The 67,406-nt window shown below is 37.5% G+C and overlaps 3 protein-coding genes across 4 annotated transcripts; 2 read left to right on the top strand and 1 right to left on the bottom strand.

Annotated features, from left to right (window-relative positions):
- Positions 1-6,897: 6,897 nt before the first annotated feature.
- On the top strand, positions 6,898-14,701 carry LOC134562294 (transthyretin). Its single transcript, XM_063419683.1, has 4 exons — positions 6,898-6,990; positions 7,746-7,885; positions 12,386-12,521; positions 14,388-14,701. The coding sequence occupies exons 1-4, from the start codon at positions 6,922-6,924 to the stop codon at positions 14,493-14,495; spliced, it is 453 nt and encodes a 150-aa protein (XP_063275753.1). The 5' UTR covers positions 6,898-6,921; the 3' UTR covers positions 14,496-14,701.
- A 1,976-nt stretch (positions 14,702-16,677) lies between these two features.
- On the top strand, positions 16,678-24,008 carry LOC134562277 (transthyretin-like). Of its 2 annotated transcripts, none has more exons than XM_063419673.1 (4): positions 16,678-16,746; positions 18,419-18,549; positions 21,106-21,241; positions 22,992-24,008. In XM_063419673.1, exons 1-4 carry the CDS (start codon positions 16,678-16,680, stop codon positions 23,097-23,099), a joined length of 444 nt encoding a protein of 147 aa, XP_063275743.1. In that variant the 3' UTR covers positions 23,100-24,008. The 2 variants fall into 2 exon arrangements, with proteins under 2 accessions (XP_063275743.1, XP_063275736.1); XM_063419666.1 differs by having other exon boundaries at positions 16,678-16,752.
- Positions 24,009-24,355: 347 nt separating this feature from the next.
- Positions 24,356-54,787, bottom strand: B4GALT6 (beta-1,4-galactosyltransferase 6). The gene is made up of 9 exons (XM_063394932.1): positions 54,116-54,787; positions 38,847-38,963; positions 38,387-38,500; positions 34,080-34,204; positions 33,470-33,586; positions 32,465-32,652; positions 30,111-30,233; positions 29,214-29,315; positions 24,356-27,942 (listed from the first exon to the last, which is right to left on the bottom strand). The coding sequence occupies exons 1-9, from the start codon at positions 54,228-54,230 to the stop codon at positions 27,795-27,797; spliced, it is 1,149 nt and encodes a 382-aa protein (XP_063251002.1). The 5' UTR covers positions 54,231-54,787; the 3' UTR covers positions 24,356-27,794.
- Positions 54,788-67,406: the final 12,619 nt, after the last annotated feature.

Here is a 67,406-nt window from a genome sequence, read left to right as displayed (position 1 = left end):
ATCATTTTTCCTAACTCTAGCAGAGACCTAACTGGCTGCTGTAAGCCAGCTACTCTTTCACCCCCTGGACACTACAAACTGGATGACACATTGAGGTCTGTTGGATAAGATGGTGGTTGTTCTGTTTGAGTTTGTCTTAAAGACACAACAGCCTCTACTTTGCTACAATTATTGACAGATGCAGAAAAAGTTGTGAACAGCCCAGAGACTGAACAGTTTCTCAGCAGTGGTATGTGGGGGCCTGTATGCTATGCAGGCCAAGAAAGAGAAGCTGAAGTCTCCCCAGAAAGAATATGCACAAACACAGAGCACAGATAAAATGCACCTCAACTGCAAAAAGCAGATTCTGTAATGGCTGTGACTGTAGATCTAGAACAGTCGCACAAGAGTCATAGATACAGCTCAGCTGTAGGGGCAGCTGATATTTATTTTATTTTTGTGGTACAGGAGGTGTTCTGCACCTAGTTCAGAGACAGTGAGAAAAGAAATTGCTATTTTTATCTGCAGCAAGTGTTGCACTGACCTATTCACAAGCTTGCACTCTATAAACCTGAGCATATATCTGTTACATGATTGGGATTCAGTCTCCCAGCTTGGCTGGAAAGATAAAGGAGGATATAACCACAGAGGTTTACTCATGGAAAAGTAGACACACATTGCCTTTGCCCATCCATTTAGGCAGCAATCTGTGTTTGCTACTATGTAAGGCACACAGCAGTTCATAAAGAAAGCACAAAGGAGAGTTTGTGAATTTGCATACACAAGCAAGATTTTCCTTTACAATATACCAAGGAATAGCAGCCAGTTAAGCTCCTGTTGACTCATGTACCCCACTGCATTTCAAAGTGTGTGAATCATTTTTGTCCCTACAACCCAGTGTATGGGTAACATGCTGAGAAGCACTACCTCAAAGCTACTCCTGTTTTGTTTAGTATGCCTTCATCAAGTATTTCCTACCTGGGTCACAGAACTAACTTTCGTATCTGCTACAGTCAGAACTAGCAAGAAACTTTGGCTCAGAAAGCTAAAAAATCTATGACCAGTGGCTTGTCTAACATAGCTATTAACACTTTTCTTTTGTTAGTTCCATATCACAAAAGTGTCTAGCCCTTGGGCTTTTCTCCCTGAAATGTTGTACTATATTCTATTCTTGTCTTTAAAATTTGAAGAAGAACAAAAAGAAAAAGAAAAAAAAAAAAACCATAAAAGATGAAAGACACAAGTCATTAATGCATTGTACATAAGGTCGTGATCCGTTCTTCCCTTCCCTTTTGAAATAACCTTTTCCTTTTTGTCCCTTACAAGATACAAGGTTGTTTCCTCTCAGATCCATTTTCATGAGGCACTCATTTGGTTTTGTCAGACCAGTGACACTGGTAAACGTGCTTGGAAGCTGATGCCAAAGTTCAGTGAAGCCCGTGGTGGATACAGGAACTCTGTTTGTGACATAAAATGATTAGTACAGCATTTCCTCAGAGCTTTTGGCAGGAAGCAGGGACCAGTTCAATTAATAAAAAGAAAGGCATAAATGTGTCACTGTCACTGTCACTTGGCAACATCCCACTCAACAGCATGCGCAGGGGATTTTATTGCAGGGCAGATCAGGATCCTATTACAAGGTGGGACAGATGGACAGGAGGGAGATGTGGTCTAGGTGGCCCAGGACACATGACAGAATGCAAAGGTACTCACAGGCACAGCAGGCACAGTTCACATGGAAGCTGCATCCTTGTGAGTCTGTGATCTACCTGTATCTACAATGATCTCCACTAAACAGAGGCTTGAGTAATTCAAAAGACATTAACCAATGGCTGATTTGGCCCTGTGCAAATTTGCAGAAGCTTTTCAAGACCCTGTTCAGGTGGCCCTGCATGACGGAAAAACAGGCATTTCCTCACATCTATTTGTATTCAGGTACCAGAATGAAGTGCCCTAGACTCAGCATTTTACAATCTTAAACAGCAAGATGATGGACAAAGTGCATAGCTGCAATAGCTTAACAAATATATATAACCTAAGAAAAGATTATAATTTAACCCTACAGAACCTCTTTTGGTCATTATTGCTAGAGGAAGATTTTCATTGTCATGTCTGCTCTAATTAATCATTTGATATCTGCAGTCCACTGAGAACAAATTGATAATTGATGGAAATTTGCTTAAAAATATAATACACTCCCAAAAGAGCCTGGCCAAGACCCTAGGAAAGTAGTGACCTCTGTTAAGGTTTCTTTTTGCTACTAAAACATTTGCATCATGCTGTAGATTTACTGCGTATGTCTTCCTGTAAGAATGGCGCAAAAGATAAATTTAAAATATAAACCGCCTAATCATTTTACTGATAAATAGATTGACCTTTAAAAACATTGATTGCATGATGAGTTCCAGCATCTTTCAGGCACAGGAGATATTAAGGCTGGCACAAGGATATTCAGTTCACTTTGTGCATAAACTGAATTAGGGTTTTTTGTCAATTCACTTGTCTAGACTGATAGATTAGTATGTAGACAGGAATACATATTAAAGTTGAATAACAGAGTTTTGTTTTTGAGAGATCACAAGACTTATAGAGGTAGCTAATGAAGTAGTAATGATCAGTGCCCAGTGACCTTGGAGTTTAAATGCTTCAGAGCCTGCTGCGATGAGCAGGTGCCAGGTGAATTCATACATTACAAATGCCCTAAAGCAAGAATCATCTATTTATATGTTGCTTTTTTTGGACTTTGAGCTATGTCCCAGGATGCTCCTTAGATACAACCTTGGAAATGATAAAAACCCCAGTGATTTTGTACCTGAAGACCAGCCCAATCCATCTGTCTTCAAAATTGTTTCCTAACAGTATCCACTTCCTCACTTCTGAAGTAACTAGATTCGATTTAAGATACAAAACAAGTATGTTTTTCTTATTTTTCTGCACAAGATCAGTACTGTTTCCTTACTTCCAAATAAATAGGCAGTGTTAGTCCTGTGAAAATCTGAGAATGACCATTAAAACTCAAAATGCAGACATACTCTTCAGCGAAAATGAAAACTAAAAAGTCTGGTAAACATGCAAACACCACGCATACCTGAAATGCCACCATTTTTAATACCATTCTTTACAAATTGGAATTCAAGCTCAAACATGAACCTCCCTGAGCACATTTATTAATTAAAAAAGCATTATCCCTGGCTTTGCAGAGAGGGGAAATGCTATATGATTAGCAAATAGTGAAAGCAACAGAAAAGTTCTCACTGGCTTCAGGCAGTTACTGCATTGAGCACTCTCCTTACGTGCCAGAGCTCTGCCACAGCAACTCAGCTGGCAGGCACTTGCCAACAAAAACTCAAAGAGTTTTTGATTCTAGTTCAGAAAACTCAGTTGAATTCCTTGGAGAGGTAAATCTCAGGTCTTTTCCTGTAAGTCCCTATGGAATGTTGCTCCAGAGAAGTGAAAAACTGTGTCTGTTTAGGTCTCTATATTATAGAAAGGTTTTTTTCAGAGCCCTGGAATTCATTAATTCTTTGAATAGTACTAACGAATTCTATCCAGATTACTGAGTGGCTTACCATCTATCAGGCCCTTTCATTCCAATGTCACAGGAGCTTACAGGTTTTTATGGTCAAAGTCAAATATTCCAACCTGTCTGAGCATTTTGTTATGTAGAAGCAGTTGGCTTTCTAAATAGAGTCAAATAAAAGGGAATGCAGCAGAGAATAAGAAGCTTATCTATGTAAAACAAGCCTAAGTGTGTGAGACTACATAGAAGAGAGAAAAAATGCTGTGGCATAGTGGGAAAAATCCTTGACATAAACAAGAGCATTAGCAGGACATGTTTGCTCTTGACCTGAACATTGTAATGCTTCCAAACAGGGAACACACTTTCATCAGAAATAAGCATTAATCCTAATTCTTCAGAGATGAACTTCAATTGATTTGGAATTCAGATAAGCCTCAAAGCATTCACATATTTGAAGATTATCTAAATTTTTTCCGTAACTGTGGGGTCTCACACTTGTTTGCTTCTGTAAAGCTGAGGTTCCTGGGCACACCAGGGACTCTGGACTGTTCTGCATAACCTTGTATGCTGGGTGAGCACCCCTTCTGGATTTCATGAGTCCCCTAGATCCCAGATGCTTGCACTATATTTCCTCATATTATCTCTGTTTTAGCTATGTAACCCTACAGCTTCTTCCACTTTAGGATTCCTAAATATTTCTTTCTGTTGAGTATACAGTAACTCTGTTTACTCTTTTCTTATAAAAGGATATTTATGCTACTGCTTTGTACTAAGGCTCTGTATTGCACCATTTTCCTGTGGCATGTATCCTGCTAGCAGTTTCTGGGAGCTGCCTTCTTTCCTGCTCTTCATGGCAGCTTCCCTCCTCCTTCAGGAGGTCTAGAGTATCCCAGTCCCACTTACATCTCAGAGCTCAGCCCCTTTTCATCTTCTTTTATTTTTTATCTGGCATAAGTTATTCAGTATATAAGTTTCAGAATCCCATTGCACAGACAACAGTCAATCAGCACCTGTTGGATCTTCAGCAGTTACCCATCTTCCTTCTCCTTTTCCCTCCCACAATCATGTTTTGATTCTCTACCAAGGGAGAACCATCCTTTTCTGCCAGCTGTTTCAAATCCCTGAGCCTTCACATTTTATGGAAAATATTACCACATTGTGGTGCTAAGTTGAGGCTGATGGTGGAAGGGGGAAGATCTACCTAGCATTGGTTTCACTAGGCTATAGTAATTTTAGATTAGGTTCACATGGATTTTAATAGAATTCTGGATAAATTCTAGGTACTTCATGATCAAAGATGTAGTAGATACTTTTTTTTACCTTCTCACTGAGCCCACCTGTATCTTAGAACTTACAGGAAAAAATTTGTGTGCAAAATGTGTGAATGGAGATTCACAAACACACAAAGTCTAATTTCCACTCAAACTGGTGTCCCTGCTAGTAGTCAAAGAATCCCTGTCTAGGTTATGTATGGGATTTTGAGAGTTGGAAAAAAACCAGCAAATGAAGGACAGGGAAAAAATCATATTGGGATAAAAATTTGTGTGCTCATTTTTCACTGTAAGAAGCAGCTGCCAAAAGGTCAATGTTACTAAGAGGGGAGCAAAATAATATGAACAGCTGAAATGTAATATCCTTGTAGACCAGATTATTCAGAAACTGCTTCTTTGCAGGAAAACCTGCAAGAAAATCATTATTTTTTAAGTAATTGTCCCACAGGATAGCAATTTCTCATGCAGGCAAGTGCCAATATAATTAACTCCTTGGCATTATTTCCTTGCAGAACAGCTGACAGCAAAACACAGGGCAGCCTTCTTGCCCTAGAATACAGATCATTTCTCTTCCAGACATACAAAGCTTCATTGCTTCAGAGAATTATTCACAACTAATGAGAACAAAATAATGAAGTAATATGTTGTTGCACAGATTTAGAGCAGCATTTAACTTTCTAAGATCTATATACAACCCCCCAAGCATTGGATTGCAACATGGTTTGTAACCCCTGGGCGCCTTGCACTGACTTTTATGTGCAGGCAAAGTGTGTGTAGAATGTTACCTCTGTATCAGCGTGCTTTGCTGTAAGGACAAAGAGCACTTTGATCCCAGTGCAGGAGATTACTGTATTATAGATTTTTTGTCAAAAATCAACTTTGTCTAGTGAGGAAAACTGCATAAAGCAGCCTGAAGGCATGGAAGTCTCTGGAGAATACCATCCGTGATTTCTCTCTAAGAACTTCATCATAATCCTATTCAAGTTAAGGGAGAAAACTGCTTTTTGTTAGAATACTATAAAATCAGTAAAAGATGAGTGCCAGCTCTGGAAAAGTGTAGACTCAAGGTTGTTTAGGACACGAGGAAAAGGAACTGCTAAACAGGACAGTTTCTTTTTCTCTCAACTAGCACAAGGTACAGTATGGACAATTTAAGTGATGCAGCTGAACCAAACCAGCTATACCGTGCCATGTCCCCCAGATAACTTCTCCCAATTTAGGCTGGGGCTGAGTTCACACCTGAAAAACCTCTGAAATGTACATTTGTACACTTACAAATGTAGAAATATACAGATTTACATGTAACAATAATATTCCCAGCATTATGAAGGTTTGTCAACTAGAACCTTAGCCAGATGTTAACAAAAGCTGCCAGTTTTTGCTGGCTGCCTTGGCTCCTTCTGGGGTACATGGTACAAGAGAGGACTCATTTCACTTTTCTGAGACCTTTAGCTTCCCAGGGGGACAGCTCTATACAGGTCTTTTCCCAGTGACTAAGAGGACACCTCAGTGTCTACCTGAAGGTTGGGCAAGATGAATCATTAGAAACTTCTGGTGGGTGGCAGATTGTGTCTGATCCCATCTAAGTTGTGTCTCAAAGCAGAGACATTGCTCCTTTCCAACAAGCAGGGAGACTGACTGGAAATCCAGCACTGCTTGAGCTACAGAATGAAAAAAACACCCATATACTGGGTCTGCATCCCTATGTGGGATCTGATCCTCAGAAAGCATTGAATAAACTGAGAAGAAACATGGGGCAGATGCAGAGAAAGCATTGGGACATTACCATGCTCAACCTGAAGGCAAGATAAAGAAGCTCTCCTAGAACTGGTTGGATTTCTGGACAAACAAAGGTCATTTTGTGGAGGGCTTTCTATGAGTGTAATCTCCCCAGGCAAGGGTCATGTTTGTGTCCGTTACTTATTTTCTTTGCTCTAGTGATCCTGCAGTCCTTCCATTGACTTCAATGGCAGTGCTATTCATGAACTGACTCTAGGATTGGGCTATTTACTAAGCAAATAATCAGAATCAGCAGTTTTGGAGTCATATGGGCACCCAATGAGCAGCCTGTTTTGTTGTGGATTGGCTATAAAATCCCAAATCCCCTCAGTTCCTGGCTGCTGGCACCAAGGCTCACTAACAGCAAGCAGAATGGCCTTTCAGTCTGTGCTCTTTGTTTTCTTAGCTGGACTGGTATTTTTCTCTGAAGCTGCACCACTGGTGAGTTTCTTTGTATTCAAACTCAATCATTACAAGAATGATAATCTAGAGTTTCTAGATGACTAGCATCCTCTTCATCCATGAAATTCTGTAACCATTGGGCATTGCCAGAATGATATTTCTCGGGGGGAGGGAGTTATTTAGCATCCTCAGAATTCTTAAAACTTTTTTTTCTTGCCATTTACTCAGCTATTGTAAGGTATTATGGAAGGGTCAGGGATCTAGATGGTGTGACCTTTTTTTTCCTTTGTTTCTATCTGTTCATGACTCACATCCTGTATCCTATATGAAGAGGCAGTTTGCCAAACAAGTGCTTCTCTAAAAAATATTTTTGAGGTATGACTAAGGATTCCTTTAATGAAGCCTAAGAAAGGGATATTCTTTTAGCCTTAGGATGTCATGTGTATTTCTTTGTTGGTTTCCTTAGTTAACATACTTTGTCTGCACTTATAAAAATTTACTATGTTCATATTTTGATCTCATTATAAAGGTATAACATTATACCATTTTCCTAGAGCCACTTAGAGCAACTCTAAATATTGATCAAGCAATCTGTGTGTGTAATAAAGTTATCAGTATAAAGTTCTAAGATACTCTGGTTAAGAAATAGATGTTCGGAAATTGGCTTTGAATAACATTTGCCGGAGAACTTACTTTTAAGTGAATGGTAATTCTACAATTAGAATTCATCTTTTCTTCGGAAGCCAGTTTTTGCAAGCTTGGTGAACAGTTCCTATACTTCTCCTTTCTCCAAGGTCTCCCATGGCTCTGTTGATTCCAAATGCCCTCTTATGGTGAAAGTGCTGGATGCAGTCAGAGGAAGCCCTGCATCTGATGTGACTGTTAAAGTTTTTAAACAGGCTGAAGATGGAAGCTGGCAGGACTTTGCTGTTGGGTAAGTTTTATGGTCTTCTGGAGCCATTTTCAAGGTGCCTTGGGCAAGCAATTGAGGAGTAAACAATGGAGTTCTGATCAAAACAGAAAAGTGTTTTATGACACATGAGCCACACTATCAGTGTTCACAGCATAGGAATCTTTCTGATCTAAAATCCATTAGATTTAAGTGGAACTTATCCATGACTGAAATGCTAATTGCAAAAATATGTTCAGATGCTCATCTTATCTTTGTAAGGGACTAGTTTCAATATTTTTTTTCCTCCTAGATTCAGTATTATCTTTCCTTTCAATAGAAAGAAAAAAAGCCTATTTACCAGAATTTTGTATGTAATCCAGACTAACCTATCTTCATATACAATGGATACAGAGCTTTATTTACAGCAGTCACATACAAAATCCTCTCTGTAAGCTTTGTCAGCACACATGCAAATAATAAGTCCATTATTCATCTTCTGCTGTTTACCAAATGTGCTGGTTGGAAGAAACTCCACGACCAGAAAGTTTTTAGGAGTCCTATAGTAACACAACACAGAACAAAATCTCAGCACTTGTTTGAGGCCATTTCTGTAGCTCTGAATGCCTTTTTCTAGAATGACAGATCAATACCAACAAATACCTAGCATCCTTACAAATACCTTAGGACATCACAGAGGGTCAGACAATTATAACTCCAGTCTGTGATAGGTGTGTGAGTAACAGAAGGACACAATTTACTAAAATTCAAATAGCTGAGTTATTCAGACATTTAACTTTCATTGCAACAGTTTGTTGACTCAGATTTTTAAATAACTCAAGAGAAGTCTCCAGTAGCAGCAGAATATTCAAGCACAAAATAACAAGCACAAGAATGGACAGGAGGCAACTGTACATTTTAACTGTGTTTAATAGGATTTTTAATAGCATGATTTACATAAAATAAGCAGGAAAGAAAAAAGAAAACCCCAGAGAAGAAGATTATAAGGAGAGATAACTCTCTCTCCACCTGAATGGTTTCTTTTTATATGATAAAAAACACTTTCCCCCATTGAAAAGTAGCAAGAGAGTTTAAAATACTGAAAGAAACAAACAATTCCACTCTCAAGTGCTGAGTATTAACCTAGGAATAAATGATCTTAAAATAGATTTATATATTTTAATGAACAGAGAAACTCCATGAAAAATGACATTATTTTCAAGGAGAGCAACACAAGGATAACATCTCTACTGAGCATTCCTCTCATTATTAGGAAACTGATTTCAAATGTTTCACCAAGGGCTGTTTAACATCTAATATAAAATACAATTTACGGAAGAATAAGATAAATGTAATGTCATTATTAAATGCCCTCACTTCTGGGGCATAACAGTGTTTTCTTGTTTAGTTTGGAATGCTGCTCTCAACGATCCCATGGAGACAAATCCTGTAGTTCTTAGGCAATTTCTGTTGACAATTTTAGGTTAGTACACTCAAGAAAATCTAATCACTTCTTAAATATACATTGAGAAGATTAATCTTAGGCAAGTGAGAACCATTTGGCTGGGGGATGGAAACTTTTATTGCAGGTAAAGGTTTTGACATTTTTCTTGACTTGCATCATAAGCAAGGCTGCATTCAGTGACAGCATTGACTTTGGGTGATGACAGTTATTTGAACCAAGTTTTCATATGTGATTACAATTTTATTCTTTTGGGGAAGCCAGAATTTCCCTGTGTTAAAACAGCTGAAAATATGAATGAAGAACAGGAACACAATCTGTAAATATTCCTGTCAGGTGAAGAACATCTTGAAGTTGCAGTACCGAGCAGATACATATGGGAAAGTTACATTTTGTACAAATGTCTGTTGTAGTTATGTTTTTTACCATTTTGTTTTCTTGTTTTTACTTTGCAAGCACACTTCATGGAATTAAGCAAATGTATTTAGCAACTGTTGAATTTGAGTAATGGTATTTAGGGGGCAGTGGGGGAGTTAGAATAGTAGTAGCTGACTTTATTAAGAGGCTTATTTCAAAATGACTCTAGCTAAAAATATGCAAGAAGAGATAACTTGAGCTAAGACACATACTGAGGAAGGGTTTAGGGTAGAGAACATGTGATTTGGATTCTATATGAGCTCCTCCCATGACTAGCTTTGACCTTCTCGCTCCTCACAAGTTTTTGGAAATTGAGGTCTTGTCATGTGGTTCAAGAGTTGCAGGCACTGAACAGTTTTCATGTGACCTAGGTTACAAGTCATGAAAGAAAAGACTTCTGTGTATTTGAAGTGGTTCCCCAACCTTTTTTTTTTAACTCTAAAATAAGAGCTCGTGTTCCTGAGGTATTTCCCTGCATCTGAGAGCACAGTTTATCTCAATGCAGTAAATGTCCTAAGAATTCATAACATCATTGTACACACAGTGTAGATTTAACCTGGCCACAATATACAACTAAGGTCCAGACAGTCAAAAAGAGGATCAGGATAGCAGTATGGGCTGGCACTGTAGTAACTTTACTGGAAAAGCACAGCTCTTTATCTTAACTGTCCATCTTACAGCAGATGCTGGCAGTCCACATCCTATTAAGAATAAAGAACCATGTTATATTTAGTCCCCCACTCAGACAGAAATACAAGTGCTGTTCAGAAGCAATCGCAGTATTTTCCTACCAGCACTGAATGCTGAGCATCCTCTGCTTTGTGCTAATCCCCTCCAGGCTCTGAATCACACACTGTCCTGTTGGCTGTCAGTGCAGCAGTAATGCTGAAGGGCTTCCTTGTGAGACCAGTTGCATTGAAAGGCTATTACTTAATAACTAAAATAAAGAAAGTGCCATTAACTTCATGTAGAGGGCATGCCTTTTCAAGTGAGCTCTTTTTTCCAGTTTCCTGACTCTTCTGGATGGTTAATATCTGACACTCTGGGGCAGTACCCCTTAGGGAAAGCACCATGCCAGCTCCATCCACACTGTCCTCAAACTAAAACTAACTCATTTCTCTGAACAAAGATTTTGAAGCAGACACCATTTTTCCTTATAACTGCGTTGTGTCTAGACTATCTAGATTATAAGCTGAAGTACATGGATTGCTAACTTCCTTTCTTCTGCAGGATCTCAGTAATTCTGTTTCACAGCTTCAAGGACACTCACAAATTAATTTTTTCTTCTTTTATTACAGCAATATAGATTAAATCAGGAATTACTAATTAAACTAAAAGAAAACAGATGCATACGCTTTACAAACTGACTATTGTTTCAAATAGGACTTTGATTCTCTGCAAGTTTGGTCTGCCCTGGATACAGTTGATTACACTTGTATTGCACCAGTGTGATTTTATCAGTCTTGACAAATAAGAAAAATGAAAATTAGCATGGGATTTTCAATCCTGTTATCTCTTAATTTAAGCAAAACTCTGTCATTGAGTCTTTTTTATTTATCACCATTAACCAAGGATTACAAATAAAGTGAAGAAGGAGAAAGAGACTGTGAAAGAAAAGCACAATAACACAACTGATTCTGTCCCAGATAAGCAGCATGTCACTGCTTTGTCCACTTCCTCTCCTCCTCCTCAAGTTTGTTTTCTGCCTAGGCAATCACTCATTGCCATAAGACAGGAGAGTTCTACTAGTTCTTCCAGTCAAGGCTTTCTTCATTATTTCTTCAACTACATCATGTGGTTATGAAGTACTATAAATATTAAATAAATGTTTTCAGCATAAAAATACCCAAACAAAAACAAACAAACACAGAAGGTAAAAAAATCAGAAAGTAAGTAAAAGGAGGAAAAAGAGATAAGTGGGGTTTAGGAGCTGAGTATGTAAATATTTAAACAGCTGTCATACAAAGCTTGAAAAGCCTCCTTTTCAAACAAATAGGGTGCAGTACCAGCTATACCTACTTCTTGCTGCTGGAGTTTCTTCACCCACAATTTTTTTGTTATGAGCTGAGCACATAAGCTCTGAGCTGGGAATTTCTATTGCTCATTTATATGGTACCCAGTGGAAGAGGCCCCTGCTCTTTGACCAAGGCATTGTAATTCAAATCATTAAAATCTTGTGATGCTAAATTGCTCTTCCAAGACATTACCACTCAGGGTCACATAAAATCACATCAGTGTATAGGAATAAACTCCAGAGCCTCAGTGCTAATAGCTAGAGAACAAAATAATTTTGCAATAGAATTTCTCTTCTCTCCTTAGTTTTATTTTGAGATTTGGTATCTTGCCTCTCATCATGACAATCCTTCTCCTAAGACAGTAACCTTTGGTTCCAGAGGACATTTGGTGCAAGTTAAAGATGATACTAAAAGAGGGATCTTAAACCAGCCAGCTTTGATTTGTGATGTATATGGGTGAGTTCATAGCAAGGATAGACTCTGCAATGTATGGAAACATACACTACATAGAGGGAAGGAATTGTTTCAGGTGATTAGAGACTGCTTAATGTAGAATTTGGCACCTATGCTATTTAATATTCCACGCTAACTGTTTCTGTTTAGCATCTAAATGACAGTATAAAATTTTACATAGATATTTAATCATTACAGGAAAACCACAGAGTACGGGGAGATTCATGAGCTCACGACAGAAGAACAGTTTGTGGAGGGAAAATACATGGTGAAGTTTGAAACCAGCTCTTACTGGAAGGCACTTGGGCTTTCTGCATTCCATGAATATGCTGATGTGAGTAGTGGCAAACATCCTTGATATCCAGTATACACTGCCTGTGTAGTGGCATCAGCTGGAAAGAGCAAACACAGCCCTTTAACTCTGAAGGAGTACCATCAGTCAGTGAAGTGGTTCACTGCCACACAGCTCTGTGCAAATAAAGACAATAAATATCCAGCTAAGACACAGGAAGAAGCCAGCTTCCCTGCAAGTGCTGACACAGCTCTTCCAAAGCGTAGCTGTGCCCATTCACCCACTCATACCAGCAGGGAACATTGCTCGAAAAGAGCTCCATTATTCAAAAGAGCAGAGTGTTTATAAAAACAAACAAGAAAAAAAAGGTACCAAGAAAAAGAGACTGCTTTTACTGATGCTGAAGGAATGGAGAGATTTAGAAACCCTTATTTTATAGGAAATAAGCTGTGCTTAAATCAGAGGTATTTCCCCCACATCAGTCATATGAAAAATGCTGAATTTTAATATGACATGTAATTACAGGAAAAAAAATCCTTTCTGGTGTGCCTTTTTCTTTAATGCTGTTCAGTACCAAAATATACAATATAAAAAAAAAAAAAGGTATAAAAAAAAAAAATAACCATAGTGGAAAAGGAAAAGTTGAGTATTTCATTGATACTCAAATTTCACAAGCAGGCCAGCATTGTAATATCCAGTCTCTCCCTTTGCTTTCAGTCCTACACTGATGTATTTTATGCTCTAATCTACTACATTTACTTAGCACATCCAAAAATCTGTTTAAATTTTTCAGGCTTAATCTGTCATTAAATTTCAGTTTCTCCAGTATAAGTAGTCTGGAAGAGCTACTGGTAGTGTAGAACATTTCAAACCACAAGTTCATGAAGCTCTGTGGAAGACTAAAACAAATGACTGAGTCCCAGATCCATAAAGGTCTGGGGTGTAGTTTAGGTGATTTAGGTCCAAAAAAAAAAAAACAACCCCTCAAAAGTATTCCCTAACCCTTTCAATGTCTGAAAGTTGTCAGGGCTACACCTCAGAAGGTGCTTAAAAGTGTCTGACGGAGACTGTTCCAGCTAGGCTGAAGAAGATTTTCCTTGATAGAACAGCCACAGGTCAACAAGCTAGCCTGGGAAGTGGGTAGAATTCAGTGACTGACTGTGCACAAGGTAACTGAAGCCTTCAGTCCTCATGTCCCAGCAGCTTAGACTTTGGTCATAGGAGACAACTCTCTAGTCCACTTATAGAAAGTGCATCATGGTTTAAAAAACAGATTAAATAGTAGGCTGAAGAAAGCTGGTATTTAACTCAGGTGACAATACTTTCCTGAGATCTGGGTGTCCCAAGTCCCATTGGACTGATTCGGAGAGCAGTAGATTTGAATTGTCTTAGGGCAAGGGTCTCTCCTTGTCCTGGCAAGTCTAGCCACTCAGTTCTAAATGTAAAAACTGACCCATCACCAGTGGTGCTAAAACCAGGAGGGGGCACTGAAGTACAGAAAGCAGCTCCGGGCTCCAGCTGCCTGCCTTGTTTGGACACAGTCACACAGGGGGTGTATTTAAATTCCCTAGGTGGAATTTCACCCCTGTCTTTTCCTACTGGCCATTTGAGATACTTCCCCCTTACCCTCCCATTCCACATCACAGAGCAGCTTGCCTGGCTCGGGTGTGGGGATTTCCATCCAGCTTCACAGCAGCTGAGGCTCTTTGTGGACCTCGGTCCAAATCTCACAAATATCTCAGTTCCTGGGCAATCACAAAGTAATGGGAAGCATTACCCTCCAGAAAAAAGCATTGGACAGAAGCAGCGAAGAGCTCTGCAGATGAAGTGGTGTGTGCTGCTTAGTTGTTTGTAAGGTAGCTTAGGCTGTATGTTGCTCATCATGACCACAAGTTTCCTCTTTTCCAGGTGGTGTTCACCGCTAATGACTCTGGTCACCGCCACTACACCATCGCCGCTCTGCTCAGCCCTTTCTCCTACTCAACCACTGCTGTTGTCACTGATCCCCAGGAATAAACATCTACTGTCTTTTCACACCTTCCTCCACTGGAACTACCATAGGCTTTTAGGAGGGAGGTTTTTCCTACTGCTAAAGCATAACTTTTTGCTACATTAGTTGTTTTGTTTTGTTTTTCCATTTTGTAACCCGGCAAACTTCAGACAAGTCAATAAAATATTACTTCTTTAAAACAATTTTGACTCAGTTAGTGAAATTTTATTGTTCTCTAAGGTATTATGATTTTCATTGAAGTGCAAAGGACATCTGAAAAACACGTGTGGGGTGACACTTGATTTAGTTTTGTTTTCTTCATCCATTACCTTAAAGAAGTCTCACCAAATACATTGACTCAAAATAGGAAATTCATATAGTATGCTACCTTAAAAAAAATACCAAATAAATGTACTCAAAATAAGAAAGTCGCCTGTGCTACTCCAAGTTTACACACAGAAAATATAGTCCCACTATCAATCAGATCACAGGGGTGAATAGGTGAAATTCTGAATACCTAGCAGCAGAACAAACAATGCAGAAACCACTGAAATAGGTGTGTCCAGAGAAATGAAAGAGTTAAAATCTGTGTACCTTTACTTAAAACTTCAGGTAAAAATCAACATGTTGATGTTTCAAGAGGAAAGTTGGCTGCTCAATTAATCTAGGAAGCACTGAAGTAATTTCAATTAGCGCTTTATAAACATCTTTGATATTAATTATTTGACATCTTGCAGCTGGCTACCCTATACAGGCACATTCCAGTTAAATCCCTAATAACTCATATCTGTAGCCACCATTAAAACGAAGCTCAAAAAGAGAAGCATCATCTTAATATTCTCTTCATACTTTTAGAAATAGGAAAAGGTAAACTGTTGAGTGACTGGGATTCAAATAAAGTTGCTGATAAACTGACTAAAGACTTTGAGGGCTTTAGCAGTGATTTCTGTAAACCCATGGCCTACTGTATTTAAAATATCCTGAAGTAGAGGAATTGGATTTTAACTGGATTACATAAATTGCAGAGAAAGAAACTGAAATCATGCCAGCCAGAAACCTTCAGCCCTCGTTTGCCGCTGACCTTGGAGTTCATGCCCAGAGCCTGCTGGTATGACGGCATAGCAAGTGAATTCACAAGTTACAAAAGCTGTTTCACTGGTTACTTTTCCACGGATTTCTAGATGCTACCATAGTTACACAACTCTTGTCAGCAATGCAAACAGTTTCAAAACAGCACTCATCATAAAATATGGAGATTTCATGGGATGCTGCTATCCCTGGAGCTTGACAACTAGTAGGTTTCATTCGAAGTGTGTTATGCTAAGCCCTCAAAATAGGACATAAATTTGCTCATGTAGATATACTTGGCAAAAAAACAAAACAAACACAAAAAAAATCTACCCTGTTTGTAGTCATCCATCTGATGAGAGGATAAACCTAGTAAAAGAGTGTATGTACGTATGTCTAAGCAAAGACCAGAATGACAAAGCATAATTTCAAGGACTGATATTTCCCTCAATCGAACCAGATGCTTCTGGCAGGAGTTGACTTGCAGTTATATGGGGAAAGCCTTGACCTTGTACTGAATCTAAGGCACAACTGACACACCTTTAAATACTGTTTAAATGTGCTTCAGAAGCTGTGTGTGGGAACCTTGAAAACCAAAAGTAATATATTTTTCTTCCTAGGGAATGTGTAAGATAACAAAATAGCCCACAGATTATCCACCTACCTTCTATTAGAGGTGGGTAGGAGAGCGACACAGAGAGAAATCTCTTAATATATAAGCATGGGTGACTCAAACCAAAACATAGCCACAGAGAATTTCTCACTAAAATTGCTGAGTAGACATAAAATTTGTATTTCCTTCAGTTATATGATGTCAATACAGCATTATTCCTCAATTAAAAAAAGAAAAATAAAACAGAATAGATATTTCTTCCAAGAAAATTGACATAGTAGTTGAACTAGGCAATATTCACAATATTTCCACAGACAAGGATAGAAAAGATTTATTTTCACAGACAAGGTTCATGTTTGTATGAGTTACTTATTTTCTCATTGTTTACTAAGTAAATAGCATGAATCTACGTGTTGAAAGTCACAGGGGTTTTCTGATAAGTAGCTTCATTTCAGAGGCCTTGATATAAAAATCACAGCTCCCACCAGTTTCTGGTTGCTGACACAGACTTCCTAGTGGTAGGCAAAATGGCTTTCCACTCTGTATTTCTGGTTTTCTTAGCTGGCCTGGCACTTTGCTCCGAAGCTGCACCATCGGTAAGTGTCTCAGAACTGAAGTCCTTCTACTGATGTAGTCCCAATTTTTCTTTTATTATTTTTTAGTTAGTGTAGGAAAAAAAAAAAAATTCAATTTTTTGTTATTGTTATTTTGATTTTACAGTATGTACTGACTGTAGTTCTCTGCTGCTGCTCTTTTCTGGTCCTTCTTTCTCCTTCTCTAGCGATTAGTGAGAGGATTTTATGGTAGAGAAGTAGCACTTGTCATTAGACACAGCTACTACATGAAAAACAATGTAAAACAAGAAAGAAAAAACTATCATATTCACTAGACAAAAAACCTTGAGCATTCATAACATAATGAACAAGCTGGGTCATGAGGAATTTCATCTCCTGTTGCAAAATCCATGCTGGAGAAAGGCCTTCTCTAGACCTCTGCCTTACTGCTCTAGCCTCTACAGCTTAATCCCACATAAGTAAAGAACAGAGCTAAAGTCAGAATTCTTCTTCCAGAGGGTTCATTTATCCCAGGAGAGCAAGCTAAAGACTCAGATGCTTGAGCCTGAAATTCTCCTACACCAGCCTCTTCTCAACTACTCATTTTGCCTCTCAACTCCGATCTTTTCCTCTCAACTCTGACTAACGTTGTTGAGGAATTAGGCTTCCACTGAGGTCCTAGGCTGTAAAAGTCAGGGAAACCAGCGGTGGCAAGCAGCCTTTCTCGCCAAGGCCTCACGAGTAACACCAGCGAGGAGGACATTCCAGAAAGGGAACATGAGGAATCTGGGCATACAGGCAGTACAGATACATGCTGATACATTGGCATGATCCTAGACAGGGCACCTGGCCCGTGGAACATTCCAGATTGTAAGAGGGCATGAAAGAGAGGGCTCCTAGTTTTTAGCCATCTACATCACAATCCATTTTACAATGATTAAATGGATATCAACAACTGCTGTTTTGACATCATCTCTGATTGTCATCTTCTACAAAGCTCTATTTCCTCACTCTTCATCTGAAGAATTAGGTAGAGTCAAAGCCCTGATACAGCTCTGTTTTTGAAAAGGTAAAACATGAGGCCATAATCACTGCTTGTGATGAATATGTTGGGATGAAACTATAGCAATCCTGTATTTGAAGGAAGGTTTTCCTCGCAGTTGACAAATCTGATTCAACATGCTGTTAGGAGAGAGTCTGTATGTGGTTCTTATCATGTCTACAGCAGAACTGTAACTCCGTGGCAACAGAGGTAACTCTATGGCAACAAGGTATCAGAGGCTCTCAAATCCAGAAAGCTGCACTCAAATAGCCAGTCCAAAATACAGAGGAAGGGCTGGCAGATTTTTAAACATTCCTACTACCTTTGAGGATGTAATTATTTCCTGTCGAGCCCACAATTTAGTTACAACTTCATGCTGGAGATGATGTGTAGCTAAGCCATGCCAAAGAAAAAATAGAAATGTGGTCTCACAGCTGCAATGCCTCCCTGGTATACATGGCTACATGCCCAACAACTCCTGAAACCTTCCTTCCTGGCTCCACCATCTCCAGTCTCCAGAAAGCTTCAGATTATGCTTCCTCTGTACACAGCAAACTTCTCGTGGAAAATATAGTCTCCACTGTAGATCTGAAGAATAATATTCCTTATTGCTTTATGATGAACCATCACTTGCCCTTCTTGCAACATAAAAATTCTCTCCTCCTATTGCAGGACACTCTTGATGCCAAGCATCCTCTTTTCGTAAAAGTTGTGGACTCAGTCCGAGGAAGTCCAGCTCCAAATGTTCCAGTTAAACTATATAAAGAAACTGCAGATGGATCTTGGGAACTGTTAAATTTAAAGTAAGTCACACTGAAATAGAGTGGAAGATGGGAAAGGCAACTGGAAGAGGCAAATAGTTGAAAGATCATAATCTCTTGCCTAAAGTTCCATATTCTCTAAAGTGAGATGTCTGTTTTGCTCAGAGGAAAGATAATATACAATTGAATTAACTTCCTGTAGACTGTCTTTTAAATGTACTACTAGTTTCAAATATCAAAATTGTTTTATAATGCCTTCTAATTCCTATGAACACAAGAAAGTATTTTAAGCTATCCTTTAATTCAGTCATCACTTCTCTTTAATTTCATTGCAAAGGTCTATATTACCTTTAAGTATCCACCAATGAACTGCTGCATTGTTACCAGAAGAATCAGACAATTACATTTTGAACCCAATCCTACCTTTATTGGCCATTTTCCATCTTTCTAAATGGATTTTCATTTCTTACAACACCACAGTTTTAAAAAGAAACTGTTTTGAACATATACCACATCATATTTGATAGCCTTCTTTACTTCAAGATAAAGGACTTAGCCAAAAGGAGATAATTTGTGGATAAATCTTTCTCACCTTCTCCCCCACAGAGAAGAAATCATACCTCCAGTAACAAAAAAGAATCTCCAGATATATAAATATTGCCATGTCTCTTAAAAAACATTATTGTAGAATTTAAAATGCAATGACTTTTTAATTGCCCTCTATTTTAGTATATATTAACACTTTAAAAAATAAAAAACAATTTTTACTTAAAAGTGTAGTCTGACATTAAATTGGACTTAAAATTAAACTTAGGGGATACACAGAATGAGCATTCTTTATTCACCAAGCAATATTGCACTTCCACACCTAGCTCCTCATGATAGTTGCAAAGTCTCACCTGAGACCTTTCCAGGTAGGCTAACAGTCTATTCCACCTTAAAAAAATAGTGAGAAAGGGCTCTCAAGGGCTAAAGCTGGCACAGCCCATGAACTTCAACAGTGGAATCCCAGACTCAGATGCATTTCTAGAAATTCCAGTAGAAACTGTTTGTATGGCTCTTTGGTGTTGCAGAGCAGTGGGCTGCCACAAGCAACACTGCTCTCAGGTGTCCTTGAAAAACAGAGGTACAGTGAAGGCCACATATACTTGTACAATGTGGGGAAAACTATTCATATTGTCCTACCTAAATTGCCTCACACCCTCAAGTGAGAAGACAATTTCACACATATTCTATCACTGTAAATGAGTGAAATTTTCCAGGAAGACTGTTCAGTTCACTTATCTTCATTTCTGAGCTTAGAGACTCTATCTAAAGATACTCATAACAGCTGGATGTTGACTGAAGTCTTAAAAACACATTTAATATTTGAAACAAGGAGCAAAATTACCTCAGGATAAGGTAAGCAAAAATCATGCTAATACTAAATCAACCTCTCCCACCTTGAAAATTTGTAAATAATTGAATGCTAGCAAGAGATGCTGAAACAAATATTCTCAATCAAAGATGCATTTGGTATTATCCGAAAAAGATTTTTAGAGAAGCAACCAGTTATCTTGCAAAGATCAATCTATGACAAAGAAAAAAAAGAGACAATTGAATGGATATAAAACTTCTGATAACTGACTATGGAGCATCTTATAAGATATAAGTGGTATCCTATACTTTATTTTCTAAGCCACATGAAAAAACAAATCATAATGACTTTATTTTTCTCTGCATGCAATTTGAATAAAATATATTTAGAAAAAAATTGGTAGCTAGAACACAAGACAGTGGTCTTTAGATACCAAAATCAGGCACTGGCAGCTCTGTTATTTGTGGATAACCTACCTGATTAAAAAACCCCCTAGTATTATAAAACTTACTTCACAGAAAGGTGTTTCAAAAAAGAGACATGTCTGAGAGACAGCACTCAGTATTTCTTCTGACCCCTAAATGGGTTGGTGTTCAAAGATGTATGGTTTCAAACCATTCCTAGGGCTTTAGTTAACACTGACAGTATCTTCAAATCAAACAAAACTGCCTGTTTGTTGAGGCCAATACAAACCACAAGGAATTCTATGAGGCTACACTGTTAGCTGACCTATGGTCATTTCAAATAGCAGATCTCAAATTTCTAATAGCCAATTGTAAACAATATTTACACTGATGAAACAACTCAATACATATAAATAAGAAAGAAAACCATGGAAAAATCAGGACAATTGAGCCTACTTAGCTGCAGTTAGAGCATCAAAGAGCTTCCACACTGCTTACAGAACTGGTGATGTTTTCTCTCTGAGTAGGTTCATTTAATTAACTCCAAGATTCTGCCAAGAGTCTCTGAACAATAATGCCAGTTTTTGGCTCACCCCCAAACCATGCAGAGTGAGTGAGATGGCAGGCAGCCATCTGCTATGGTCACTGTGGAAGTAGCAAATGCCAAGATAAGCTCTGAGGCATCCATAATACAGATGGACATAAGCCATTCCAGATCAATGGAAGTATTCATCCTATTACTTAAGCCACACATCACTCAAGTTCAATTGCTAAAAACTGCATCTTTCTCAGGCTTTTAACCAAACTATAAAAGTGTGTTCTTCTACCATTACACAGACAAACCAATGACAAAGGAGGCCTCCCAGAGCTTACAACTAAAGAACAATTTGTAGCAGGGTTATACAAGCTTGAGCTTGATACAGCCTCTTACTGGAAGAGTCTGGGCTTGAATCCGTTCCACCACCATGCTGATGTGAGTATTCCTTTTTTCCTCTACTTCAGTTGCAAAGATACATAATATGTGTAGACTTCAGTTACTAACTGCATATGGTGAAGTTTATTTTCACTTTAAAATATTTTCACATTAAATCCATGGTCTCAAAGCTTTGTAGCAACAGTCATGACAGAACCTAGCTACTAGTTCCCCCATAAGTCTCAGAGCTCCTAGATGTGTTATTTATGGAGAGGTTTTCCATCCTTCTACCTCTGCTTAAGCCCATTATTGTTTTTGTGATTGTTTGAGGGACAAGTGGAGTACTTTGTGAAGTCTCCTGGGAGAAGCATTTTTCTTCCTTTCAGAGACAGTATTTGTATGGCTACAGACAAAGTTCATAATTTAGATTTTTAAAGACAACAAAAATATGCACAATGTTCTGGATGATTGGAGTCCCAGTTTACAACAGAAAAAAAAAAAAAAAAAAAAAAAAAAAAAAAAAAAAAAAAGTACAACTTGCCTCTTTTATTTTCATGGCACAAATAAACTAGTTAGAGGAAGGTGTTCCAAACCAGGTACCCTGTGAGGCCTGCTGCAAGGTTTGGGACTCCTTGGGGACTGTCTCCTTCCCCTCAACAGCATTAGTGCTTTCCTATCACCTTTCAGTAGCAGCAGTTCTACATTAGGTGTTTGTCAGACTGACAGATCTGCTCAGCTGTTCCTTGTCTCCATGGAGAAAATGTGGCAAACACCTGGATTAAATTTTCTGTCTTCCTGAAACAAACAAAAGATGACATTCTTATACTAGACAGTAATGAAGGCTAATGCTGGAGAGCCTTGCCTTCTGTGAGAACTGAAATGAAAAAGGAAAGATGAAAGATTTACAGCATGCAAGTAAATTGATTGTATATCAAGATAATGGTTGATTGGAAATTAATTCACAGTGCAAGAGCCTTCTTTCTTCAAAATAAGCCTCAGTAGGGGAAAACATTTTGCTCAGTTGTTTCATATGCATCCTTTTTAATAATGTTGAAAGGAGTACAAGTTGTGCATCACAGAATGCTATTAAACTGTCTATTTTAAAAGCTGACACCTCTCATCTCACAACACAAAATAATGTATTATGTGGAGTGAGAAATCAAAGGACAGGATGTGCTGGTCAGGGAGACATTAATAGGGCTGTGGTAAATCATTCATATGTAGGTCATTATCTTGCTGTGGCCAAATAACTAATGCAGTCCTTCTCTAACTACTAAATTTTGAAGTAGAAGTAAAGAAATTATTGTTTTATACTCTGGCCTAATGATAGGTAGTGTAGGCACTGTTTAATTCTGTTCCTTGAAGTACAGAACATAACAGCAACAAAAGCATTCCAACACTGGAAAGAATGGGCAAACGGGATAGCTTTTTTTTTTTTTTTTTTTTTTTTTTTTTTTTTTTTTTTTTTTTTTTTATAAAGAAAATCAATGGGGCTCATAGTAGACATTCATAAGGAAGCCATAAGGAAACAAGAAAAAAAGTCTTGTTGCTATTTATGAGTACTGACAAGGAAATGCCAATTTGGATAATAAATAAATTGAATAAAGTCATAAACAATGTGATATTTATACTTTTTAAAAAAGGATATTTAACCTGTGGAAAAATTGTGTTACAGGCAGTCACAGTTCAGAGCAAGAATATTTCTGAAGCTTCATGTGAAGTTACGTACAATGATGACAATGGTTCCATCTAGGCTTTTATCTAGAGGTCACTTCTCATTTTGTCTCATATTTGTTTTTTCTTTTTCCAGGTGGTGTTCACAGCTAACGATGCTGGTAATCGGCATTACAAGATTGTTGTTGTCCTTAGTCCCTTCTCTTACTCAACTACAGCAGTGGTCAGCGAGCCAGTGGAATAGAAGATGACAATAAACAAGAAAAATCAGTTGTAAAAATTAAAATTTCCATAAATGATAAGGACTTAATATCTGACTGTATCAACAGCTTTAGATTTCATCGTAAGTCACTAGCAGTAAGATTTTTATTCACTTTGTTACCTTTAGGAAGAAAGTGTATTGACTTTGTTTTCAAATACTCTTCTGAATAAAAGTATTCTGCATTTCTGTATTGTCAGCATTGCCCTTCTGAGTAAAAGTTTAGTATTTGGAAAAAACACATTACCTTAGGAAAAAATATATTGAAATTCCATTATGGGGACTCTGAGAATAAACCAAAGTCTTCCATGAAGTAGATATACTAAATTTCTTCTTGCAAAGGAATTGAACAAAACACATCTGTGAAAAGTGTCTCACGAAAAGTAAGCAGTAAGAAAATACAATCCACCACTACCATCTCCTGTTTTATTAATGAAACCCACAACAGATGAAGTCCATGAGACTACTTACTCAGGGCCCCACATAATTATAAGATAAACTCACCTCTCAATTCTGATTTTGAAGACTCAGAAGTGAAAACAGGTAAAACTGAAGTGTGGTAGAACAGCATCCAAAGATGCTAAGCAGGCTACACATACCTAAAATGCCTTCTTTCTTGTTTTCCAATATATCATAACTAGTGTCACTTCCAAGGACAGACAAGAAGCCTGTGTTTTGGAAAAGTATATAGCTCAAACATGCCTGAAGAAGCTTATTTAGGTATTTGCAGAAAATTCTGCAAATATTGGCCCCAGTTAAAGTACTCCTCAGAATCACTTGCATACCTCAATCCATCAGACACTTCTGCAATAGCTGTAAAATGCAAATAAAAATAAGGATAACTGATGAATCCTGAGAATATCAGTTTCCTATTTAATGCTAGGAGAAATATGGATGAATCCTTTTATTCCCGTTCTAGTAATCCCTATATAGGAAAGAACCATTAGAAGATTTCAACAGAATAGCAACCCTGTCTTGGAAAAGTATGTGAAAAGGTTGAGTCACTTCACCTAATAAAACCAAAAGCTGCAAGCATATAAATACAAAGAAAGGGAAAACGCTCTACTAGCCTAAGGCTTGATCCCATCACAGCCTAAGCTGATCTATTTGGACAGGAGTGTCCTTTCTTTTTGGCTGTTACTTTGAGGTACTGAGCACTAGAAAAACAAGCATTTTTTCTAGAAACAAACGCAAAGATGTTATCTTTTCTACAGAATCCCAGAATAAACAAACAAACACAATATTTAGAACATTATATTTCATAAAAGACAATGATAAAAAAGTACAAACATTTTCATGAACAACAAAAAAAACCCAAAAATATGATAGTACACAGGAAATTCCCAGCATTTGTTTCAGTGCATTTTTTCATTAAGCCTATCTTACATACCTCTACAAATAAAATAACCTTAAGTACACTTCCACTTGCTGATATGCAATGGATCCTTTTAACTTTTTTAAACAGCTGGCTCATAAGTAACCCACTACAATTAGTAAACATAACAATAGAAAAATAGAGTGGCAAGATCCAAGAAAAAGGACATTTTGCACTTGTTTTTCAATACACTGCCTATTTGCAAAATGGACTTTATATTTTATATTCTCTTACTTAAATCTGAAACATAGAAAATGGGCTTGAGACTATCTTAGCATATTAACCAGATTCTACTCCTAATATTTCTGTAATGTTTTTACTTGCTAATTTGCAAGACCTTCAGAGTCTTGTAAAATACTCCCTTCTTCTCCCTCCATGTTCACTCCTTGAAGATGACCCTTATTTGCCTTGTCAGCAATGCAAAAGCCAATGTGATTGGCTTCTCTCTATATTTTACAAGAACCATGAAATTATCAAAAGGAACGTGCACAACTCTTAGCTCTGCATTGTATTTATTTTGTTTGAAGGCACTGTCTATGTTAAAATTCACTACAGGAGAGTACTGAGTTCAAGCAGGTAGTATACAAACACTATTTTGATGTCATTTAAGATGGCAACTTCTAGAACTTCCAAACAAAGTGATAAAAGGTATTTAGAGAAGAGTGCTGGTCAACAATTCATAGTTTAACATCCATCATTTTGGGGCACCAAAATGTAAACTTTTTAAGAACTCAGCTATACGTCACAATCCATTCACATACTGATTTAAATCACATTTTTCTAGGACCACACATGATCAATCACTTGAAGCTGTAAAGTTATATTAGTTCAGCCACAGCATATGTGTAATATAGTATGTATATATGTAAGTATATATACATATATATGCATCAGATTTTTTAATTGCACATAAATTTCACAGAATGCCTAAGAAATGGGCACAAAAGCATGCTTCAGAAAACAGTACAGACCTACGGTACCAGAGGATGTTTCATAATCATAGGTGTGAAATCGTAGGTGAACCTGTACTGAAAACCAGAAATCACTTCAAAATTACATGAGGGATTTAAAAATTTATTCAACTGTTCCTAAAGAACTGTATTAGTCTGCTATGAAATAAGACTAATTTTATTTTGAAGATATGATTGTTCATACAGTGCATTATCTATGCTTTCTCCATATGTTTCGGAATGTTCTAGACACCCAGTTGTAAAAAAATCTATCAAGAGGTGAGCAAACCACTTAAGCATGCTTTTGAAGGATGTTTTCTTCACTTTATGCTTTTAATTATTTTCAGTGTATTACATCATTCCTACAGCATATTAGATTAACTGGTAGATATTAAGGTAATTCCAGTATGGTGTAAAATATCCCTTACAATTGTTCTCAACTACTAAATTAAATAACAATATTTCTACTAAATATTTGGGATGCCTACAGCTAAGCGCATAACGTTACTAAAGGATGGCTAAGGGCAAAATTTGCTGCTGGGACACCAAAGAAATAAATGGTGTTTATGGCAAACAAACTTAAAATATACAAAAAAGCACCACACCATCTGCGGCAGCAATTCAGGAAACCAACATATAGTAATGACTTAAAGTTAAGATTCTTTGTCAACACTCTTACAGAACACTCCATGGATAAACAATCCTTATTATATATACTGCTTTCCATTCTTTATGGGAGCAGAAATCAGTCTTTGGTTCCTAAAGAGTTGAGTAACTGTGACAAACGAAAGAGTTTAGTATATCTTGGTCACTATATTTGCATTAACATAGAAAATAAATGACCTGGTCCTCTTCCTTTGTATTAACAAGGGACTTAAAAAAATATTAGGAAATATAATAATGCTTAGCAGTGGGATACTTTCAGGTCGCATAACATTACAAGCAAAGAGAAAATAAGAAGATAAGGAAAGAGACTAGTTACTCATACATTTAACACCACTAAAATAGAGAAACAGGTAGGACCAATCCTTAGCAGGACTGTGCAACCTCAATCTCATTGACAGTCATCGACTTGAGGATCCTCAGTGCATCATAGAAGCACTCAGCACTCTACCAGAACAGGCCCTTAAATAGCTATATTGAATAATATATTATGAGTGGAATTTTAAAAAGCACTTGGGATTGGCCTGCTTTCTGTTCTGCTTATGTCATCACCATCCTCATCAGCAGAACAGTGCGACCAACACTGTGCTTCTGAAAATCCCAGACTGCAAGCATCTGAACTATTAGACTATGTTTTATTATTCTCTTAAAAATCTAACTTTAATATTCTTCCAATGAAGACACATTTTTGGCTCTTCTGATTTTGGAGGAATAAAAGTGCTGTTTACTAAAATTAAAAAAAAAAAAAAAAAAGAAAAAGAAAAAAAAAACAACAATACCAAAATACTGTACGCACCCAGACACATCATTTTAGGCATTAAAATCCCTGACATTGACACTAGTGGCACACTTGGAAACAGTTAAGAGTTCCTGTAGATCATAATATGCAACAACTGCAAGATTTTCTGCTATACACATGCAATATGCATATAAATACGATTCAGATGGCAGGCAGGGTATCATACAATTTTGCTGGCAATAAATAAAATTCAAAGCTTTCTTTCTAGTGGGTTCATATAAGAAATTGATTTTTCTATATAGATATGCAGGAGGCCTAGAGCTCAAAACTAGTATAACAGTTTACAGTCATAGCTGGCCAACAATTAATATTTCCTTCATTTAACATAAGGTATAACCTTTTTATAAGCATACTTACATTTTACACTTGTTCTTTCATGCTAATAAAAACATTCCTATAGAATTCAAACGACACACTCAAATACATACTGAAGAATAAAATATTGAACAATTGAAAAGCAATGTACACACATTAATTTACATCACATATTTACAAAACACATTTTAAAAATAAACAAAAGCATTCATTTAAATATGAGGAGGGGCAGTTTAGTATAAAAAATTCCTGGAAGAGGCCTCTGTCCTTACTTCCAGAGAAGCTACAAGTCTGTTTTCTGCAGTTTATTTAGTTGAGTAGTTCAGATAGAGAGTGTGAAGAATGAAGGCTTGAACAGTAGTCTCATGCTGTAAACATCTGAGTGGTAGCTGCTGGCTTTTCTTTCAGAACAAAATGCATGGTCCATACAATCACTTCTCATCCCAAATATGCATCATCAGTTGGTCAAAAAACTCTAATTCTAAGCTGCTGTTTGTTGGTTTTGTTTTACAGTGTTTATCAGTAGCTTCCAGTGTTAAAAGTTTATTCTGGTAGGATATCTTGCCATTCCACTTCCATCAATAGTCTCTAACAGGAGCGAGTTCTGGTGTGAGATTAACAGTTATATTTTTATACAATCTACTGACAATTATTTTAGGAGTATATACTAAATTGTTCAACCCATCAATATACTGGCGTTCTCTGGAATACCTCAGAAGTTTGTATCTGCAGAAGGAGTGGGAAGAAGAAAATTGAGACAGATTTGCAAGAAACAATTCAGTTGATGTTAGACATGATACTGCGACAGTTATTTAATTTTGAAATATACCTTAAATTCTGAAACTACCTTTCAGATCTTTGAAATTATGAAATCACCTACCTTAGGTTTAAAAGCAAGTTTTTAAAGATTTTTAATACAGTTAGATTTTATGGTCACATATACAAGTTAACATTAAGGCTAAATATCAAAGGAGGTATTCAATATGTAAACTTTTTATGGTCCCAAACTAAATAGGTTTTTAAAGATTATTCAATTTCTTCACATTCTTTTGCTACAAAATTCAATTAAGGAGTTCAGAAAAGATTTAGGAAACTTCACTGTTCTTCATTATACATTTAAATGTCTGAAATGATTTTCATTTCACTCTTGAGACTCCTGCATTTGCAAACATCTAAATTTGTTTAGATTAAAAAAGTTCCCCTCCCCCTGATTACCCATATATATATTTTAGTTTCCTGTAACAGATTTACTCATCTCTACTGCACATGTGTATAATTTTATTCACAATTCAAAATTATGAATAAAAGAGAAAAATATATATTCCCAGAAAAAGACATCCATTGATGACAGAATTGAGCAGTATTTCTAGTTACCTTAAAACACATATTATAAACCTTTTATTTTGTGTTTCACCTTCTAAATTTTATGTGTAGCTCATCTGATGCATTCTGGTTTCTATTCCATTCCAGGGCAGCCAGAACCTACTGGCCAGTTTAAGTGTTTTGTATCTTTATAGTAAAAAAAAAAAGGAACTTGGAAAGAAAAAGTTTAAATCAATGTATGCAGGAAACTAGAAGATCTGTATCTCAGAAAAGAATGAAATATGAGGGAAGAAATCAATCCTTGAGGAGTTTTAAAGTCAGTTTTCATGCAGGAGTCCTTTGCCCTAGCTGCAATGCTTCCTTTTGCAAAATATCCAAAATAGTCAACTAATGGAGCCCTGCCAGCACTAATCCCCAAACTATTCTGGAACAATAACATTATGGATCAAAGGTTATGATGATAATATCTTCTGACATGCAAATTTAGTCTCTCTCATGGTTAAATAAAAAAATATCTGAACAGCAAACATAATGTGTTTAAGAAAATACAAATTTTAGCACCAAAGAGGAAATAACATTGCTAAGAACTGACTGCTTATTCATATATGTCCATCCAAGAAAAAAAAAATTACATCTTCAGCTGTAGTACTTGAATATTTGTCTGTTTTTCTTACCGTCCTAAAAACTGGACTTCACCTCTGTGATGATGAGGAATGGATTTGTACTTCCCTAAATCCCCTTCTGGTCTTGTTACATTGTATCCAGCATAGTGAACCCTGCAGTATAACACATAAACATTTGTAAAAACATCTTCTTGCAACTTGCCATACAAGTTAAAGCAAAAGTGAAAAATACACATCACATATTTTATAGCTAAGTCTTTATGTTCACTGACATTCTCTTCCTAAAAAAACCTGCAACACTCCAAACCCAACAACTGAAAAAGCCGGCAAAACAAAGTGCAAAGTAGTAACAGTAATTAATTTCATATCTAATATTTCCTGCTTGTTCCAGCATAACAGCATGAAAATAGCAAGAAAAAAGTATAAAAACAAACCAGCCCTTTAAAAGATATCTCTTTATATATAACTCATGCAAACACTTTCAACAGGTCAGTAAGAACAGTTGAGATTCATTCACTGTGAGCAGTTGGCAATGCCATGAGCAGGGCTGTCCATTGTCCAGCCTGGGACCACCAATATATTCACAAATTAACCTCTCTCTCAAACACTGCCCCTAAGACATGAAACTCATGCTTGCACTACATGTCTGTGGGATGGCATTCCATCATGTTAGCAGTAACACTGATGCAATATGCTGAGTATGGTTACCTGTTGTTATATCTGTTACAAGACCTAGATCTTAAAAACCTGCTAGTTGTCCCAAGGCCAAGAAAAAAGAACCTCATACTTATCCCTTCAAATGGTACATTCTCATATTTCTGAAGCAAACTACGTAGAATTTGTCCACTGAACACAAATTACAAAAAGGTAACAAGTGATAGAACAAAAAGCACCTAATTGATCTCAAAGGGTGGATGGTACAGAAAGACCTAAGCACTCAAAGCTCACCTGTTCCAAAGATCATCATCTTCTCCACCCCATCCCCAAAAGGCATTTGGAAAACCATTGATCTTCCTGAATTGTTCCACTGTCAGGCCACTCACACCACCAAAGAACTCATTGTAAGGAAGGCTGGAAACAAAAGACAAATTCTATATTGTTAGCTGAACTTTGATAGGCAGCCTTCTCTCTGAACAATACCTTTGGAAAAAAAAAAAATAGAAAAAAAGGGCCCCAAACTAAGGACATGATCAGAGGCTGAATGTATTTACTAAGGGAAACTGGTACACAGATTGCCAGTATGAAGTAGCACACACCAATCTGAACATAAGGTTTGCAGGAGTGTCAGATTTGTATAAAAGATGCTCTTAAACTGTAGCTTCAATTAGTATCACACACATGAAACAAAAGTCTACCAAGTATTTCAGATGGTTGATTTAGACCCGCAGCTGAAGTGTTAAGTGAAGCCCTCAAACTATTTGTGTTGACATTATTCAACTGAAAAAACCCTCTTTAATCAACTGAAAAATTACAAATCAGTAATGCATCAATTAAATAATTTTAATTATTTATAACTATTTATAATTATGTATTACTATACAGAACTGTTAAAATTTGAGAGAAACAGTTTAACACTACATATTAAACAGTGAATGGCATGCTGATTTAAAAAAATATTGTCCAGTTTTTAAAAGATAAACTTTGGAATCAAAAGGATCTACAGGATCCTGTCAGTAAGCAACAGTATTTGTTAACACATATGATTAAGCAATAAGCAGTTGGCCAACATGAACAGCCTATCCATATAACATACTATGCCCCAGCCAATGTGATTTCCAGTCCTCCAAACACTCTGTCAGTCTAAAAAAAAAAATCTAAAACATTTAAGTATCTATATTTAGTCCCATTAACATTAACTTGCATCCTTAACCCAGAAGCTGCTACAGTAAAGCAGCTTTCTTTCAGAAGCAGCACACAATTTCATAAAACAAAAGTCTCTCAAGAGAAACTTCCAAACCTGGAACCTTCAATGGGTTAAGACCACCTACAAAAAGATTTACCATTGCTTAGGCCACACTGAATAACTCCAGAATGCAAGGGGAAAGAAAATAGAAATACACAATCATGTAATTTCTGATCTCTCTGGAAACACAGGACTCAACCAAATCTTAATAGCATATGGAGAAGGTTGCAACCATATTTGCCTTTCAACATTTAACTGAAAGAGCAGGTGTTTTAACTCACCTCCTTCCTCTCAAAAAACCTCCACATACATACCTCCAAAATAACCAACAAGAAAACATTGCCAATCCAAAACCAGACCACCAACCAAAACCAAAACCAGCTGGAATATGACACTTTAATGTTAATGGGACTTTCTGAGGTTTATTTATTTTTGCATTTTATATATCTGACTTTGTTTATAGAAAATTTATCAATTCTGTAAATACTTACTTATTTAGACATTATACAAATGCATAAAGTGTTTTATAAGTACATACAAAGATAGATGAAATCTCTTATATATTCATAGGTGCCAATTTATTTATTTTTAAATACACATGAAATCTTTAAACATTTAACTGCTGATTGGTTGATAACCTGAAGTCCAGACAGAGCCATGGTTTCAAGGCATTGCTTTTGATCTGCTGGTTGACCAGGTTGTCAAGTTGATTAATTTGACAAATAAAGTTCAGGACAGCAAATACATACATGTAGCAAGCAATAAGCTACAGCTTTATATGAAGTGATTCCAAGAATGTCATGAGATAGCAGAGTGTTAAGAAGCAAGTGACACATCATTAATGTAAACTGACAGAAGAAAAAGAGGTAAGAAAAACTGCAGGTCCCACTACATTCACCAAAAGTCATGAGACTGAGGGACAATATACAAAATGGTCTAGCAGTAAGAAAATCTTCAGTTTAAAAAGCAGTATGAAACAGAAGTGTACATTTATGAGAAAATAAAGACATTTCTCTTGTGTTATTTTACTGCAAATTATCTCCTTTACTTTTGTAACAACCAGCACAAGTGTTTATGTAGCCAGAAATCGTTTCTAGTAAGTTAGGCAGGATTTTCCCCCTTGACATACAAAGCCTTTTTTTTTGAGATCAACCTCACTGCAACAAGCTCAGCACTGAAAATCATAAATAATATCAAAATAATATCTAATTAGTAACATATCAAATGCAGTCACTAAATTGAAATCTTTCCTTTAGTAACTAAATATTCATTTCTGTAAATAGCATAGTAGGAAGCTGCTTTGTTGTTTTCACCTATTGTATATAGTGTCACAAAATTCATACACTTTCAAATATTTCTGGGTATTTAAGAAATAATGTGAATAAAACTATTTCCTTACATGTACATGTACTTGTCCAGCTTTGCTGCAAAATGGCGTGGCATTTCTCCACACCCATAGTAATTTCTGTCATTTTCAGGTAAGTGATCCACATCATGGAATATTATGCAGTCCCAGACATCATCCTTCATAGCCTCTTTGAAGCCAACATTAAAGAGCATTGCACGATTAAAAGGTTGTGTACCTGTCTTCACACAGAAAACACAGAAAAAGGAGACGTAAGAATCAAGAAGAGACAAAAATTTCAATAATATGAGAAAAACATAGTGTAACACTACATACACAAAAAAATTGACAATGATGCCTCTTTTGACCAGCAGCTCCTGCTGGGTTGGCTGCACCCCAGGATGGGGTTTGCCCCCCTGGCTGCCAGGGCACACAATGCTGACTCCTGTGAGCCAGGAGTGAGCCTGGCTCCTGCAGCCAAACAGCGCCCCCAGATCCCTTTGTGCAGGGCTGCTCTCCAGTCACTCCTCTCCCAGTTTACACTTGTGCCTGGCTGTACTCCATCCTAGGTGCAGAGTCCAACATTTTGACTTGTTAAATTTCATCCCATTAATCGCTGCCCAATGATCCAATTTATCTAGAATCCTCTGCTAGAATCCCATCCTTTAAAAGTCAACCTCAACCTCCCAGCTAGATATCATCAGAAACTTGCTGATGGTGCATTCAGCTCCTCAGTCCACTGAATGTAAGGCCCTGGAACTGAGCCCTGAGGAACACTGCTGCTGACCTACTTTTTTGCCTTGAAAACTTGCAATGACAATAGATTCTAAGAGGCCATCTTATTACCTACAAAATGTCAGCCTATATTTGAAGAAAAGCATCATGTCTCTGGCCACTGCTTAAACTGGGAAATGGAGGTGAACTTTCTTTTTTCATTTAAAGGAGTAGAAGAGTAGAGTAACCATTTCAAAATTCTGGGTTCATCCAAATCTTAGTAAAAATATCAAATCCCTTTTAGTAAGGAATCTTGAAAGTCACTTTTCAAGTAGATGCTGTTACCTGTTCAACAACATAGAAGGCGAATTCCAGCCGCTGCTTCTGCAACATAGGTATCAGATGTCGGAAAAAGATTGGAAGATGCTCGTGGCGATTACGAAAAGGAATAAGGATAGCCACCTTCAGGGAAAAAAAAAAAGGCAGCTATTATATTAGTATTTTAAAATTTTAATTTTTCAGTGCAGATCAAGTTTCCTGTGGCTTTTCAACTTTTACATTTAAGTTGGCTCAGTGTTTTACATGTTGGCTCCTGTCAGGAAAGTGTGCTGGAAATTTGCTCAAATAATTAAGAAAAAAATTTGAGTAAAGCGTAAATACGATTTTCCTTTTATGTTCATTTGCTTCTATTTATAGGTCAAGTGACAGACACATAGGACAGATTTACATCCATATGATGAAATATTTAGTAACTACAGATAATGAACCTTTAAAAGTTCTTGATCCATTTCAAATTTTTCTCCTAGCTGAAGTTTCTTCTTGAGCACAGATGGCACACTACAAATACAGTAAGATACTACATATATAGCACCAAAAGACTGAGTGCTTGCAAGGGTAAATTATTCTTATATACTAACAAGAAAAAATAAACCAAAACAGAAAATTAGCATCTAACCTTCCACCGTGGCTTACAGTCATTTGGTTTCCAGTGTCCTCCTGGTTTAATGTCTAAATCTTTTGAAAACAGTTGCTGAATTTCATCAAAACTAATTTCACTCATATTGACATCAATAAGGCCTCCTAAAGAAAGGGAAAAAAAAAGCTTAATATAATAATTTCAATTAAGACAATTGACCTGACACTACAAGGAATATTAATGGACAAATGGCATCAGAAATTTGTAGCTACACTACTACAGAAAAAAACAATTTATACTATCCTCTTAATCTTCAGTTCTTACAGAATGAATTTTTAGTGTTTTCAATAAAAAACATTCTTTCCATAAAAGCTATAAACAAAATACCCGTTTCAGAGGACGCAGAACAGGCAAAGTACTTTGAATTCTGCATCTCTTACAGAAAATTTGGGTTGCCTTTCATTTCAAGTACCACTGTTAACAATTCTACATCATCTGCACTACTGAACTTTTACTCAAATTCTGTGTGCCTTCCTGCTCCACTTCCACATTAAAAGAAAATGCATCATCACTACACTCAACAAACTTCCTTAATTTAAATTTTAGATGATATGCAGACTTCCTGTACAGTCTTCACCCACTAATTCACCATTATTTGCTTCAAACCAATTCATATCAATGGGCTGAATTTGAGAATTACCATTGGTAGAACTAATGACCCCAATGGGAAAAGCATTTTCAAAACGCATGAGAATGAAATTCATTAGGTTATTAAATAATAAAGACTACAATATGATTTTTAAAAAAATCAGGTTAGTACCTACTATGGGAAAATATTAACACTTAGTTGACAGCTGAAAGCTGTCAGTCATCAGCTCTCGCAAGTGTAAAAAGTTCAAAACTGGAAATAATGATTCATAGTAAATACCCTCAAAAGCAATAGAAAGAATCAAGGAAATCTGGGGAGAAGACTAATGGAACACTCATTAACCAGAAGCCCAAGTTTTTCTTCACTAACTACTATTCTTTAAATCAACAAATAAAAATCTTGCAAGAACTTTCTGACAAACACCATAAAATATTCTTCTTACTTTTGTCTAGAAAGTTAAGTATTTTGGTGAGGGTTGGTTTAAAGTCAGTCAAAAAATCATCTCCCATCTCCCATCTTCTCCCATGTGTCCATACCCAAAAGATTCTATTGTGCCAAACAGACTGTTTGTGTCACTGAATTGACTAGTTACCTAAATCTTGTGAAAACATTGACATTTTTGGAACATACTAGAAATAACTATTGTTTTCAGAAGGTAGAGAATATTGCAAGAGCCATTTTAGTTTGGGATTGATTAAATATAGTACTACTTGCAAATGAAGAGGGTAACTATTTTTAATGTAAAATCATAGGTGAAAAATTATCAATAACAGTACACTATGGAGCTATTTCAAGAGAAGATTTAAAGAAACTTGCATTTATTTAATTATTTTAGGAAAAAAGGAAACTCGGAAGTCACTAAAAAACCTGTATAGATAGACACTAGAGCAAGGTAGTCCTACAGAGATTTAAATTTTTAAAATACTGCAAAACAAAATAAAAATAATTTTTTAAAAATAAGCTTAGATTATGATAGTGGTTGTGTCTTACTCTTCAATAACCCAAAAAAGAAATCTGATGAAATATAGAACCAAGGTCAATCAACAAAGGACCAGTATATAAATATGTACAAAATAATTTTTTAAAAGTTAAATTAGAAAAATCAATTTCAACTACCAAGAGACAGAAAAACAACAAGAGCCTTTTAGTTCAAATACAGAATCTAAAAGGAAAATAAAGATAAATAAAGGTCAATCACTACATGAGAAAAGGAAGGAAATAACACATGATGTGATTTAGATACCTCAGTCTTCCAAGAAAAGTTCAGATGTGATCAGATGATTATAGAGTTTAAATTAGAAAAAAACATCAAATGGTAGAACAGTATTTAGATAAAGCCTTTAGATAAGGGTGCTTCTAACTCTATGGGACATGATAAAATTCCATGCAGAGTGTTCAAAAAGTAGCTATAGTAACACCTGAAGTATTGCTGCTAGCAAAAGCACACAGGAGATGAGAGAACAGAAATCAGCATTTTTTCCCTGTCACTGGTGAGGGGCAGGAGAAGGCATCTCTGTAAATAACTGCACTTATTACTCATTATTTCCATCAGTGTCTAGCAGGCTGCAATAAAACCTAGTTATACAACCCACAAAATAAGAAAGCTGAGAAAGCAAAAAACATTTTGAAGAGGAAAAAGACGGAAAAAAAATAATTCAACAAATGAGATGGATACAGAAACCAATAAAGCAAAATTAATTTAAAATAACAAAGGATGGTTTGGTACTGAAGGAAAAAATGAAGCATGCACAACAAAACAAGCAATACCTAGCTATGCTGCAGTATGCAGAAAGACAGTTTTACAGTTTATAATGGATTGCACATTAATATGAGCCAATGCAATTTAATTACACAAAAATAGAAAATCTCATCCTGGAATGTATTAACTGCTGCTATGTGAAAAAAATAGAAGTTTTCCAAAACTAATTTGTTTTGTAACCAGGATTTAAGCCAGTTATGATGCTTTACAAAGAAGTCAAATTAAAGACAGCCTACAGTGCAAAAGATTATAGAATAACAAGATCTTTAGAAATTATGCAGTCTAGAAAGATTGGGATTATCAGTTTATCTACAAACGAAAGGACAGACACACAGATTCTTCTACTGCTTCTGTCTCAAAGAAGAGGTATTTTGCTTACGAATTACAACAGCATTGCTCAACCAGTGGCTTATAACCTGTATACTGAGTCACACAAAAAAGGCAGCAGCTGTTCCTATTTTAAGAGCATATGTACTTCAGACCAATTACGATTTTACCATGCCCCTTTCATTATATAAATCTGGCAAGTTGATGCAAAGAAGAAAAGTTGACTTCTATAATAACCTCAGATTAATTAAGCATGTCAAAGTATACACAATTCAACACTCTGTCTTCCCTGGCTATCTCACACTTCCTACAACATTTCATTGAATTAAAAGATCTTTGGAGATGCTTTATTTAGATTATAACTAGAAAGAGAGAAGATGATTAAAATGGCATACACGGAAACCTAAAAGAGAAACACATCTCTTTGTTGAAAAGTAACTTATCCAGTGAATTATTTTCTATTAAAATTATGATTTCTCTATTAAAATAAACAGGATATGAGGATAGAAGAAGCACAGAGCAATTACTAACAAAAAAAATCAACAACAAAAAAAAGACAGTAAAAGGAGCGGAGCAACAAAGATCTATAGAGAAATTACTGGTAGAATTACCTAGTTTTGAACTAATCTGACAGAATTCCAACTGCCAGATCCCTTGAAACTGCCATTAAAAATACTAACTTATATGCATTTTTCAACCAGCAAAAACATCACATCTTGTTTCTCTGATAATCCAGATTTGCTATTTGCTGAACTATTTATGTTTCCAAAAGTAGCTAAAATATTTACTATTGAAATAATTTGGTTTTATTTGTTTAGATGTTCAATATTATATAAAAATGTGATTTTGAAAGTCAAACCCTATGTCTGGAGGGAAATTGGTTGAAATAAGGATATTATCACACCATGGGGCTAATTATTATCTGTCTTAAAACAGTTTTCTATATGATTTAGTTTCATAAGCAACTGATCTATACTTTTGGCTCCATGTCTGTATATTTAAAATATATAAAAAAGCTTGGACTCTGACATTACTGAAAACAAACACAGGTAACATGCATTGTTTCTGTTTTCTTTAACAGATAAACTCAGTTGAGATTCTAAAAAAATTATAAGGTAATCTAGATTATCCTAATGAAATCCACTATTTTTCTTTGAAGAAAAATTGATCAGAATTCAGTTCAGCTACCAGCAACACTTTTTGGTATGATATGAATCTGAAGATTAAATTAGACATTTAATTAATTGCTCATGCTGAATGACAGCCCACAGATTAAATCAGGTGTCTAAAAGACAAGAGGTTCTAATTCTGGAATGCATCACAAATAATTTCAGAAACTATGTGAAATTTTCTCCCCTACAAATCTGTAATTCAATTATTTGATTTCAAATTAGTAAAGGTGATTAGTAAAGAGACCAAAACTTCAGTAACACATTAGTTACAGGCAAACTTCTCCTAAGCGTCATTGTGCATTATCAGATGTATTTTATTCATTACTTTCTGTTATATACTTAGACTCCTTACAATTATATTTTATATTAAAATAACTGTGTCTTGTTTAAAACACAATTTAATTTACTAGATGAACATTAAGGTCAGTTTAAAACTTACTCATGTAAGGCAGCTTCTCTGGACAAGGCTGGTAAGGAGAGTAGGTGAAGTTCTCTGGAAGATACATTGTTGTTTGAGCAACACAGTCACTAGAATTGTTTCCTTCAGGATAATCTTAAAAACAAGAATAGATTTTTGTAAAAACCTATGTTATTCACTGAAATTGTAACATATCATCATGCAGGTGAGAGCATTAATTTTTAGTTAACAAATTCCTAGCAGCATGATTTAAAAATCATTTTGGTGCATGAGAGGAATAATAATTAAATATGAGTATCTTTTTTACAGCTAATACAAATATTTCCTACTAAAGTGAACTGATAAATAGTAATTAATTTGACCTTGACTCCAATTTCAAAGAAGTACGATTTGGGTCTAAGTTTTCACAATCAAGCTATGTCATTAATAATTGACTTTTTTTTTAAAGGTCTTTAAAAAATTAAAAACGAAATATTCTTACCTGTACCATTCAGTGTAGTATTTTTGTTAGTGTACAATCTTATCATGTGTCCTATTGTTTTTACATTTTCTCTCAACATTATACCACGAGCTTGCACCATAAAGAGATATGTGTTTGCTGATAAAACAAAAAGCAATTTTGAAATTGTATTAAAATAATGTATTTCCAAATTATTCTAACATACATCTACAATGTTTTCAACATTTTTTACTATGTCTGAATCCATGGTCAATGAACAATAATTCTTTGAGATGAAGGTCTTAATTAGTGAAACCTAACATCAACAATAAAAAACAATAAAATGGATTCATAACCATGGCTCTATTCAAACTCAAAAGCTACAACTGGCAGTAAATATTTTATATGACACTTTCACTTCTCTTTAAATTACAGAAAGCAACTGAGAGTGACAAGAAAATTTAATTTACCAATAAAAACATTTTCATATGTAGATACATGTCTCATATATAGATCTACAAAAGCATCATTGAAATATAGGACAAGAAAAAAGTCTAGAAAATCTTTTAGTCCCTTGTAATGGTCCCTTTTTTATTCACTTGTTAAGACAACTTCCAGTCAAAATGTGCTGTTATTCATTCACTCCAAACAGCTGCTTTTTTATACAACTGTTACAAATCTCTGCCAATCTCAAAGTATTAATGTTTTATAATTATACATGAAATATTTATTATAGCCATCAAGGGTGCGTAAATCAACATTCTGAGTAATTAAGTGACTTACTAACAACAACAGCATGAAATATTTCTCTGTCTCAATCTTGCACCCAAAGCCCCAAATATGATCTCAAAACATTTCTTTGTATTCAACAGAAGTTAGCAAGGTAGAAATGAAACTGCATTTATATCTGAGTGAGCAAATGTCTACCCAAGACTCAAAAAGCTAAAAAAATATTGCAAAGGGAAGGACATATTTCCTTTACAGAAGGCAGCAAAGAAGGTCAAAGGGATCATCTGTCACTTCACCTACATTAAGCACTCAGTTATCTGGGGGATATTTGGCTCCCTGTAACTAGTAACCACCCTAACAACAAAAAAATGCTCTGCATTTTTAGGAGGAAGAACTAAACATACCAGGGATGAAAAATAAAAAAAAGAGATTAAAGAAAAGTTAGAAAATTATCTCAGGAGCTCCATCAGATGACCCAGCACCAGTGGCATGACACAAGTAGCTCCAGATCAACTAATAAATTCTTACAGCCCAATGCAGAGTCTAGAGCTGTGTATAAGGGACTGGGGGCCCTTCCAGAGGAAAACACGGTGATTAATTCCTCTACATTAACAAACAATACCACCAACACCTACAGAAATAAAAACACCAACATAATCTTCCAAGAAATAGTATTTCAAAGCTCTACAATAATGCCTTTGTTTTTAAATGAATGAATGGGGGCTTGTCCTGGTTTTCAAAGAACTCCTCATTAAAACAGGGAATATTAACAGCTAAAAGAGGGGCTTTGAACGTGCCAGGTACCATGAATGGCATGTAATTCTCAAACCCAGGGCCAGCATGACTAGCTGTGTTTGTTAACAAGAGTTTACGTGAGTGTAAAAGTTACTCAGCTGCTACAATCCTGAAGTTGTCTCAACACCCTCTAGCCAACAAAACAAAAATAAAATGAAACAAAACGCTACAACTTTGGCCTGGTGACAGGTAGGAAATCCCAGAAGAAAGACTCTTATCAGGAATCAAGACAACAGATGACATTCAGATTTCTTTACACAAAAATTACACAAAAACTGCTCAAATTTTTAACCCAATTCACGTAAAGTAGCACACAGTGGTTCCAATTATTTAATTCCATTTGTAGTTTTCCATTCAAATACTGGAATTTTTAGGGTGTCTCTACCAAGCATTTCAAGGATTTTGTACAATCTGTGAATTCATATATGAAGTTACCTATTCAAGAAAGCTCCTACTTTAAGAATCAACATAAAGGCAATTTGATCTGTTCCTCCATGAACAATTATTTACCTTCAAACAAACAATTTCAAAATTCAAGGCTTTCCTGAAAGTAAAACCATGTGTATTTTTGCCTTTCAAAAAGTGCCTAATTAACAAAAAAAAATCTTTCTTCAAATTTAAAATATTTTAAATTGGTATCATCCTTTCTTTTTCTTCAAATAAGTTTTTTCTCCCATAGGTACAGCTCTTCTCTTCAATATCTTCCTATTCCAACACTAAAATAAACTGGGTTTTTAAATATAAATGCATTAGTAAATACTGATTTCAGACCTAACTTCGGGAAGCCTGTGTGTTTTATTCTCCTTTCTAAAGTAATACCAAAAGCTAAAGTCACTTGAAATTTTAACTCTGAGGAAGGTTTATAGAGCTTTCAGCAGGTTTGTAGAAGGATAACCTTAATTCACATAAACTAGGTGTGGGAGGCTGATGTGGCTAAGTCCCCACCCAGTTGCTTGCTCACTCCCCTGAAGGGACATAGAGGAAATAAAAAGGACAAAAGTCCTAGGAACCTGATATAGTAAAGAACTGAGAGTAAGGATTTTCAAACAAGTCCACAACGATGTCAATAGCCACGTAAATGTTCTCAATTTTTAGGGGAAATATTACTGCAGTTCAGATAATGTAAAACCAAGGTTTTTCCATAAACCTTGGAAAACCAAGATTTTCTGCAAAAGCACCTACATCTTCCCTTTAGTGAACTATAACTCACCCCTTCTGACACAGAGGAGAAAAATTCAAACAAACACACAAGACCTTTGTGATAAAGAAAGCTAGAAAAGGCATTTCTCTCAAAATAGACAGCATGAGAAGACATAATGGAAAAAAAAGAAAAAAACCCAACCAGGTAAAGTCTGCTGCCACCTTGGCTTAAGTATGCAAGATCTGCTCTTGAGACCAGGAAGATCTAACCTTGCCATGTTGTTATCAAGTAATTCTTGTAGTCTGCCTCCTCTTTCTGGCTCAGCTCCTTGTCAACTCACTATCAAACTCTACCCAAATACATCAGCACAATGAAACATTTTCCTTTGAGGGGGGGTCTTTTTCCCACTACCTGGCTCTCCAGGCTCTCCAGCACAATCACAATTCCAAGGAGTACAGATCTGCTCAGCTTATTCCACTATCATTCAGCAGCTGTTTAGATAGCAGCAGATACTTGAGAAGCCAATTAATTATGTCAGAAGCTAAAACATCAGGCAAAAATCAAAGCTATTAATTTAGTCCTGAAAAGAAATCTCATCTACTAGCACAGGTCTGCTGGCAAAGATCTGTGACAAAGAGTACAGTTCACGGGTCACCTAACCAGCAGCAACAGCAACAAAGCATTCAAACCACACAGGCCAGAAGTGCAACAGAGAAACACAGCTTTTCTTCTAGGGGTGTGGGGGAATACTGACAGCAGAAGGCAGCCAGATAAAACTCCAGAAGGTTTCTGGTGTGCCCTGATGGCAAACTCCTGCCACAAATGCCAGAGCCAGTGAGGGGAAGTGATCTGCAGAACCTCATACTTACCAAGGAGGAGGAGTTCACTGAGGATACGAAGATCAAAGGCAGCCTTGGCTGCAGAGATCATGAGATGGTGGAGTTCAGGATCCTAGGGGCAGGAAGAAGCAAAAGAAAGCTCACAACCCTGGACTTCAAGAGAGCAGACTTTGACCTCTTCTAATATCTGTGTGGTGGAGTCCCATGGAAAAGCCCTCAGGTGAAGATAGGGTCAAGAAAGCTGGGTAATATTCTGGAATGGGATAATCTCCTTCAAGACATCCATCCCAATGACCACGAAAACAGGTAAAATGCCAGGAGACCTGCAAGGATGAACAAGGACCTCCAAAAAAAAAAAATCAAGCACAAAAATAATACAGTGGGAGGAAGCAATTACAGGTAATGCAAGAACAATACAGAAAAAATATCTGAGCATCCACAGATGCAGTTAGGAAAGCTCAAATGGAACTGAGTCTGGCCAGGGATGTTAAAGACAAGAAGAAGCATTCCTATAAGTACATAGGTGACAAGAAGAAAACTCAGGAGAATGTGAACCCACTGCTCAATGAATAAGACATGTGGATGGTCTGCAATACTGAATGTCACCTTTTCTCGGTCTTTATTAACAAGACCAATCTTCAGAAAGTCCAACTCCCTGAGACCGGTCTGGAGCAAGGAAGTTGTACTCTTGCTGGACGACTTAAGCAAACAGAACACAGGTTAAGTCCGTGGGTTAAGGGAGATGGCAGGTGTCAGTGCACACTGCTGACTGTCTTTGATCCATCATGATGAGTGGGAGAAGTGTCAAAGACTAGAGGAAAGCAGATGTCACTCCTATCTTCAAGAAGGAAGGCCCAGAGAAGTACAGGCTGATCAGCCTCACCTTGATCCCTGGGAAAGTGATGGAGCAGCTAATCCTGGAAACCATTCTTCAAGTACATAAATGATGAGAAAATCATCAGGAATGGTCAATCAGCTGGGTAACCTTCTCTGATGAAAGACAGATAAGGAAAGAGCAGGGGGCATTGTCTACCAGGACTTCAGTAAGGCCTTTCACACTGTATCCCATGAGACCCTCACAAACTGTTGATGTACAGGCTGGCTGAGCAAACGGTGAGCTGGATCAAAAGCTGACTGACTAAGCCCAAAGGGTCAGGTCAGTGACCAGTGATGTATTCTGGGGTCAATACCAGGTTCGTTCCTCTTTAACGCCTTCATTAATTATCTGGATGACAGGCAGAACATAACCTCACAAAGTTTATTTATGACACAAAAATGGGGTAAGTAGCTGATATGCCAAAGGGCCATGCTGTCCAGATGTCCAGCTGCCATCTAGAGGTACCCGAGCAGGCTGGAGAAATGTGGGAACACGAACTTCATGAAGTTCACAAGGAACACTGCAAATTTCTGCATCTGGGGAAGAACAACCCCACACACCAAATTATGCTTAGGGGCATCCAACTGGAAAGCAGCTTGACAGAAGAGGCTTTGGAGGTCCTGGTGGACATCAGGGGGAACATGAGCCAGCGATGTGCTGCAAAGAAGGCCAACAGCACCCTGGGGTGCATTAGGAAGAACGCTGCCAGCAGGTCACGGTGATCCTTCACAACCTTCACTCAGCACTGTTCAAGCCACACCTGGTATAGTGTCCAGTTCTGAGCTCCACAGTGGAATAGAGAACATGGACATCATGGAGAGCATCCAACAATAGGCCATGAAAAAGACAAATGGACTGAAGTATCACTCTTAAGAGGAAAGGCTGAGAGAGCAGGGATTGTTGAGCCCGAAAGAGAAAGCTCGGAGGTCACATTGATGTCTACAAAGGGCAGCTGCATATGCATACAATGTATATGAAGGGAAGGTGCAAAAAGGGACAGAGCCAGCCACTTTGCAGTGGTGCCCAGGAATGGAACCAGAGGCAGTGGGCACAAACTGAAACACAGAATGTTCCACTTGAACACTAGGAAACACTCATATACTGTGACAGGGATGGAGCACTGGCACAGGTTGCTCAAAGTGGTTGTGGAGAATATCCTCAGAAATATTCTAAAGCCCTCTGGGGACAGTCCTGGGCAACTGCCTCCAGGTGACCCTTCCTGAGTAGGGAGGTTGGTCTAGATAATCTCCAGAGATCCCTTCCAACCTCAATTAACCTATGATTTTTCTTCCACTTTTGTTTTTCTGCATTTGTACCAACCATCGCTGTCACAGTGCAAGGCAAAAAGCATAAACCAGAAAGGCAAAATTTCACATGTAACCAAAGAAAACATCTAACAATGTAACCACTTAGATGCAATTTTCTTCATATTCTTCTTATCTCACTGTACGTGGTTCATATTAGGTAAGAAAGAGAATTTCTGACTCAAGAAACATAGAATCCAGGCTGTCTTACAGTTTACAAGTTAATCAGATGGAAAGTGCAGTGAGGAATACAAAACAACATACACATGTAGAACACCTTGGAATCAATTTTATACTCAGTGTTCCATCTCAAGCAACTGCAAGTGTGAGCTCAGAGCTCATAACTAATTCAGATGAAGTTTTTCTATCAATTGATCCAGACCTGCATGAGCAATCATGAACACACAGCCACATGCCAGTCATCAAAAGTCCTGGTTTTAGGTCATTATTTAAAACTCATACTGATAATACACATTAGGGTATTAAAGGGATCATCCTGTATTTCAGAGGACGTATTAAAAATATCAGATGAATCATTTTTTGTCTTGAATTTTTATAGCTCACAAGTTATTAATAGTTTTATGTGTTAGACTGTGGGGGGGGCAATGCATTAACTCTAAAAGTATAAAAATATCTGTAAAAATGGTTCAATGTTTTATATCAGGTAGCTTTTTGTTATTTAAGTATTCATTTGAAGACTATTTACATCTTTTTTTAAAGAAAATGGTATCATTCACAGATCACTCTCTATTAGGGAATCAAGCTCCTTCCAGGAAGTAAACCAAAAATCAAAGCACTTCTCACAACACTGCATTAGTTTATCATCCCACAAGTTCACAGAAAAGCACAAGACTCATTTTATATAGAAACTTATTAAGTCATCATGCTGTACTCGTACACCAAAGCAAAGCCAAAAAAAGCCACACACTTAGAAGCAATCAATGTAGTAAAATATACAACAGAACAAGTGAAGTTGAAAACTGGGTCAATGACTGACATGTTGAACAACACTAGGAAGTCAGAAATGTGATTACTCTAAAAACATAGAAAAGTATTAATTATTACCAAAAATGGTTTTTAAATGCCAGACAAAAGATGAACAAACTTGGAGGTCACAAATTTAATTTTAAAATGTAGCTTTTATTCTGCCAAAGCAAAACCAGAAAACAAAGGCCAAACAAACCCAAATACGTAGAAAAAAGCATCATGTCAACAGTATTTTCAAAGCAATTAGCAAAAAGTTAACATGCCCAGACCTTAAAGAAAAGACGATCTATCATCAGAGCTGTTGTAGCAACATTATACACTGCTCTTTCTGCGGAAAAAAATTGCTGAAAAACTCAGAAAGGAAATATTTCATAGAGAAGCCATGGATTCTGCAAGACTCAAATGCAGCAAATATGGCTTTACAGAGAGAATAGGCCTTGACACATGACCCTTGCCTCTGAAGTTACTGATCTGCTAGTCAACACCTGTTTTCAGGGACTTCTGAAAAGCAAATTCATCATATTGCATAAAAATTGGTATGGATTCAAACAGGTTAACAGAAAGTACTCCACTAGTAATTGTAAATGGGGAATCATCTCATGGGAGCATTTCTAGAACAAGTCCCACATGGATATCTTCTTATCTCAAGGTTATATGATATTGCTCTCAGCAATACTAGAGTTAGAAATACATTATTGGCAGAGTTCATGCATGGCAAATTAACACAGGAGTGTTAAAGATTAAATTCTATGATTAATCTAAACATACAGTAAATAAAGGTCAGCTGAAGATTGCTTCTGAAATATAGATACAATTCTAGGAGCTAGAATATTTTCCACAGTATAATGACTTTAGTCTGTGAAACTGATTCATTAAACAATTTAGCAGTGAAGGATAATACCCCAAGTAATGTAAGACTGATGTAAACTGGTTCCTATTCAAAAAAAGAAATTTACAACAAACATTAATAAAGTAAGTGTCCAACTTCTTTAGCATTGTATTTATTTTTACACATTTTTGTTAATCAGAAGTTGTTTTTAAAACAGATACAATAGCATAAAAAAAGAAAAAAAAGGTGTTCTTTGAAATATATTCTTTATTTGATTTGTTTTTGAATATTCAATAGCAGTTTTGCACTACTTGTAAAATAATAAATCCAATCTTATTTCACAGAGATAGTGAGACTGCATTTGAGTCTGTATATGTATACCTTCTTACAAGAAAAATACCTTAAAAAATCACCTCAATCTGTTGAAAAAAGAAGTTTTCAGTGTTTCTGGAGGCTAACAGTGATCATTCAAATGGTGCAGATGGACAAGTCTGTATCAGCTGCAACAGAGAAGCTTCAAAATTAGTTTTTTAATATTTCAGATAACCTCTGTATAGTCACTGCAACAATGGACATGCCAGATGGATGAGTCCTCTGACTCCAAGTCTGAGGAACTGGATAAATGTAAGTTCATTTTTTATTTGGAGACAGTAAATGAAGGGATCTCCATTTACAGTGAAAAAATTGAATCAAAGTTTCTTTCCCTAGCAGTAGTTTTAAGCATGATAAAAGATACAATGTTCAATATAATTTCTAACATATTTGATACTATTCTATCCTCTCAGGCTACTAGTTGATTATACAGTGAGCTGTAGAATAATTCAATAAATGCATAATGAACTGAAGGTAAAGAAGGACAACCACAAATCTACAAAAGTGAAAAGTGACCATTGGCGATACCTTGCAAAAAAGCATCTTTTGTATTTTAAAGTCCTGAAACCAATCTCTGCCCTGTGCTCACAAGAATCTAGCACTGGATGCCACACAAAGCATAATCATTTCTTGCTGCTCCCCTTAATATCCTTGCATAATTTGAATACAAAAGATTACCTAAGAGCTGTAGAAAAGCAAGCAAAAATAGCCACTTGTGGAAATATTCTTATTAATCAGAAGCCAGTAGATAAGCTATCTTTCAACATAGATGTGGAAATGGTTAAAGCTTTGGCCATGTGAGTAAGGCATCACAGTTCAGATAAATGTCCCCAGGGTATACAATCTCTCCTTCTCTAACCCATGAGAAGAATGCATTCCAATATCTGCCTGGCTTAAGTGAAAACTCATTTCACATGAGGTCTCATAATTACTTTGTCCTTGTGAAGTTAGCTGCAGTACCTGGGTTTTTCTGTTTTCTGTCTAAGAACAACATCACGAAATGAATACTGATTGAAATCTTATGCAGGCAAGTTCCCTGACCAATAATGAGTAATACCTAAGGACTTTAGGAAAACTATCAGATAAAAACACAGAAATAAATATGCATGTTTACTCAAAATTAATCTGTTGGTAGAAGTGAAAGACAGAGAAGTGAAAGACAGTCATGAATGACAGGACTACAATAATTTATTCAGCATCAGGTGCTAGGAATGACTGTGCTGGGCCAACATAATGGAAAAGTCTTTGCACCTTCCAGACCAAGGCAGAAAACTTACCCATGACACTGCCCGAGTTCAGTGGGTTCAGCGAGCTCAAGCCCTTAGTCAGAATGCTGAGGAACATTTGATCACTGCAAATCAGAGATCAAGCACAGTGTTTAAACCTCAATTTCCCCTTTGCACAAAAGAAAAAGGAAAGTCCCTAGAAATCAGAAAGTAAACTACAATTTCACAGGTAAAAGATTTGATGATAATTTGTGGAACTGACATGAAAAACTGCAATGCAAGCAAGAAGACCTCTGAAACTAATGAAAATACTTCTGCCTCCAAATGAAGCTTTTAATAACAGGTGAACTTTAATAATGGAATATAGCTGAAAATAGCTCCCAAAGAACCAGTTCTGTAGTAGGGGCATTTCTCTGCCCCTATGAATTATGAAATTATGAAACAATGGGACAGACAAGTTTCATTTACTCAAGAAGCTTGTAGGAGTATGGGTATGAGAATAACTCCCTAGAAAGAAATAAAAGAAGGCAATAACAACGAAAGAAAAATACAAACATGAACATCTACCATGCCCTGCAAAACTCATCAGCCTTTTATCAGATTCTTCCACACGGCATGAGAAACAAGCAAGTTGTATGTCCTATTTCACTGCAGTTCTTGAGCAAAACCTATACACAGGCTCCATCACAAAACCCTCAGACAAGGTATTACCAGCCACCTACCATTGTGGCAAACACAGCAGTATCCTGTCCTGTACCATGGCCAGTTTGGACATCCCAATAAGAGACAAACAAGTCTCTTACAAGACAAACAAGTAACACTAGAACAAGCCCAGAGGAGCTTCCAAAAACTGAGCACATTCTGTATGAGCAGAAACTAAATGAAATGGGTTTGTTCAGTCTTAAATAGAAATGGCTAGCAGGATGGTGCATTTTTTGCTGTCTTCAGCAATTTAATTTTCAGCAAAATTTAGTCTTCTCTATAGAGCAGATTAACTGAACACTTGAAAGTACTCAGTGAAAAGACACAAGGCAATGACCATAAGGTGGGATATTACAATTACATATTACAATTTTCTCACAGTTGTCTGACACTGGAACAGGTTTCCCAGAGAGACAGCAAAATCTTCATCCCTGGATTTATTCAAAACTCAACTGGACACGACCGTGAGCAATTTGATCCAGTAGGATCTGCTTTCAGCAGGAGGTTGGATCAGGTGACTTCCAGGTGCCCCTGCCAATCTAAATTATCCTATAATCAAACAGCAAGTCTTTAGAAATATAACAGCTGCCAGAGATGCAAGGAACAAAGAATATCAGCACGAAAGCTGTAAGCCATGATAAACATTTATCTTGCAGTGAGCATTTTCGGCACTCTCCTCCATTTCTGCACAAGTTCAAAATGGAGTGATATCACTCTTCCTATTATGAAAAATAGTCCCTAGTAACAGAACAGGAAATAGATTTATATAAAATTGTGAGCTAAAACCAATAGAGATGTTTCCAAGTTCCATGTAGGCTGCACAGCTGCCTTTTGGTTAGGACTGACAAAGAAGTAGCAAGATTTTAACAAAAGAAGCAGTAAGAGAGAAAATATTAGCTGTTTTTTCCTCCTCAATCTCATTTCACCATTCAAGATTCTTAGTTACTGATGTCAACACAGACTGCATCTTCTTTGATCACTGCACTGTTTCATAACCAGTTCTTATTTGAACTGCATAGGTCTTTACATCCAAGGTAGACAAGCTAGGATCACAGAATATGCTGAGTTGGAAGGGACTCATCAGGATCATTGAGTGCAACTACTGGCCCTGCACAGGACCCCCCCCAAGAATGTCACCATGTGCCTGAGAATGTTGTCCAAACACTTCTTGAACTCTGTCAGGCCTGATGCTGTGACCTCTTCCCTGGGGAATCTGTTCCAATACTCAAGCACCCTCTGGCTGAAAAACTAGACTGCAATGGACTACAATATGGAGAGCTCCAAGATACACTTCCACCCAATCTGGCAAAGGTTCTCCGCTGCAAAGAGACAGAAAAGAATAACCCAGGGATGAATAGGAGATAATTTTCTGAGATCTGTTAGGTTGTCCAATGTAATTCCAGTTATAATTCTGAGAACAAATGAGAAAAACAGAAAAAAATTGTCTCTGGCAATACTCAGGTTGGTCTGGCAGGGAAATTAGACCAGCAAATGCTCTCCCTTGGTCACCATTGTCTTGTTAATTTGTCTTATTCTCCTAAGCTTTGGATCCTTTCCACAACGTAAACTCGAAGCTACACATGGGTTCTGGATAGCTGTCAGGACCAGACATAGATTATTTGAGTCCCTTTTACTGCACTTTTATCTATAACACTGACAAAAATCCCATACTGGTGTGAAATATTCCTGCTCTCAGCAAGCTTCTTCAGCCTTTAACTAATACATGAATATTTGCAACTTTCAATGAAGTTTCAGAATCACAGGCTATTAATTCAACATCAGAAATTTCAGTTTCTGCTTTTATCAGAGAAGCACCAAATGAAGTACTGTCACAAAAGTGGTTATCCTGGAGAAGCAGTACCTCTTATCTGCTTTCATTGAATACTTGAGACTATCACACAGAAGTGTCATTAAACATTAAAATTAAATTTTTAAATTTTAAACATTTGAAGTGTTTTTCACCATTTTAACTTGCCATCCTATCCCTTAAGATTTTCCTCTAAAACAACAGAGGAAACATTAAACATTAATTTCCTGAATTAAACAGGAAAAATTAAAATTAGAAAAATAGTTGACTTCTCTAATTAACAGTTAGAAATCAATCTGCTGTTGTGTTTCCACTCCTCTATCAAAAGGGTGCTGAGGTATGGTTGCAATCACCTCTACCTCATCCGATCATCTGTGCTGACAGAAAAGGGAAAAGCAGGCACATGGACAATTCCAACAAAGTGTATGAACTCTTCGCAACTTGAAAATGTGGTTTTCCTCCCCTTGTATTCTGAAATACTTGGAATATTAAAAGTATCTATTTCCCAAAGAACTAACATTCTGAGAGGTCTCTTCAATAAGCAAACAAAATCAAACAAAACAACAAAAAAATCCCAGAGCTGTTATTACAATATCCATAATTATGGTGCAAATGAAAACCTTTAAATATTAGACAAATAATTAAATACCTTAAAATAAGTAACTAAGATTTTTTTTCCTCTAAACAACTTGTCAATATTTCAAGTTGACCTAAACTGCATTTGCTACAAAATTTTCTAAATAGTTTGACAGACAGAGGGAATGTGGTAGTGACCTCTTTGAGAATTCTTCCAGTGCCAAGGGCTTACATGTGCAGATGTCTTTTCCCTTTGATAAGCGATTAATTGCTTGCTAGTGGGGACTCCCACTTCATTAGCCCATAAGAACTCAAAATTTCAATCAATTTTGACATTTCAGGAAACCATTCTGCTGCATAACTCACTTATTTTTTCTCTCCCACCTTCCAGTACACTTCTGCTCCATAAAACATTTGGGAGTCCAACTTCTCCCTCTCTTTTCAATTCCTCTGACCAGCATGAAGAGAAGCCATCCAGGGAGCAGCTCCAGTTTCCTACAACATAATTAGAATTTTCTTCCACTCTGACACTGTGCCTTGTAGCTTGTTGAGGAAGAAAATGTTCTGGTGAACTAAAATATCATACCTATACACATAAATTATGGCAGATCCCAACCATTTATGACTTAGCTGCAGAATATATTTCATGAAAAGCTGCTAACAGGTAAGGTGGTTGAGTTTCAGTAAGCAACCTTTAGCCTTCCTCATCTTCAAACACACAGCCAGCCTTGACTTAGATGAATCTATTTTATTATACTCAGTTAAAAGGTGCAAGCACAGTGAAATATTCTATTCTATCACAGTATGCAAATGCCATGAGCATACAGCATAGGATTATTACATGAATCATCTGCCTGTAAATTTGGGTGTTCCTAAGTGCTTTGAAAATCTTCTGTTCTTACAACTCATATTTTCACTATACTGCCAGGAAGCTTGTTGGGTTTTAGATAATATCTGACTTTCTTTCTCTTCATTGCACACAGTAACATTTTAAGGAGCAAATTCCTGGGAAATCAGCCTTACATCTGCAGGCTGATAGGCTGAGATGTAAAACTTTCCTACTGCCCTTTCCTTTACCATTTTCTATATTCTCTTCCACAGGGTCCTTCAGACCAGCACAGCACAGCAGCATTTCAAGATGGACCTAAGAAGTGTTACAGACAAGGAGTAAGTTCATTATTGCAGGGTTCTGACTTCAGCTGGATGAGTTCACAACACAACTGGATACAGTTAGGGCAGCACAACATTGATCAGTAGCTGGGAAGAGCTGTAATCTCACAAATGCATATAACTACCCAAGATTTTTCATTGTTAAATCATATCTTGAGAGGGCCAACTACAGTACTTTTGTCTGAGATAGCAAAAGAGACTAGCTTGAGTATGATTCGATTTTCCTTCAGGGTTGATCAGACCTAATTAATCTACCCCAAGAACACTTTTGGTACCTACAGTTGATTTCATTTCATTCCTGGTAAAAAGGAAAATGAACACACATGTACCAATGTGAACCCAATAGCTGAGCAGAAAGATGAAGTGAAAAATTAAAAGTCTCATCACTAAAGGTTCCGATTCTGAACAAGGTACTGCATAAGCCTTGCTTAGTGAGACAAGGTATTTACTAAGAAAATTCCCATTGGCAAGAAACATTTAAGTAACAAAGTAAAACTACAGCTGCATACATTATGTAAGATGTTATGAGTTTCACTTATAAAAATGTAGAAATTGTACTCTGCTATTTAAATCATATTCAATTACTTGCAATTAAAGTCTACTTTATATATGTATTCTGCACTAGCATCTCAAAGACTTAAGATGTCTAAATAGACATCAGCATCATTCTCACTTGGAAGACTACATCACATGCCTTTCAGTAGGGAAACAATGACAGACAAGAAAATTCAGAACTCCAACCCTATAAATATATTTCCTAATATTTTTTTTGTATTTATTTGAACTAGAAGAATAATTGGCAGACTTGTCAATATTGTAGGAAGTACATAAGTAAAGGAGAACCATAGAAGGTGAACTATAGGTGAACTATATGGAACTATTTAAGTATAGTAGCAACAATTGCACCTTGAAAGTGTTTACAAGTTAAATAGAAGATAGTGAACAAAAGGGAGCCAAACAGCGTAAAGACAAAATCCACAGGAAACAATTCCTGAAGATTCAGTGGTCACATCAGTGTGGACAGGACTGTCCACACTGTAATAAGGACTGCAGAGAGAAGTTTTAAGCACTAAGGATGAAGAGAGAGATGATGTTGCAAGTATTTAGGAAGCACCTGATAAACAAGGAGATGTGCAGAAAAATGTGGCACTGTTTCCTGGAAAAAAAAAAAAGGAAAACATTCCCTAATCAAGAGACACACAACACAGGGAAATCCCACAGAGCACCATACAGGATACCACTGGCCTTAGATCTGGGGTAATGCCCACCAGTTCTAAAAGGATCATCCACTGAGAAAAAGCATGATGGTCTCACAGTAATAGCAGAAGAGTGAACTAAGGAAACCAGCACATTTCTGGGTCTGTTTTAGACACAAACTCGCACAGTTATTTTTATGAAGTTTCTTCTAAATCAACTGTTTCTCTCCCTCTGAAGCGGTTGCTTCAGAAGTGGAAGTTACCAAACTGTAAAACCTGTGAAGAGAGAGAGATCCCACTAATGCAAGTAAACAAATATTCAAACTGATTCTTCATTTTTGTTCACACGGGCTTTATTATTAATGCAGTTACTAGCAATTTCAAAAATTAATACATTTAAGTGACTCCAGCGGTTCTGTAGTTCTTTCGCGATTCACACCACTGTAACATGACGAAACGCTGAGCCGCTTTAGTGCCTCACTTGGCCAGCCTGAGAAGCAAGGGCAGCATCGACCTACCTGGCGATGCAGATGAACCTTCTAGAGCGCTTGAAAGCAGCAGAACAAAGATGCGGGATCCGTGCACGTTACCGCCGCCCCCCGACCCTTCCCGGGCGGGCGGGATCGCGTTCCCACAGCCGAGCCGCCCCTCGCCCGGCGCCACCCGTGCCCTCCCCGCCGCGGTGACAGCCCGGGGGAGGCGGGCGCGCCCCCCACCACCGCCCTCACCCCCGCTCCTCGAGGGGGTGGCTCCGGACTCACCGATCCCAGGGGCCACATAGATGAAGTAGAGGCAGGATGAGGAAAAGGAGAAGAAGAAGATGAAGGCGAGCATGGAGCGGTTGGAGACGCGCAGCGCCTTCCGCAGCAGTGGCATCCTCCCGCCGCGCCGGCCGCCGGCCGCTCCGCTCAGTCCCGGCGAGCCGCGGCGGCGCTTCCTCGGGGGAGGCGGCCCGCTCCTCCCATGGATCGGGCGGCGAGAAGGTGACGAGGGGACGAGGGGAGCCCCCTCCCTCCGTCCCCGGGAGCGGGGCTGGCAGGGGCAGCGCCGCGGCGTGCGGAGGAGGGCGGGCGGCGGCGCTTTGTGGCCGGTCCTGCTGTCTCCTCGCGGGCGGCTGGAGCGGGGATGCCCGCCCGCCTCCGCGCTGCGCCTTCGGGCGGGCTGAACCGCCGCCGGAGGGAGGGGCCCCCTTAGCGCTGCCGCGGGGCTCGGGATACGCTCCCGCCGCTCCTCACATGCCGCCGGGCGCCGCGGCCACCCGCTATCCCGCCTGCAGTCCCCGTACTAACGGCGGCGGCGGCCGCAGCAGCAGCATCCCCGCAGCGGGCGAGCAGAGTCACCTCCGCGCTGCGCCCAGCCCAGCCCAGCCCAGCCCGGCCCCGCCGCTCCCGCGTCGCCCCGCACCGGGAGAAGCCGCCCCGCACCGGGAGGAGCCGCCCGCACCGGGAGGGGCCGCGCGGCGCTGCGGCGGTTGTGGCGCGCGCGAGCACCGGCGCGGCGGCGGCACTGCGGGACTGCAGCGAGCGGGAGGGCGAGCGGGCGCGCGCGCGCCCCTGCCCCGCCCCCGTGCCCCCGAGGGCCAATGGGAGGCGAGGACGAAGCGAGCCCGCGGCCGCCGATTGGCTGGTGCGCGCGCGAGCGTTGGTATCAGCGGGTGCGGGCAGGGGGCGATGAGGCGGCTCGGCCGCGCTCGCATCCCGCCCCGCTCTGCTCGCCGGGTGATGCCGCTGTGGGCGGCCGGCCGGCGGGTGTGCATGCCTTTTCCGTGCCCAGTCACCTCGCCCTTGTGCAGAACACGGCGCGGTGGGGCCGGGTTCCAACCCTGTCCGCGTCCGCTTTCCAGTGCTGGTGCTTGTCCTTCCCCCTCCTTTCCTCAGCCGGCGCTGCCCCTGTGCCACGGGTGGATGTGGTTGTGCTTCCAGCTGTTTTAACGCAGAGCAGTTGGAAACGAGAGTCAGGGCTGGCAGCTTCTCCCTTATGAGAAGAGGCTGCAGGAGCTGGGCCTGCTTAGTCTAGAGAGGGGAACTCATTAGTGCTTTTAAACATCTCAAAAATGGCTGTCAAGAGAATGGTGCTAGACTCTTCTCAGTGGTGCCCAGCGACAGGACAAGGAGTAATGGCCATAAACTAAAACACAAATGTCACCTCAACATGTAAAGAGGAAGAAGCTCTTTACACTGAGGGTGGCCAAGCGCTGGAACAGGTGCCCAGGGAGGTCATGGAGTCTTCCTCTGCAGAGACGCATTTAAAACCCGCCTGGCTGCAGTGCTGTGTAACCTGCTCTAGGTGACCCTGGCTTGGAAGACCGTCCATCTCAACACTAACAATTATGTGATCCTGTCTTTCTGTGACTCAACAATTCTCCACCGAGCAGAATAGGAAGCATTGCCTGAAGGTTTGGCTACACTTGTGCTTTGGGATTTGCTGAATTTAAATGTGATGATCTACACACTCCATTACCAGTTCGACTCCCAAGGCCATTGCTTTAAAAAGGTATTTTTTTTAAAATTGGCAACAGAAGCTCTATATCGATTTGCTGCACTTTCTTGCTTTGGCAATGAACTTGGCTGCCACAAGATGCTGGGTGATAGGGTTAAGCCGGTAATTGCTCTGTTCCTCTGGAGAATGCTGTCACAGATAGATGTGTGCCAAGAGATTGGCAGCAGGCCAGGTCATGCCTGGGCACACTTGATGTGGCAGCAGGATCCATTTGCACAAGAATCCGGGTTTGTATTGTTGGTTTGTGTGGAGTTTAGTCAGACACAGGGCAAAAAGAACAGAGATACAGAATTGCCCACTCCTCACAATACAATTTTGTCTTAGTCGCTATAGAAGCACAATGATTTTTACGCAATAGGTATTACTAGTAGCTTCATCTTGTTTCAGTAATCATCAAAGAATCATAGAATGGTTTGGGTTGGAAAGGACCTTAAAGGCTACCTAGTTTCAACCACCCTGGCATGGGCAGGGAAACCTTTCGCCAGACCAGGTTTCTCAGAGTCCATTCAGCCTGCCTTGAACATTTCCAGAGATAGAGCATTCACAACTTCACTGCACAACCTCATCCAGTGCCTCACCCTCATATTAAATGATTTTTTTCTAATATCTAATCTAAACCTGTTCTCTTTCAGTTTGAGGCCATCCACCCCTTATCCTTTCACTACACACTCTTCATCTTCTTTCAGTAATAAGAGAGAAAAATTATTTTGGTCACCCAGCACAGCTTGTGGTCAGGTAGAGTTTATCCTTTAGAATGACAGGGCAACCTTATCACTTCCTTCAATCACAGGCAAACTGCTTCCAAACACTGCAGGCTAACATATCAGTATTTTTTAACCACAAATGTAAAAAATTTGAGTCATTTGACATATAAATGTCAGGGCTAGAAATACAAAATGGTTGGTTAATCAGTGAAGTAGCAATGCAAATAATTGATGGTAAAAACAAAAGCAAATGCTTCCATAGTCAAAATCTTGCTGAGTGCTGAACATTTATTTGTACAGTGGAACACAGTACACACAGTAACAATCTATAGCCACATCATGGGCTTCCCTGATTATCCCTGATGCAGAGCATAGACAAGGATTTCCCAGTAAAAGTTTTCATAGGAGAGAGAGGAATTCAGTTCCTTCAGCTCTGAAACAGAGACTTGTCAGTTATATTTTGATGGATGTTGCTGCAATGGGTGTCCATGCAGGTTTGGGTTGTGGTGGAGTTAATTTTCTTCACAGTGGCTCATATGGGACTATGTTTTGGATTTGTCTGAACAAGGGTTGATAATACAGATACATGTTTGTTACTGCTGATCAGGGCTTGCACAGAGCCAAGACCTTTTCTACTTTTCATATTGCCACCATGGTGAGGGGACTGGGGGTACGTGGGAGGTTGGGAGAAGACAGCCGGGACAGGTGACCCCAAATGACAGAAGGGATGTTGCAGACCATATGACATCCTGCTCAGTACACAAAGCTGAGGGAAGAAGAAGGAAGTGAGGGACGTTTGGAGTGACAGTGTTTGTCTTCTGGAATAACCTTTGCATGATGGAAGCCTGCTGTCCTGGAGATGACTAAACACCTGCCTGCCCATGGGAAGCAGTGAATCAATTTTTTTTTTCCTTTGCTTTTCTTTGCTTATGTGCAAAGCAATTGTATTCCATATTAAACCAACCAGAATTTTCTGACTTCTACCCTTCAAATTTTCCCCCCGATCCCACTGGAGGGAGGATGAGTGAGCAGCTGTGTGGGGCTTGGTGGCTGGCTGGGGCTAAACCACTACAGTATCAGGTAGAGGGATAGATTGTGTGATGTATTTTGTCACAAAGTTGTTTCTGAATTGCCAGTAACAACTATATAACTTGATATATATCATTTATTTTATTCAGCAGAGTGCAAAACTAGCCATAGGAATACAACAATAAAATGTTATTTACATATATTATTTAAAGTTGAAGCTTAAGCTGACAGTAATATAGGACATGAACTTGAGTTTATGAAGCAAAAATGCACTGTGTCTTTATGTCTCATTGCTCTCTCACATTACAGTAAAATTTATTTTATATGTGATGTGGCATTATTGCTACGTGATTTTTATGTATTAAAGCTATTGATTTACTCTGCTAACTGGAATAACTGAGTAATAACTGGCACTTGATTCCTCTACATTCCACTTTTTGGTGCAGTTTTAGATCTGTTTCTGTGCTGTAAACATAAGTAAGGACATTAGAAGATCAACATGATGACAACTCATGGAATCTTGTGAGACACTGGACTGAGATCCATAATACAAGAAATCTGTATCATGGCCCTAACTTTTGTGTGGAGGAACATTAAGTGGTGCCCTACACAGCACTGTTTCTGCATAAGTGAAGGCAAATGCCATGTCTCCAGCTCAACATTAATTTTGGTTTGATCACTTGGACTGTTAGATGCACTTTTGTACAAGTTTAAGAGATGTATGATGAGCAGGAGACAACCTGTGGACTAGTATATTAACTTATATATATAGAAATGTTTGTGGAAACATAAAAAAATGGAATTTTGGAAGACAGACGTGTCATGCTTAATTGAATCTCCAACAGCAGGACACTGCAAGAGCAGCAACATAACTCACAGTTGTGGTAGATGACTTTGCACACGTGTCTGCTCTGATCATAATACTTGAAGCCTCTTCTTTGAATATTACTTTCTTCAGTAAAAAGATTACTGCACACTATGTAGATCACTTCTTTGAATAAGCAACAGTATTTCAATTCACTTATTATTGTAAGAAGAGGAAATTCCATTGGATGTGTATTGCTCTGCTGTGTTTCCTCCTTCAATGGAATTTCTTCAGGAAGTCCTTAAACAATTATAGTTATTCTAGAAGATGAAGACTCCTTCCTCATTCTTGTTTTCAATCTAAGCATTCAAAAGTGAATTTTCTATGGATCAGCAAACACAAAATTGAACAAGATCTCATCAGAGCAACAGCTGCAAAACCATCAATGTCTCCAAAGCTGCTGTAAAAAACACATCTGTCAGTCATTTCAAAAGTTCATATATTTCATGAAGTCCAAGAAATGCTGCCACAGAAACTGAATATGCGAAATTAAGAGGTTTCCCGTACTGCATGGGCACGGTTGTGCATGACGATGTTATGTTAACAAAGCAAGCACTGATCTTTTGGAGAAAAGTAACAGTGCCTTTTTTTTTTTTTTCCTTTTTTTCTTTTTTCTTTTTTTTTTTTTTCTTTTTTTCTTTTTTCTTTTTTTATTTTTTTCTTTTTTTCTTTTTTTCTTTTTTTCTTTTTTTCTTTTTTTCTTTTTTTCTTTTTTTTCTTTTTTTTCTTTTTTTTTTAATAGGAGAGGAAGGAGAGGTTTAATGATTTTTTTATCTGGGTCACTTCTGGAATCCATTTGAAAGAGTAACACCTCACACCATAGTGGCTTTATAATTGAAGACATAGGATGCTGTAAGACAACAGGCAGGAAGGAATGCCAGAAGACCTTGAGGGAAGCAAATTATCTTACACTGCTGTCATCATTAAGTGTAAGGAGTAAGCCTGATACCAGCATCACTGAAGCTGTGTCAGAGACTATCCAAGGAGGTAGAGAGTGGTGTGTTGCTTAGATCATTTGTTACAGCTGGTTTTTAAAAGAATGCACATACAAATGTCATGTCTATATAATATCCAATTTTGCAGTCTGCAATACTAAATTAAAATCTCACACTTGTTCCCCAGGTCATCTACTGCCACATGTTCATGTTATTTCTTATTGCTTGTACCCAGTCGTTGAATCAGCTGTAGTAAACTCTAGTTTAACTAGATGTTTTTTCTCTTCCATATTGATCTGTCTAGAGCTTGTCTCTCCTCCAGTCAATATTCCTATACTCATTGCCAAATTTCACCTGGCTGCCTCCATAGTCTGTATATTCAATGCAGAAAGGCTGCTTGGTTTTGTCACAATTTTTGTCATTTATCTGTTTAAAACACTTTTTATCAACAATAAAGTACTAAAGTACCTTATCAGTCTTGAAATTCTTGCTTTTTTTTCTTTTTTACTGCAAGTTTAATCATTAATACCAACATCATTCTGTCTTCCTTATACTCTACCTTTACATTCCGGTACTGTCAAGTCGTGTCTATTTGGTCTCTGGTTACTGACTGTCAATTTGTCTTTGCTTTTAGCTAAGCCAGCCCAGCTGCCTTATTTAGGCTGTTATTGACAGCCCAAGAAGCAGCATGATTCTTTCACATGTTTTTTTACAAGAGCTCTTTCCTACTCACACCACCTGTCCCTCAAACAAACCTAGTGAACTGCAGTCAAGGCACAAGAACCTCCCTTAGTTCCAAGCAATCCCTTTGGAGCCACAGGCAAAATTCTGTGATCAGCTTTCTCCTCACTACAGAGAATTACGTGAAATATTCCCTGTGGTTTCACTTCTTAAATCTTTTGCCATCATTACTTCAGCTTTCCTCCTTACCTTTTCTGTTTTCCTTAATTGTAGTAATAAAAATTGATAAATGAGCATAACATGATTTCATTATTAATCCTACATGTAGCAATTACTTTGTTGGTATTTTTTGTAAATAGCTTTGGTTTCTCATTTATTTGGGTTTAGCAGTGTGATTATTATTAGTCACACTTTGTTATACAGGGCAGCAGCATTCAAGGATCCTGCACAATAACTTATAAGTAACCTTTCTTGTAAGGTCAACGAGAAGTTAAATTGCCTGCAGTTAAAAAACTCAGGATAAGAAGCATGAGAAGAGGCCTGACAATTCCAAGAAAATGCACAGTCTGTGTAAGATTTTTAAAGATTGAGATAAAGATTAATTATGAGTAAAGATTAAATCAAGTTTTGCCAGGGTCATCTAAACCCTGGAAAGTTAGTGTTCTTCAGTGTGTAGCACAAACACATAAAACTCATATTAATAAATAATGAAAAATGTAACACCACACTTAATTTTTGGGTCATGTGACCTAACCTCATTACATCCATTATAATTCCATTATTAAATCAAATGTCAGATTGGAAGTATTTTGAGAAAATTTGGGATTTTCTTTTGTACTACAACTTCAAGCCTGAAACTTATTGCCCTCTCATGCACGTAGTGTGATTCTTGGGGCTGTCATGTGCAGGGCCAGAAGTTGGACTTCGGTGATCCCTGAGACTCTTTGACCTCAGGATTACCTATAATTCTGTGGTTCTATAATTATCATTTTGAGATTAGGCAATTTGTAATTTTTTCTGTGTCATGAATATAACTATTTGCTATACCATAGTATTATAAACATCTTATGTGGAAAAGACAATAGCTTGCATTAGATTGTGTTCATATTCCTTTAAAACAGTGCATGCACAGTTGTTTGAAATCTATGTAGCAAGGATAAGGTGCAAGTAAAAATTATTTTTATCACTGTGTAAGTACAGCACAAAGAAGGATTGATTAAAAAATAGTTTTGGGAACCATGGGATTTATTTCACCATAACTTGTACAGGTGAAAAATAAATGCAGTGGGAGACATAATCATCGTTAATTAATATCAAATACTTTTATTATGGAAATCAGAATTTTAGTGGCCTGAACTACTGACATCAGAATTAGTCTGAAACCTCTTTTTGCTGCATTTGGATTAATGGCTGTTCCTTAGAACATTTTTGGAAATGGAGAGTTACTAAGAAATACTAAGAGAGGACTCCAGGATAAGGTTGCACTCTTGGACTCCTTCCCTAACCTCACTTTAAAAAATGTCATGCAAGTCTTAAAAACCAGAGCACAAAACTAAATTGTGCAGCTTGGCTGGTAATCACTTCAGTGGGGGAATAAATTGATAGAAGATTTTCTGGAAGGCTTGAGGACTTTTGCTTTGCTTTTGTCTTTTGTGGCTAAAATCTTATCCTCAGAGATGCAATTCCTTTGCTTATATAAATAGAAACAATCTGGTCCCACTCGTTCGACTGCAATTAGGAAAAAGCAATCAGAATTTGTTAAACAGACTTCAGAGAAAGAAGAATCTTATATCTTAGAAGACAGATGTTTTCTGATTAAGCTTTCTGTCACAGCCTCATTTAAGTTGCATAAGTCACAGATAACTTTAGCAAAGGTTACAGTTGTTGGAATTCCACTGTTTTGTTCAGTTCTCAATAACAGCTTTGTTTAGTTTGTGAGATAGTGTTTAAATAGTTTGAACCTTCTTAAGAGCTGAAGCAATTCTTCTGTCCTCAGAATAACTCTTCAGTGTCTTGCAAACCTAAACAATAATCTAAAGTTTTCCTAAGAGACATCTTCTTACTTTTCTGCTTATGATATGAAAAAATAAGGGAGGGCTAAAAGTTAATAAGTATATTTTCATTAATATAACCTCATTTATGCAGAGGGTCATGCAGTGACAGTTGTGTAGAGATAGTGATGCTGCCATAATTGTTGTTGCTTATACTTCTGACTACAAAATTTCCATTTATTTGGCTATCCTTTAAGTAACCATTAATTTGTTTGGTTTAAAAAAAAATCTGTGTAAAGTGTTTTTTCCTAAGATGAGCTCTTCCCAAACCTAGGAAAAAATTCTCAGTGTAGGAAAAAAAAAAGAGAGAGAAAGCAGAAATACTCCAAATTCTCCAAGTCCCTTGGTCCTTAAGAGAAAAAGAGCAAGACCATTTGGTCATAACTGAATTTCCCTATATTTTGAAAGAGAAGTAGTGGCCTTTAATATTATCTGCTTGCTCACTCATGGGCATGAACACTTTCTCAAATATTGCTGATGCAGCTGATTTCTTAGAACAAATGAAATTCTAAAGATTCTGTCCTGACCAAGCATTTGTCAGCCTCTTAGAATTGCAAGAACTGAGAGTAAATATATCTTTGGCAAAAAAAAAAAAAAAGTTATAACAGTGTCGCAGTTACTCCTTGGGGCGTAAGATGTTCTGCCATGAAAGAGTAATATATATATATTGTGCCAGATACAACAAACACCAAGACTGAAATGCTAGAAATAGTTACAAATTCCAGCGCATTTTCCAGACTACATAAAAAGAAGACTAACCTTGAAGGGCTGTTGGATTTTTTTGTTTACTTTTTTGTTTTGTTGCATTTTTAAAAATCATATTAAGGTCTAGATTTGAAGTAGATTTTGAATCACAGTTTTAGGCTACCTCTGTTAGAGTTAGCTAAAATTGTTTCCTTCGGTGGGTGGCTTTCCTTGCAGTATGTTTCTAAGTGTATTTATGGATTAGTGGTGACATGGTGCATTATGCCACAAGACCTTCTTTCCAGTCTCCAGGCCATAGCATCAGTTACAAATATTAAGGCTGAAGAAGACAAAAATAGCCTTTGGCATAACCTACAGCAAACTGAGACTGTTTGTTTGGCGGCCCTATCTGTGGGCCTCCAAAGCCCAACAGTTTGGTTTTTCCTGCTAGTTTGCTTCCTATCCCAAAGACAGCAAAGAACAAGTACCCTATAAAACTCCAAGGCAGCCTTAGAATAGCCATCTATTTATGTTATTTATTGCTGCTATTGGTACCTAAAGGTCCCAGTCACAGAAGAGAACCCAAGTCCTATGGTCTGTAAAAACGAAAAAATGAAAATAATCCCTACATCAGGAATTTACATCTGTTTTACATTTAGCACCTGCTGATTCCATTGTGGGGATGTAGGCACATGCTTGTATGTCTACGTCTTGCAGAAATGTGATTATTTTAATTTGCTTCTCAATGCTGGTAATTTATCTTGATCTGAAACACAGTGGCAAAAATGAAGTTCATGGAGCTCCATATACTTAATAAGAACAACTGAAAACTGTTGTGGAAATCAGTCTGCCAAAATCTAATTAGGGGCTCTAATTGTGTATTGTTGCTCAGAGAGTTTTTCACAAGTGAAAACTTGTTAAGATTAATTTTTCCAAGTGCCTGCTGGAAAACCAGTAATAAATATTGAATGCTTATGAGCTGTGATTATGAAATTATTTTTTGTGTTCTCAATATAACAAAACCACTAAGGTATTAAATATTAAAATTTACTTAGGAATAAATATTAAAACAAACAAACCAACAAAAATAAATCAACTAAAGCACCAACAGCATCTTGCATCTGAACATTTCTGACCAAGTGTCTACTTTTTGCCCCCAAGACCTTTTAACAGAATACATGGCAAATATTAAATGCAAACTGAAAAGAAGAGACAATGAAAAAAATGCAAGGGAAATAGGTTTTGCATTTCAGAATACTTTTGGATAGAATCAAACAGATTGATGAATGAGTATGAAATTATATTTAAATTTAGAATTAGTGACATGGATCCAAACACATGAAGTCAGACAACAGGCAATCTGGAAAATAAGTTTTGTGATAGGGAGAGTTTTTTTCATTCATAATAGCTTCTACATATGTAAGTAAGTAAGTGTTCTTTCTAGCTTACTTAGCATCTATTTTCTACCATGTATTAGAAGAGAAATGTGAGTCTTAGTGATGATATAGAATAGGATTTGACAGCCTAGGAGGACAAGATTACTTATTAAATTACTGTGTACTACACTGAAAGACTAACATCTTTCTGTTCTGTCTTTTTTTTTTTATGCTGGGGATATATTGATTATTTTATTTACTTTCTCTGTTTGTCATGACTATTTCTACAGCTACCCTTTTATATCAGGTACCCTCCCCAGAGTTCCCAGCTGATTGTCTAAGCAAAAGTTTCCAAAGCTTGTCACTGAAATAAAGAAACAATAAAAGTAACAAAGACAAAAAATTGGAAATCAACTTCTGTGGAAAACAAACAAAAATTCACAGGTAAAAGTTTATGTTGGAAAAACTGGGCACGATGTGATGAACCAATACAGACACAATTACCCAAAATTTACCTGGCCTGTTACTTAAACTTGTTCTTCCTTTCTGTTTTCTTTGTTTCATCTTTCTTTTTCCTATATTGTCTTTTTAGTAAATATGAATGTAAAAAATAGATGAACAAAAAACCACATTTGAAAGTATATAGTCCTGTAACAAAACATAAAATCATTAGTTTATGTTGTTTATGGTTCAACAGAAAATACTTTCTTGCTTTAATTTCCTGAAAATCATGTCATCATTTTAATTATTTCTGCATTTTGATTTGGCTTAGTTCAAAATTCTTAGCTGATGATTTTAGAGCTTGTTATATTCAGCTAAATCTAGAAAGACTTTAAATGACTTCAAATGAAAAGAGTTAAATGCTTTAAGAGTCAGCATCAAACTATCAAACTTCCAGGGCTGTTCTCTTTAACCTAGAGGCATAGGGGATTTGCAGAAAGGGGGATATGAAAATATCCAGAAAATATATTTGCATTCCTATTGCAGTCCTGCAGTGAGTTTATGTCATTTGTGTGCACACAGGTTTCATTGATAGATCAGGAATTAAGTCAGAAATAGTCTTTTTAAGTGTTTTATGAGAAGACTTCCTTTTTCAATGAATAAATTCATGGTTGCAGTTGTGATAATTGCACCTTCAAAAAGTATAGTTTACAAAAGTATAAGAAGTGAAAAAAAGATAGGCAGATCTGTGTGTGCCTTTTGTACAAAGGAAACTAAATGGGTCAGGATACTTCATTTCGGAAACCAATAGCTAGGAGAAGGTAGTTAGTGTGTGATTATTCCTTTTTTTTTTTTTTCCAAATGCAGAAACTGGGAATCCTCCAAACAAATAATCAGAGTGCAGGTTTAAAGCATACAAAAAGAAGTATATTTTCATGCACTGAAAAACTAATTGTGATGGACTCAATGGTTTGGTTTGAATTTCTTGTTCTAGTAAACCCCAGCCTGCTGATCACGTTCTTTCTTGACATAACTTCTGTGTCTGGGACAGCACAGTGAGCTGGATGGATCCAGACTATCTGGGGCATTTCAATATTTTTTAGCATAAACAATCACAGCAAGATAATCTAGCAAATAAAAGCTCAGTGAAGTGAATGGAATACAGTTTCATATTTTACCTCTGAACCAAAATTGTGAAATATTTACTGGCTTGGGAATAATAGTGATCTTTCCACACAGAAGAGCTACGTCATGAGTCTGTTGTGCCACACAGATTTGGAATATGGAGAGCCCAAATTTCAGTGGAAGTTATCAGACAACCTGCCCCCAGAAGCACAAAAGTAAAGAAGAAGATCTACATTTTGAGGTAGGACTAAATAGGTCACAGAATTTTTACCCAGCGTTGTTTATACTCTTGGAATCCATTAGCCATGCTGTGACTTCTGTGATTAGATCAGTCCTATGCTCATTTAAAAATATTTTATTTGAAAGGATCAGCAACTAATAATCTGTATTACCCAAGGTTATAATTATTAAAGTTTTATTGAGTATAAATAGAGGTTAAAGATTACAGTTCAGAGTGAACAATTACATTTAGCAGACACAATAAAACAATGCATAAACAATCACTTCAAAAGATGAGGTTGCTTGTAAAAGAACATCTTAGAAAGGGAAGCTGTGGCTAAAACTCAGGCTTGCAATCCACATGGTTTTGCAACTGGCTGGACATCAGGAAGGCCTAAACTAACTGAGTATATCTGCATTCTTAGACTCAGCAAATGGAAAATGCTCATTACAGTTGCATAAAAAGTCTAAGTCAAGACACAGGATTGTCATTGCCTGCTCTTGCTCAGTGTTCTGGTCAGCTGAAAAAAAATCCCAGTAATGTCAGTGCATTTTGTTGTTCAGAAATTGCTTTGGGTGCCAAAGCTCAAATTCATGATTTCCCTCTTATTCTTGAGTCACCTTTGTGTAAAAGGACTGTTCCTTCTTCCAAGTCTATGGGTATACCCAAGTCTGCATGTCAGAGTGATGCAGAGAAAGAAAGTGGTGTCTGGCTTTTTTAAAGAACAGAGAGCAGAACAAAACCTCCAAATCCCTGTCACATAAGTTTGTCCCTCTCCACTTCCAATTCTCTTCTTTTCTCTATTATGAAAAAAAATGTTATGTTTAAACCTGCCTCTTCCCTTAACACAGTTTCTTAACACTCTGACACTTCTTTCCTATAGATTTACAGGTCTGCTAAATCACCTTTGTGAGAGCCATGCACAGTAATAGAGTGCAGGTATCTACAGCATCTAGTTATCAATTCTACTAAGCTGCTGCCGATGCAATCATCTTTTGCCTGAGTCTGAGGAAGTGCAATGACTTTTCAGACAAAACTGTGGTTAGTTTTCCAAACTTCCATAAAATAACAGAGGAACTTCCCATACCTGATACAGAAATGCCAATGATACAGTGGCATCAAGTAGTTACATGATTAGAATTAAAAATTAAATTTAAAAAATAATACTTTTTCAATGGCTATTTTTTAGTTCAGGAAGACCTTCTGACTCTTTTGATGGTATGTTTTTGTTTGTGATTAGGATTTCTGGTTAGAATAGTGTGCTGTAAGGTGATTGCTCTACCAGCATCACAACCACAGACAAGAAAAGACCTTACTCCCCTTTACTCTTTCTGAACCCATCCTGCTTGTTCAGTAGTCTTGACCATGTTTCCAAACCTTTACTCAGATATCTATTGCTATAAAAAATCCATATGCTGCTTTCTCTCTTTAAAAACAAGATT

The sequence above is a fragment of the Prinia subflava genome, chromosome 1 (genome assembly GCF_021018805.1).
Source record: "Prinia subflava isolate CZ2003 ecotype Zambia chromosome 1, Cam_Psub_1.2, whole genome shotgun sequence".
Taxonomy (NCBI): Eukaryota; Metazoa; Chordata; class Aves; order Passeriformes; family Cisticolidae; genus Prinia; species Prinia subflava.
Note: the sequence above shows the minus strand (reverse complement) of the source record. Positions and strands in the feature narration are given on the sequence as shown.

Bases quoted from the DNA above. Each gene is read 5' to 3' on its own strand.
- B4GALT6 (XM_063394932.1), bottom strand. From the start codon at position 54,230: ATGCCACTGCTGCGGAAGGCGCTGCGCGTCTCCAACCGCTCCATGCTC. The intron at 38,501-38,846 runs GTAAGAATATTT...CTTGTTTTTAAG, and splicing joins TACTACACTGAATGGTACAG to ATTATCCTGAAGGAAACAAT. The intron at 27,943-29,213 runs GTAAGAAAAACA...CTCCTTCTGCAG, and splicing joins GAAGTCCAGTTTTTAGGACG to ATACAAACTTCTGAGGTATT.
- LOC134562294 (XM_063419683.1), top strand. From the start codon at position 6,922: ATGGCCTTTCAGTCTGTGCTCTTTGTTTTCTTAGCTGGACTGGTATTT. The intron at 6,991-7,745 runs GTGAGTTTCTTT...CCTTTCTCCAAG, and splicing joins TCTCTGAAGCTGCACCACTG to GTCTCCCATGGCTCTGTTGA. The intron at 7,886-12,385 runs GTAAGTTTTATG...TAATCATTACAG, and splicing joins TGGCAGGACTTTGCTGTTGG to GAAAACCACAGAGTACGGGG.
- LOC134562277 (XM_063419666.1), top strand. From the start codon at position 16,678: ATGGCTTTCCACTCTGTATTTCTGGTTTTCTTAGCTGGCCTGGCACTT. The intron at 18,550-21,105 runs GTAAGTCACACT...ACCATTACACAG, and splicing joins TGGGAACTGTTAAATTTAAA to ACAAACCAATGACAAAGGAG. The intron at 21,242-22,991 runs GTGAGTATTCCT...TTCTTTTTCCAG, and splicing joins CGTTCCACCACCATGCTGAT to GTGGTGTTCACAGCTAACGA.